General features: G+C 35.5%; 8 protein-coding genes across 11 annotated transcripts in view; 3 read left to right on the forward strand and 5 right to left on the reverse strand.

Annotated features, from left to right (window-relative positions):
• The first annotated feature begins 510 nt into the window (after positions 1-510).
• Positions 511-5,453, forward strand: LOC131000187 (serine/threonine-protein kinase D6PKL1-like). Its single transcript, XM_057925968.1, has 2 exons — positions 511-1,200; positions 4,610-5,453. The coding sequence occupies exons 1-2, from the start codon at positions 686-688 to the stop codon at positions 5,397-5,399; spliced, it is 1,305 nt and encodes a 434-aa protein (XP_057781951.1). The 5' UTR covers positions 511-685; the 3' UTR covers positions 5,400-5,453.
• A 3,650-nt stretch (positions 5,454-9,103) lies between these two features.
• Positions 9,104-16,312, forward strand: LOC131000185 (peptidyl-prolyl cis-trans isomerase CYP71). 2 transcript variants are annotated; one of them, XM_057925966.1, is made up of 13 exons: positions 9,104-9,450; positions 9,611-9,696; positions 10,330-10,418; positions 10,691-10,930; positions 11,035-11,156; positions 12,109-12,184; positions 12,323-12,430; positions 12,515-12,691; positions 12,854-13,071; positions 13,288-13,420; positions 13,682-13,905; positions 15,157-15,310; positions 15,794-16,312. In XM_057925966.1, exons 1-13 carry the CDS (start codon positions 9,305-9,307, stop codon positions 15,872-15,874), a joined length of 1,854 nt encoding a protein of 617 aa, XP_057781949.1. In that variant the 5' UTR covers positions 9,104-9,304; the 3' UTR covers positions 15,875-16,312. The 2 variants fall into 2 exon arrangements, with proteins under 2 accessions (XP_057781949.1, XP_057781950.1); XM_057925967.1 differs by lacking the exons at positions 9,104-9,450; positions 10,330-10,418 and having other exon boundaries at positions 9,623-9,696.
• Positions 16,313-18,078: 1,766 nt separating this feature from the next.
• Positions 18,079-19,806, reverse strand: LOC131000188 (60S acidic ribosomal protein P2A). Of its 2 annotated transcripts, XM_057925970.1 has the most exons (4): positions 19,653-19,805; positions 19,439-19,528; positions 18,455-18,684; positions 18,079-18,340 (listed from the first exon to the last, which is right to left on the reverse strand). In XM_057925970.1, exons 2-4 carry the CDS (start codon positions 19,524-19,526, stop codon positions 18,314-18,316), a joined length of 345 nt encoding a protein of 114 aa, XP_057781953.1. In that variant the 5' UTR covers positions 19,527-19,528; positions 19,653-19,805; the 3' UTR covers positions 18,079-18,313. The 2 variants fall into 2 exon arrangements, with proteins under 2 accessions (XP_057781953.1, XP_057781952.1); XM_057925969.1 differs by having other exon boundaries at positions 18,079-18,684; positions 19,653-19,806.
• A 2,127-nt stretch (positions 19,807-21,933) lies between these two features.
• LOC131000189 (11-hydroxysugiol 20-monooxygenase-like) lies at positions 21,934-23,797 on the reverse strand. The gene is made up of 2 exons (XM_057925972.1): positions 22,861-23,797; positions 21,934-22,678 (listed from the first exon to the last, which is right to left on the reverse strand). Exons 1-2 carry the CDS (start codon positions 23,734-23,736, stop codon positions 22,070-22,072), a joined length of 1,485 nt encoding a protein of 494 aa, XP_057781955.1. The 5' UTR covers positions 23,737-23,797; the 3' UTR covers positions 21,934-22,069.
• Positions 23,798-28,271: 4,474 nt separating this feature from the next.
• Positions 28,272-30,134, forward strand: LOC131000191 (uncharacterized). Its single transcript, XM_057925974.1, has 2 exons — positions 28,272-28,971; positions 29,062-30,134. Exons 1-2 carry the CDS (start codon positions 28,550-28,552, stop codon positions 29,117-29,119), a joined length of 480 nt encoding a protein of 159 aa, XP_057781957.1. The 5' UTR covers positions 28,272-28,549; the 3' UTR covers positions 29,120-30,134.
• Positions 30,135-30,277: 143 nt separating this feature from the next.
• Positions 30,278-50,134, reverse strand: LOC131000190 (DNA polymerase epsilon catalytic subunit A). The gene is made up of 49 exons (XM_057925973.1): positions 49,786-50,134; positions 49,632-49,697; positions 49,473-49,532; positions 49,286-49,381; positions 48,851-49,011; positions 48,689-48,777; positions 48,366-48,583; positions 47,738-47,824; positions 47,520-47,654; positions 46,940-47,062; positions 46,397-46,480; positions 45,038-45,202; positions 44,591-44,767; positions 43,988-44,101; positions 43,221-43,325; positions 42,485-42,603; positions 42,249-42,390; positions 42,070-42,164; positions 41,797-41,902; positions 41,632-41,711; positions 41,367-41,543; positions 41,071-41,158; positions 40,851-40,931; positions 40,595-40,738; positions 40,205-40,300; positions 39,640-39,840; positions 39,309-39,363; positions 39,077-39,219; positions 38,531-38,991; positions 38,283-38,406; positions 37,993-38,190; positions 37,822-37,896; positions 36,754-36,944; positions 36,456-36,636; positions 36,314-36,378; positions 35,633-35,765; positions 35,447-35,548; positions 35,271-35,354; positions 35,063-35,137; positions 34,858-34,917; positions 34,499-34,761; positions 34,382-34,430; positions 33,796-33,956; positions 33,576-33,642; positions 32,829-32,975; positions 32,251-32,418; positions 31,963-32,166; positions 31,101-31,207; positions 30,278-30,884 (listed from the first exon to the last, which is right to left on the reverse strand). The coding sequence occupies exons 1-49, from the start codon at positions 49,948-49,950 to the stop codon at positions 30,518-30,520; spliced, it is 6,654 nt and encodes a 2,217-aa protein (XP_057781956.1). The 5' UTR covers positions 49,951-50,134; the 3' UTR covers positions 30,278-30,517.
• Positions 50,135-51,146: 1,012 nt separating this feature from the next.
• On the reverse strand, positions 51,147-56,066 carry LOC131000192 (fatty acyl-CoA reductase 1-like). The gene is made up of 10 exons (XM_057925975.1): positions 55,714-56,066; positions 55,497-55,600; positions 54,374-54,576; positions 54,057-54,157; positions 53,443-53,641; positions 53,112-53,273; positions 52,841-52,922; positions 52,200-52,469; positions 51,490-51,617; positions 51,147-51,404 (listed from the first exon to the last, which is right to left on the reverse strand). The coding sequence occupies exons 1-10, from the start codon at positions 55,790-55,792 to the stop codon at positions 51,248-51,250; spliced, it is 1,485 nt and encodes a 494-aa protein (XP_057781958.1). The 5' UTR covers positions 55,793-56,066; the 3' UTR covers positions 51,147-51,247.
• A 7,629-nt stretch (positions 56,067-63,695) lies between these two features.
• The window catches only part of LOC131000193 (fatty acyl-CoA reductase 3-like), a 5,625-nt gene continuing 1,827 nt past the window's right edge, over positions 63,696-67,493 (reverse strand). The window contains exons 3-10 of one of the 2 annotated variants that reach the window (XM_057925976.1): positions 67,116-67,318; positions 66,806-66,906; positions 66,464-66,656; positions 65,871-66,032; positions 65,337-65,418; positions 64,588-64,851; positions 64,349-64,476; positions 63,696-63,910 (exon numbers count right to left, since the gene is read on the reverse strand). In XM_057925976.1, the coding sequence (XP_057781959.1) occupies positions 63,754-63,910; positions 64,349-64,476; positions 64,588-64,851; positions 65,337-65,418; positions 65,871-66,032; positions 66,464-66,656; positions 66,806-66,906; positions 67,116-67,318 (1,290 nt within the window). In that variant the 3' untranslated portion in view covers positions 63,696-63,753. The remainder of the gene's footprint in view (positions 63,911-64,348; positions 64,477-64,587; positions 64,852-65,336; positions 65,419-65,870; positions 66,033-66,463; positions 66,657-66,805; positions 66,907-67,115; positions 67,319-67,493) is intronic. The other variant, XM_057925977.1, reaches the window with a different exon arrangement.

Genomic DNA, 67,493 nt, shown 5'->3' on the forward strand with positions numbered 1-67,493 from the left:
TTATAATCATCAAAAAGAATAATAAAATACTTAACCGATGTTGTCACGATCTAATTAAATTAACTTTGTGGGTATTAGGTTTAACTTATCTAATTTTTTTTATACTCACTAAATATACAAGTACCCATTATGAGAAAAAAAACAAAATAGTGCATCTCTGTTGCGAAAATCGAAGTCTTGTTAGTTGTTACCATTATGGTACGAATTAATGACTCTCATCAATTGATAAAACAAAACAAAAGTATTAAAGTTTTTTTTTTATTATTATTAATTTAGTCGTGAAATTGAGTTAATTAATTTAGTCCAATCGATAGTTTCGAATGTCCATTACAATTAATCTAAATAGTCATAAGGTTTATCTATATTATCCCAAAAACTCGACAAAGACACCATATTTATTGCCCAAATAAAACTATATGTAATAATCGCAAGAAATTAGTAGTAAAATAATTTATTTAAGAGAACAAAAAATTAGTAAATAAATTCCATATATCTCGGGCCCAATCCACCGTCCTACATTCTACACTTGTACTGAATCGTCAATAATCAACTCTCCTCTGCAAATTCTTCCCCAATAAAATCTTCATCTCCCAATCCGTCTCTTCAAATTAATCCTCTCTCTCTCTCTCTCTCTCTCTCACACACACACACACGCACACGCGCGCGGCGGTGAGAGAAGTGCGCAATGGACGACATAGCGAACGACCTAGACAGCATGAGCTTCAACTCGACGACGACGACGGCCGCCACCGACATCCACCGGTCCACCAGCTCCAGCTCGGACTGGACATCCTCCTCCTCCGCCCCCAATTCCAAACCCTACCCCTCCGGCTCGGACTCCGCGCGCCGCTTCCCCTCCGTCTCCCTCTCCGATCTCCGATTCCTCCACCGCGTCGGCGCCGGCGACATCGGCTCCGTCTACCTGGCCGAGCTCAAGTCGCCCCTCCCCGGCAAGGCGCCGGCGCTGTTCGCGGCGAAGGTGATGGACAAGAAGGAGCTGGCCAGCCGCAACAAGGAAGGGAGGGCGACGACTGAAAGGGACATTCTCGAGATGCTCGACCACCCCTTCCTGCCCACTCTCTACGCCGCCATCGACTCGCCTAAATGGTCCTGTCTGCTCACCGAGTTCTGCCCCGGCGGCGACCTCCACGTCCTCCGCCAGCGCCAGCCCTACAAACGCTTCCCCGACTCCGCCGTCAGGTACCATTTTCCACCACCATCTCCGCCGTCTCGCACTTGCATGCACAACGCTTCCGCTCTAATTAGGGTTCAATTAGTTCAAATTTAATAATTACAATTTCTATTTAATTATAATCGATGCACTCTGCATTTTCTGATGTACTAGCATGTACCAAAATGTGTGTCGTTTTTGAATACGAAATCATACATTCTCTGAAGACAATCCTCACGCCTCCCGCACATATCATTAGTGAAATCACCATCATATTTAGTTGTTTTAGCAATATTTTTTTAACTTTTCGAAATAAAATAAAATTACTTGCACTTACAAAAAGAAATATAAATAATCACGCACTTCTTCGACCATGGGGATGGATAAATTTATTAGTTTAACATTATTTGTTACTTAATTCATTATAGTGCCCCCTCAAAAAAAAAAATTCATTATAGTCCAAAAATGTAAGGAAATTATTTTTAAAGGGAAAAGTGAAGGAGGGTTTTATAAAAGTATACCGTATAACATACTGTTGGATTATTACATACGATGAAGTGGGGCCCTCAGCAGGCAGAACAGAAGAGGTAGCGTTACGTAGGTGGTGGGACCCAGGACTGTGGGTAACTCACTGTCCGGTTTTAGTGAGAGAAAACAGAATTCTACTGTAGAGAGATAAACTCTGCACGGTGAAATGGTGATAGCTGACGAGTAATTATTATCTCACGTGATGGAAAGCATCGTCAAAATTCATAATCACCCCCTAAATAAACAATTAGGAGAGTCAATTAGTTAATTAAAATGAACTATAGTAGTTACTCCCTCCGTCCCATAAATAAACTATACGAAGCATGACACAGTTCTTTTCGGCACGTGAATTAATAAATTGTTATTTTGTGTGTTAAGTGTGGTAGGTGAAAAAATGAAAATGTGAATAAATGATAAATTTTTTGTCATTTTTAAAAATGTGTCATGCTTCGTGGGACAAATCGAAAAGGAAACTGTGTCATGCTTCGTGGGATGGAGGGAGTACTGATTAGCTGTATTAGTTAATTTGAAGTGTTTTCTTGAGGGAGTCGTACGTGGTTTGTGTAAGTACGTTTTGGTTATAATTATAAATGCTTTATGATGATAATTTAATTTCTGGATCTAGACCAATAATCTTTTATCCTATATAAAGTGAATCGCCAGCTCAAAGAGACTATTGTAGTTAAGACACTATTTACTGATTATCAATCACTTTAGTTGGAATATTTACTTATTATGGTTGACCTATTAACTTGCAGCCAACTCACGTGGTCCGTGAATTTATTTATTTTTAATAATTCGTGAATTAATGCTACTTATTTGAATAGTACTTTACCTTTATTTTCCTAAGTATGTCAATTGTTAGTCTATTTAGTAAGGACTATTAGTATTATTATACTTCAATACACCGCAAAAGAATATATGTGATTGGTCGAAAATTCGGATTCAAACATAAACGAAGCATAGTATTGAATATGATAATTTTTTATTATTAAATTTTAGATTAGCACAATTGAATGAGATTGCATTTGACCAAGGCAATAATATTGTGGTAAAAGAGGATTTTTTGGGGGAGAATTTTCTATTTTGTCTATATATGTATGTAGGATCCTTGAAAAGAGGGGAAAATGCCACAAAATCGAGTGAAATGTGTTTGGCTTAACTCTTGCGGAATTTAGGGGATTCCGTATTATCCGTTTCCTTCCTTTCTTGGAATTTTTTTTTTATATACTCCCTCCGTTCCACGAGTCTTGACACGTTTTCCTTTTTGGGCCGTCCCACGAATCTTGACACGTTTCCTTTTTTGGCAATAATTATTACCTTCTCTCCTACTTTATCACCTTTATTATATTCTTTCTCCTACTTTATCACCTTTATTACCTTCTCTCTACTATTTTATCAATTTTATACTTTATTAATTACACACTTAAAACACTAATCTACAACTCCTTAATTCCCGTGCCGAACCCAAACGTGTCAAGACTCGCGGGACGGAGGGAGTAATTATCTGGATACCCCATAGGTTTAGAAAAATTACTGTGTGGCCCCTACATGATTGGATATTCGACATTATGCGTTGATGATGTTGATTGTTGATTGCTGAGATGAGCTATAAGATGATGGGTGATAAAGTAATTCAAGTTAAATTACCAAATCCAAATCTAATCTTTTGGCCAGTCCATCCATACCACATAACAAAGATAAATTAATTTTGTATTTTGTCGTTTTGACATGTATTATCTTTTCCTTTTTTTTTCATGAAAAAGGTTGGTTTCAAAGTATTTTGGTGCATACCAGTTTTATTATCGTTTCATTTTTGGACAGAGTACTATTACCACGATATTTTCCATATTCAAATTTACCGTTTCTTGAAAGCAGTCATAAAAAGACAACAAAAACTGAACAATAGCAGTACGAAATGTTGAAAATTTAGAGAAATGGGCAAAGGAACTCACAAAAGCTCCTTTATCTTTTTTTTTTTCTCTGTTGCATGGGAATTACTAAAAGCTAAGTTTTGTGTGGGGGTGGGGTCTAGTCATTGGCCCATTCCTCATATGATTTAAGACATGATTGAGTTGAGATATAGTTTCATATCCATTTATCCTCAATTTTTTAACGATCTTGTGTAGGGGTGAGCATTCGGATTTCGGATCGGATTTTTGCCTGATCCGATCCGATCCGAAAATCCGAAATTTTCCTAAAATTCAATCCGATCCGAACCGTATTATCCGAAAATTCGAATCCGAAAATCCGAAAAATTTCGGATAAAATCCGATCCGAACCAAAAAATCCGAAATGTGAAAAAATTCGAAATGTCAAAAAAAAATCCGAAAACCGAAAAAATCCGAAAAATCCGAAATAGATGTCAACCTAACATATTAGATAATTACAATCAAATTAAGGTCATAATTAACAAGCCATTAATTATAATCAACCAAAATGGGAGTATAAGGTTAGAATTTAGAAATATTTAACTATTTAAAAACTAATAATTATATATATTTATTTATAATATTATAATATTAATTATATTATAAATATAATTCGGATTTCGGATTTTTTCGGATTTTTAAGGTGCCAATCCGATCCGATCCGAAAATCCGAAATTTGCTTAAACTTCAATCCGATCCGATCCGAAAATCCGAAAAATCCGAACCAAATTTTAAAATTCGGTTTGGTTCGGATCGGATATTCGGATTTCGGATATTTTGCTCACCCCTAATCTTGTGTAACATTGTTAGGACAGCCTTGTCTTCTAGATTTCGAGCATTGACTGCTAAACTGCGACAACTATTAATAATCAATAATAGTGTTCTAATATTTTTAGTTAAAGTAAAGATGTTTTCAATCTTTGGTTGTAGTTCTTTAATTCTTGATGATCAATGTCTTGATGCCATGTCATTTAATCAGGTTTTATGCATCTGAAGTTGTGGCAGCTTTGGAGTACATTCACATGATGGGAATTGTATATCGCGATCTTAAGCCGGAGAACGTATTGGTACGATCAGACGGTCATATAATGCTGACTGATTTCGATCTCTCTTTGATGTGTGATGACTCTACGTCCACCCCTGCTCAAATAATATCAAGCCACAATCAGCCAAATGCACCGTCTTCGAGCGAGTACGCTATCGATGCTCTGCCCTTCCGCTCCGCCTCTTGCATCCTTCCAAATTGCATAGTTCCGTCCGTGTCGTGCTTTAACCCTAGGCGCAAGCGTAAGAAGAAGCCGGACCGCCACTCTGGACCCTCTTTTGTGGCCGAGCCGATAGATATCCGTTCGATGTCATTTGTCGGGACCCACGAGTACTTGGCCCCGGAGATAGTCTCTGGGGAAGGGCATGGTAGCGCGGTAGATTGGTGGACGATGGGGATATTCATTTATGAGTTATTCTATGGAGTGACGCCTTTTCGTGGAATGGACCATGAAATAACCCTAGCGAATATTATGGCTCGGGCGCTCGAGTTCCCTAAGGAGCCGGCCATACCTAGCGCGGCCAAGGACTTGATGTCACAGTTGCTTGTGAAGGACCCGGCCCGACGTATGGGTTCGACCATGGGCGCGTCGGCCATCAAGAAGCACCCATTCTTCCATGGAGTCAATTGGGCGCTATTGAGATGTGCATCTCCACCTTTTATTCCTCCTCCATTTAAGAGAGATGTTGTAACTAATCAAGACAACATTGTCGACTATTACTAGCACAAAGATATTTTGCAATATGAATTCAATCTAGCTAATTAATTATTGTAGAAACTATTGCAATTTTTTTTTGCTATAAAATCAATTTATCGTGCATAAATTGTTGTACTACTTGGCGGTCAATATTTGACTATATATATTTTTATTCTATTCGTCCATAAAAAAATATGATAATTTTATTAGTTTTAGAACTAGCGTTTACAAAAAATGTCATAATTTGGGAGAATGATAAAGTATATTTTTTAACATTAACTAAACATGTTGTTTATAGTTTTTGTGACTTAGACTTAACATTAACTTTATTTTTGTAAGACAATGACATTTTACGTAAATGTCTAACTTGTGAAACATTCTTACGAATTTTCCCATCTCATTGAGCCACTTGTGCACTAATCTTGTCAGGGGCGGCTGCCGGAGTGGTTGCTCTCCTAATTAATTTTAGAAAAAATTTAATTTGTAGACAAAATTATGTAATTTTCGGCTCTGCCTCATTAATTTTATCATTTTTTTGGCGGACTATTTTCATGAATAATTGTGGCTATATTGATAGGAGTGGTTACGTCGACATATACTATGGGATATTATTATTATGAGTCATGTAATAGTCACTTTACATGAGTACCTCTCGCATTTAAGTTTACTTTATATTAATATTATTCTTGGTTTTATACATTTAATGCGATTCCAATACCTCATCCTCCACGATTATTTAAAATAAAATACTTCACAAAAAGTTTATAATGATATTAGTTTTCTGATTAACTAATTATCACCTAGAATGTATTAATGAATCTTCCAACTCGTAAATCTTTTCATGATTTTACTTTTGAATAATTTTCATAAAATGTGTAATTCAAATCAAAAATATTTTCCACAAATATAGATCAAGATAATCTCATATCTGCCCATATATATTCTAGAATGTTGATGAGAAATTGTGATTTGGAATGAGGAATATTAGGCTGCAAAATGGATATAAAAGGGTAGCTTTCACGAATGTTTGTTTGAAATACATGTGGCGCCAACATTGAAAAGGACCCAAAAATTGCTCACAACAAATTAACCGCAAAAATTAAAAAACACTCGTTTGTTTGATAGCCCATGCTTTATTGCAATTATAGGGGGACAGAGGAAACTTCGTTTTCTATTTTATTTATATTTATATTTTATAAGGCGTGACAGCTTAGTTTATTTGATCTAAGTCAATGCCTGTATTAATGTCTATCATATGTCGACAAAATGCATCTAAACAATATTTGATGCGACAACCATTACATCGGAAATCCACTAAAATTTTTGTGTGGTTGTTTGTTTATTCTTCAAGAGTTTCTATAGGTATATACAGCAAACAAGTTTACATATTCTGAATATTCAAAGATTAGATCATTCGACTTTGTATTGTATATAAAATATGAAAATTTTTAATAAAGAAATTTGCTTGTACATTTTGTACTTAAAAATGCCATTTCTGTTCGATTTCAGATTTCTTTTAGTAAATCCCATCAATACACCAAACCATGATACGTCATCTATGTATAATTAATGAGATGTCAAGAGCAATCCCCGTTTCGTCTTTAAACAAAATAAAATCAACCATTATTTTCGAAAACAAAAAAAAAATTATTAAAGTATCTAAACCATATTTTTTTTGAGGGGAAAATAAAAATAGCCATTACTCAAGCAAAACATTGTTCAACGCAAAGGGAAGCACCCCAGAAGAAGTAAAAGACGAAAAATTAACTAAAGCAAACTTAGCAAGCCCATCAGCAATATCGTTTTCTTCGCGAGGCGTCCAGCTAAAAACCATCGTCCTCATCAAGTTCACCATATTAATAACAAAAGATATGTACCTAAAAATAAGATCAACCATTACTTTTCATATCCACAGTACTAGATATGTCGCTATAGAGTAATATAATAAAACTAACATTAAATATTTTGTACATGCATATTGACATTTTATAAAATGACCAAAGCGTATTAATAGCAATTAAAATATATGGATATCTTCTATACTTACAAAGACATGACACACTGATGGAAATGTTATTCTCTTCTTGGACTTTTGGGCACCGTGTGTCACATTATTGGGCCTGAGGGCCCATGATGACCGGCCCATCATTATCACTAAATTCCGTGGTCCGAATTTTTCTCTTTTTATTTTGTTCTGCTTTTATTTCCTTCTTCATTTCTTTGTTTTGATGCTTTAATTTTTATTTTATTTTTAGGTGGAAGAAGAACTTTATTTATGATATATCATGGTCAACAACGTCGGTAAGCCATTTCGGCAATACTAAAGTTCACACCATAGGCTGCTCTATATTCCTAGCAAATTGAGCTAAATAATGGGCGATTTGATTAACCGATCTAAAAATATGAAAAACACCTCTAAGCATGCACTCTCGTACGCCATAAAGAATCTCATTCACATCGTCCGGGAGTAGTAGGTTGTCCTCATTAGGGTTGGCCATGACGCGTGCCGCGAACATCGAATCAGTGAACACTTCCACCGGCCAGATCTCATGCTCAATACTAGCCATAATCATGTGCACCACAACCATTAAAGAGTTTGAGGGCAGGTTCATGAGTTTAGAGCAGGCTACTCTAATATTTCCTCTCTCATCCCGAATAATAATCCTTATGCCAACTTACTCTTCTCTCCGTCAAAAAGGGCATCAACGTTCACCTTGTACCATCCGTGCTTTGACGGCTTCCAGACTTTCTTCCCAAGTTTCAACTCTATGATTGCCTCTGTTGAGTAGGTTGGCGTGGCAGCCTTGTAAGAATCCCAATAGACCACACACTCCAGTTTCTGTGGCGACTCCATCGCTTATTCTCTTTTTAATTTTAATATTTCGTTTGGACATGTTCTTAATGCTGTTTATTTCAGATAAAAAACTCTCAATGTAATCATGTTACATTTACAATGAATATAAATTAATTTCGATCTATATATAAATGTTACGAGCATTTTGCCTTTTAATATAATTAAAGAAAAAAAACTATAATTTTTAAAATGATATACTTCCTCTGTCTCATTCAATACGATTTCTTATATTTTGACACGTATATTAAAAATGACTTGATTATGAATGAAATAGATGGCACCACCAACTCAACATAATGTTAAGCCACAAACTTTTTTCTATTTTGAAATTGGGTCATTAAAGTGACTTTTAAACCATATTAAATGGGACGGAAGAAGTACAACACAGAGTTGTTAACGAGTGAAAATTGCTAGGCCACGATTCCAAAATTGGAACTGTAATAAGCTGAACGGAGGTACTTGAGGGGTCGGTTAAAGATTGTCGGTTTCATATTGTTTGACCCTTATTTTCAGTTTTCTTTGGGTATTTTTTTTGTGATTCTACAAAGTTCAAACATAGATGAATAAATTATTTTAATAAAATAATTAAATGTATTGTAAAGAGATAAATGTTTCCACTTAGAATGTAGTTAATTGTATTATGAGTGAAAAAAAGAGTTCATGATAAAATGTAAAAATATAAAAATTGAGACATCCTAAAATGACACGAAAATACTACTCGAACGATCTTAATAGTACTAACTAAGTACTAACTAAATTTCAAAGGGGTGGAATTAAAAGTACCCACCCCCATAATATGTATATGAAAAATACTCACCCCCTTACTAGGGGGTGGGTAATTTTCATAGACATATTATGGGGGTGGGTATTTTTATATATATACACAATTTCAAATGTACAAAAAGATTAGTATTCCAAACCCCCAAAAAATTGTCCCTCAACACTAGCGTAGTAGTGAAATTCTATAACCCAAATTAAATCTTGAAGAAATCCACATATTTTGCCTAAAAGATTAAACCTTTGTAGCGCGGACGAATTCGAATCCAACTCCGTTGCTAGTAATCTCGAAGAGAAGAGAATGGAAGCCGCTCAGAATGACAACGGTGACTCCGCCGCCGCTGAGGAAGAGCCCATGGTTGGGCCCGGCCCGGCGCCTCGCGCCCGACCCAAACGCCCTCTGCAGTTCGAACAGGCCTATCTCGATTCGCTCCCCTCCGCCAACATGTATGTCCATGCCTGCGTCGTGTTAATTATTTGCGTATGTGGGGGTTTAGGGTTTGGGGTTTTGGTTTGAGGAGAAACAGAGTTTTGCCGTGTCGGGGAAAATGTGTGGTTATTCAAAAGAAAACTATGTTGGAATAATTTGTTTTTGAATTGAATGCAGGTATGAGAAGAGTTATATGCACCGCGATGTGGTTACGCATGTAGCTGTTTCGGCGGCTGAATTTTTCATAACTGGGAGTGCGGATGGTATGATATTCAGCTTAATTTTAGCTGCCCTGTAGTTACTTAGATGTTATTTTTTTGCTGCAAATTTGTGTTGCTAATTGAGTTCGGATACTTAGTTTGGACTTTGCTAGTGTTTGTAATTCATTTCCTTAAATAATGCCCGTTGATTCATGAAAACTACTAAATGGAAACTGTTGAAAAGTAAGTTATTGAAATTTTGGGACTTCGGTTGATTCATGAGAAAGAAAGAAGTGAAGGGGAAATAGAAATCATCTCCTCTCGTTGGACAGTTGGTCCTGCTGGCCTTCTGGTAAAGAAGTTTCCTACAGAAGCTTGTTCCAGACTTCTTCAAAAAATAGACATTTCCAGCAAAATAGGGACAGTAAAATCTGAGTTTGAATGATATTTTCATTTTGAAATTGTCATCGAATCAGGTCACTCTGACTTCTTTTTAAGTATAGCAAAGTTCAAACTGGCCATCAACCGTTCTTGTTGTACTAAAAATGCGTAAAACTGTAGTTTTTTGGTTAGTTTTGTAGATGATGATCTAAAACCTACTGGGAACAACATATGTACGAAGCTACTTTTGCCTTTCTTTGTAGCTCTTCATTTATTAGGCTGCCACCACTGTACTAAGCATTAGTCTTTTTACAGGCCATATAAAGTTTTGGAAGAAAAAAGCCACTGGTATAGAGTTTGCTAAACATTTTAGGTCGCATCTTGGTCCAATTGAAGGCCTTGCGGTGAGTTTCACTTTGTGTCATGCTTTATTAAGACTTTTATTATCAGGTGGTTTTCCTTCTCCGTCTCGAACTTACTTTGTAGTTTGTCCAAGTAACAGTAACAATTTCAAGATATAACTCTAATTTGCACAGCTTACCTGGAATTTGATCACCTACATTGTTCTCTAGCTTCTGTAATAATTTTCTTCATTTGTGCCTATTGGATATGCCTTGTTAGTTTCAACCCAATCTGTTCATATCAGTGATCATCCTATTACTTTATTGTCTGGCAGGTTAGTGTAGATGGTGCTCTTTGTTGTACAATTTCAAATGACCGCTCTGTGAAAATATATGATGTATTTAACTATGATATGATGGCTATGATACGTCTTCCTTTTGTGGCCGGTTGCATTGAATGGGTTTACAAACAAGGGGATGTAAAGGCAAAACTAGCAATTAGTGATCGTGACTCTCCCTCTGTTCACATATATGATGCTCGATCGGGCTCAAATGATTCCATTTTATCTAGAGAGGTATCTTCCTCTTTCTTTTTTTAACAATAAAATGTGAAGCTGAGATTGGCTGTTGATAAGATTGCCTATGGAACGAACTATCATGTGCTAAATCTGTTGAGCAGATACACCTTGGACCGATAAAATCTATGAAGTACAACCATGAATACGATACTGCGATTTCTGCAGACGACAAAGGAGTCATTGAATACTGGAGTCCTGCTACGCTTCAGTTCCCAGAAACTGGGTAAGTTTTCTATGTCTGAGATGCGCATGATTTCAGTATCCAGATATCGGAATTCTGTCTGTCTATCTGTCTCTCTCTCGATCCTGTCCCTGTTCCTTAAATTATATGTTACATTTTAAGACAATTGTATCCTTATGGTGGGTGTATTGGAGTCTGTTTGGTGTTTAGATTATATCTTCTATACTGCCATTTTGAACAGATTCGAAAGAGTTAAGGCATTGTATTCCAGTTTGGTTCGTTAATTATCTTTTGTATTTTATATATTCCATTGGATGCTTGGATTATTGCGGTAGATATAAAACTTCCATTGGATACTTGGATTACTGCCATTTTGAACAGATTAGAAAGAGTTAAGGGATTGTAATCCAGTTTGGTTCGTTAATTATCTTTTGTATTTTATATATTCCATTGGATTCTTGGATTATTGCGGTAGATATAAAAATCCTTGATTGGTTAGTATTAATAAGATGCGAGTTACCGGTCCCAATGTTGTGAAAAGCTTAAGGCGGAACTGAGGCGTTTTGCCTCGGTAAGCCTCACTCCAAAGACAAAAATAAAAAATAAAAAAATCATAATAATTATAAAAAAATGTATCCAGTTCATCAAAATAAAATAATCAAAATATTTGATTTATACTTTTAGTTACGTGAGAGAGTGCTATTGTCAGCGTGTATCCTTTCTGACTTTGCAGAGCAGCGCAAGGCGGACATGAACAAATCTCTTTTAATTTACACTTTTAATTAGTTAATTAAGGGTTACAATATAGTATTGTATTGCATGGCCTTTTTAATTAATATATTATGATATATGGGCTAACTAATTAAAGCCATTAAAACAAGTCAGCACAGCAAAAAGAAGTCAGCACCGCTTCGCCTTAATTTAAATTCTGTATGTAATGTGTTATTCTGAAATTCTGTATGTTATAGTGTTTTGTTTATACATTAACATGCAGGGTGAATTTTAGACTTAAAAGTGATACAGACCTTTTCGCAATTGTAAAAGCCAAGACTGCCGTTTCTTCTATTGAGGTAATATATTTTGTATTTTTTTGTGGTTTATCTTTTGTGTTGTCTTTCTTCTGTCATTGGAGTTGCATATACAAATGAAGTTTAGTTGCTTTTATCCATTATTTACTACCTCTACTGCCTGTTCTAACTCTTTTCTAGGTCAGTCCAGATGGGAAGCAATTTTCAATCACATCTCCTGACCGTAGAATACGTGTATTTTGGTTCAGAACCGGAAAATTGAGGCGTGTATACGATGAATCTCTTGAGGTAATGATTATTTACTTAACCCTATATATTTCGACTTAAATCCACTTTGAACGTAGTTATATAAACTACATCTTACTTCTTTAGGTTGCACAAGATCTCCAGAGGAAAGATGTCCCTCTTTACAGGCTTGAGGCTATTGATTTTGGACGACGAATGGCTGTAGAGAGAGAAATTGAGAAAACAGAAAATGTACCACAGCCTAATGCAGTTTTTGATGAAAGCTCCAACTTCCTCATATATGCCACTCTTCTTGGAATTAAAGTAAGATATAAGATGTCCTCTTGGCACGAAAGTGTTAACACTGGGCTTGTGCATGGATTATATTCTGATGCTCATATCACTGTATTCCTATATTAACAAACTATGACGGTGCTTTCAGTTTTATAAGGTACTAATTTGGTAATTCCTCTTGGTTTTTTATAGGTTGTAAATCTGCATACCAACAGAGTTTCCCGTATCCTAGGGAAGGTAGAGAACAATGATAGATTCCTAAGAATAGCCTTGTATCAAGGTGAAAGGAGCAGTAAAAAAGCTCGAAAAATCCCTGCTGCTGCTGCAAATGCCAATGAAAGCAAAGATCCATTTATAGATCCTACCCTCTTGTGCTGTGCTTTCAAGAAGCATAGGATATACTTATTCAGGTATTAATAACAGTGTATTAACATGTTTTGTGTTATGTTTTTAGGGGCATCAACAACCTTTCTCTTCTATTTCATTGATGGTCTTTTATGGATATTCTTACTTTGTAAATTACTGACACTAATTCATATTAATAGTTGGTAGAAAACCTGTGTCTATATATTATACTTATGAATTCCTTTTATAACCTGGACAAATGATTGTTGTTGCTTCTTTAGCCGGAGAGAACCTGAGGAAGCTGAAGATGCTACCAAGGGAAGAGATGTCTTTAATGAAAAACCACCTGCTGATGAACTATTGGCAGCATCAGAAATTGGAAAAGCTGTTACGACTTCTCTCCCAGACAATGTGGTGAGTGTTGTACCTTTTTGTTCCCCAACTGGGTACCTTTTCACAACCTCTCTCCCAGACAATGTCATACAGTTAAGAAGGGCCTTTCTAAATAGCACTTGTTATTTCTTTTTACGACTTCTCTCCCATACAATGTCCTATAGTTAAAAATGGCCTTTCTAACTACCTTTGGGCTAGCTAGTTTCTCTCCCTCCACCTCCTCTTGTGTTTTCCGAAAATCAATGTAGAATAGTAGCTAATCATCCACCCCATGTTTTCCAGATCATGCATACTACAATGGGTGATATCCACATGCGGTTATATCCAGAAGAATGCCCAAGAACAGTGGAAAATTTCACAACACACTGTAGAAATGGCTATTATGACAATCTGATCTTTCACCGGGTCATCAGAGGATTTATGATTCAGACAGGAGATCCTCTAGGAGATGGCACTGGTGGACAATCTATTTGGGGAAGAGAATTTGAAGATGAGTTTCATAAAAGGTATGCTTGATTTCTGATTCTGTTAGTATATTCTTTGCACCTGCACAAGCATCTGTCATGCTTTTGATCTACTTAAACTGTGGAGAATAGCAGATATCTTAGTGACCTGCTAGTGTCCATCTGCTTTAGTGGACCTTTCATGCTCATGGGTACTGACAATTGATATTCAATATCAAATTGACTTGTTACCTGAAGGTCCTTGGTTGCAGTTGCCTAAATATTTGGATCCTTGACAGAATTACAGCATGCTTTTGACTGCTTCATTTGATCATCTATGGCTTATATCCTGGGTTTGAAAAAGCGCGCCTAGGCGCGCCTAGGCGCGCGCCTTAAGCGAGGCGCAGGGTGGGGGGGTTTTTTTAGGCAAGGCGCTGGAGCCTACAAGAGGCGCAGCAGAGGCGCAATAAGGCGCGAAAGGCGCGCCTAGGCGCAGTTTTACTAAGGCGCCGCCTTATGTAGAATTAGGGTTAGGTACAAATTGTGGGACCCGTTCAAGCAGCCTAATTAAAAGGCAGCTGCAACTTTTTAAATGATGGGACCCAGCCGCAAATTTAACTATGCCATTAAGTAATACTATATGGAGTGGAGGTAATTTATTATTAATTTATTACCCATTTAGCCACATATATTATTAATTTATTACCCCATTCAGCCACAACTTTTAATAAAAAGGGGCCAGCTGCAACTTGTACACAAATACACAAAGTATTTGCCTCTTAAGTAATATATGGAGGTATAAACCCATAATGTATATATATATATTTTTTATATGGTGTTATTTATTGTTCTAAATTAAGTATTTGTATTTTTTATGTATTTGTGTTTTAAGTATGTATTTTAAGTAGAAAATATATTATAGATAAATATATTAGAATTTTTATATTTTAGGTGCGCCTCGCCTACGAAAAGCCCGCGCCTGAGCTTAAAGCCCTGCGCCTAGGCTCCGGGGCATGTTTGCGCCTCGTGCGCCTTGGGCTTTTTTAAACCCAGCTTATATCTAATATGCTTCCATCCATCTACCACAACGTGATTTCTAAATGAGGTTCTCTAAATCTTCACGGGTCTGAAAAAGGTGGTTGTTGGTTGTGCATCTATGACAAATCTAATAGTGTCATCTTGGTTGTGGAATTGGAAATGTGGTTTGGTGTTTGATGAAACCTTGCTGTTGTATTTTGCCGTGGATTGAATAACTACTACCAGTTTAAAAAGAATATATATCCAATGTTCATAAAGATGCTATTGTTTCTGCAGTTTGCGACATGACAGGCCCTTCACGGTTTCAATGGCTAATGCTGGGCCGAACACCAATGGCTCCCAATTTTTCATTACCACTGTTGCCACTCCATGGTTGGACAACAAACACACTGTTTTTGGTAGAGTGGTTAAAGGAATGGATGTTGTACAGGTACCACTAAGTTATCAGAATATTACCTCGTCTTTCTTTAAACAGTTCTGCTATTTTGCAACTCTTATGTGCATCGTAAGTGCAACAAAATGTTGAGTATCAAGTTAGATAAGCCTGCTGATGTGATAACTTTCAAACTTTCAAATTGTTAATACATAGATTGAATAGGCCTACTCATGGCATCTTAGAGGATTGAAAGCATTTCTCTCAGTTTCCATTTCGCTATTTAAGGGTATGCATATACCGTGAAATTGTGTTTTCCTAAATTTGAATTGGTAATGCTATATTAATAGCTCTCATATTTTACAGTTATATTATTGTTGAGTACTATAATTTTAAGGTGCAATTGAATCAATGCAATTTTGTTATCCGATGTTTAATAAATATATACATATGTAAATATTTATATTTCTTTCCTTTTTTTCGTTCAGTTATGTTTTCTAAAATTTTGGTTGAAAGCTCACTAGTCTTTGACTTAAACAGGGTATAGAGAAAGTGAAGACAGACAAGGCAGACAAGCCATATCAAGATGTGAAAATCTTGAACGTGACTATCCCGAACTGAAACATTTGGATCATCTAATCCATGAAGATGTGTGAGGCTCTTCTCTTACCAAATGTTTCTATATTTACAGATATCGCTCTTTTCATCTTCATTAACCTTAGTAGTAACTATAAGCATTGGTTGTACGACGATTGTGTTATTGCTGCTGTCAATTATGAGAAGTAATGCAGACTTGGATTATCTTCAGAAGTTTGTCGAGGCTTATGCATGTGTAGAGGCAGAAGGGTGAGGACCAGTTTGGTCTTAACGCGAAAGCTAATTGATTTATAGAGGCAAGAAACACAGTGTTGTGTAATAGATAGCAGTTTTTCCATCGTCGGTTTCTGGAGTATGAAGCAAGCGTACATTATCAGTGGGTGTTTTGACTCGTTTAACGTTGAGATAATGTTTCGTGCAACACCAAATTTTGACTTTGAATGTATCATATATTTGTATTTATCTTAGGTGCCATATAGACTAGACACACGACATAATACTTGCTCAAAGACAACTATATTAGGAAAATGTAAAATTCTATATTATATTATGGGAAAAGGTGCAGATCCACCCTTATAGTGGTAGCCCTTATAGTGTATAGCTCTCCTTACTCACTATGTGTGCAAATAGGCTCCCGAAGTCTTAAAAATCGTTGAAATACACCCTTTTGACTAACAGACGTTTTTCTTTTGTTAGTCAACTTTTTTTTTAATTTTTTTAATTAAAATGTGGGACCCACGCGCTGCAGCGGCCGTCGGTGATACCACTCACCGAAATCCAACGAGCACAACGTCGCCGCCTCCGGCAGAGACACGGCCGCCAGCCACGCCTCCATCTCCTCTCTCTCTTTCGAAGTTCCACCTAAACCCAAGTCCCCATCCACTGACTCTATATCGACGAACGCGTCGCCTCCGGTCTCCCTCTTGGCGATGGCGAGGCGCCGCCGCCTCCGGCCCCCCCCTTTCTCTCGTATCTCCGACCGCCACTGTTGCTCTTCCGACGTAGAGCCAACGATTGGCCATTTCCCTCGCCCCTTGCCTTTACAAGTAGAGCGTGCCTAAACGGGTCAGATTACTAAAGCCTGGGAAATCAGCCTAGAGGACAAGCTAAATTCACCCGCACTAGCGAAGTGAGAGAAAATAGGGTTTCAGGGACTTGGCTGGTGAAGAAATTGTGCTTTAAATAGAGATTGCGGAGAGAGGTGAGGAAAGTGAAGAGGTCCGACGACAGCGGCCCGGAGAGGGCGTTGTTGTGGAGGCTGAACGTCTGCAGATTGGTCATGTTTCGTAGCTCGCTGAAAAGCCCCATTCCGGGGGAGTGGAGCTCCACGATAGAGGAATTGACGGGCGAGCAGTTGACTCCAGACTAGGCGTAGGGGGTGGGGTTCGAGAGGTTCGAGAGGAGGACACGGCCCCCCACGGCGGAGTGAAGGACCACGACGGCGGCGCACGGGCGCGAGCCCCATATTTTAATTAAAAAATAAAAAAAAGGTTGACTAACGGAAGTAAAACTTTACTTCCGGTAGTCAAAAGGGTGTATTTGAGCGATTTTTAAGACTTTGGGAGTCTATTTGCACACAGTGAGTAAAGCGAGCTATACGCTATAAAGGCTACCACTAGAAGGGTTCCCTTATATTATCTCTAATAGTAGAGCCCTAATTCTATTTCCCTTATATAATCTCTAATAGTAGAGCCCCAATTCTGTTCATGTTATGGTCTAGGTCTAAAATGCGAGTGACATCCATAATTTTGGGGGAAATCTTAGCACTTTTTTGCATATCCAGCCTACATTTATGTAGGTAAGTCGCAAATGCAATATAGAATATTAGACATTACTTCAAATTTCTGAGCTTCCAGAGTTCTACATTAAAACAACGAATCAATTAAGAGGAGGCTCATATACTTCGTAAACTACACTAGTTAGCTTTTGATTTTGAACCTTTTGGGAAAGTCCATATCAGTTTCAAATTGGAGTTGACAGTAAACCCCAAAAAAATACCCCGCAACAAAATAAAAACTAAGAAACAGTTTGATTTATTATTTAGAAAAAAACAACTACTAAGAAATAACGAGAAAATTAGCAACAAAGTAATCAATCCTACACGTTTAAGATTCCATTTGACCATTCAATCAATTATTCCAAGGTAAGGGCTGTTGCAGTTCTGAGGTTCACCAATGAGAACTATCTTTTCTTTTTTAATGCAAAACTAACATATATCAAAATAAGACTTTTCTAAAGGAAAAACAATCTTGCAAAAACATAGGAGCTAATCAAGAAGTAGAGGTACATTAATCCAACACAACATGAAATTCAAAATTGAGAGTATTATATCTTCATTGTGCAACTGGACTCATTCAAGCAACAAATTCTTCTCCAACTAAAAACTAAGTCAAAATCATAAAAAGAGAATTCTCTACTACGACAAAGATAGACAGTTGCCATTGCAAATGTTTTGCAAATTTCTTAGTCGAAGAGACCAAAACCCATATCCTGCAAAAGAAATAGATATTATTAGTCCAGGAGGTAAACCTCTCAGAACATTGCAAACATGAATACTATATGCATCAAGAAAGTTGGAAAAGTATTCAAGTTTTGCCAGCTTACATCATCGGATTCCTCCTTCTCTTCCACTTTCTCTTCTTTCTTTGCCTCGGCAGCTGCAGCAGGTGCAGCACCACCACCTCCACCAGAAGGTGCGGAGACAGCAACTGCACCACCTCCAGCAGGTACGGAAGCCAATTTCTCCCTTCCAGCAGCAATCAACTCAGTAATATCTTTGCCGGCAACTTGAGACAAAAGCAATTCGACTCTTTCCTGATCGACCTCAGCTCCAACTGAAACACAAATAGTCTTAGAGAACAACATCTACAACACTGAGGCCCAAAAAAAAAAAAAAAACTTCTTTGACAATAAACAGCCTAGATAAAAAGAAATGAAAAGATAACCAAAGAGGACATAACTCAAGTTACTGTCATTCAAAAATGCAATCACATAAATCTTCAATGATGCATCTTTACTTAGAAGTGCTAATTAACATTTTTGTATCCCTGGAACTCATAAGAATTGAAATTTCTAGAACCTCAAAGGCTTCTTCATAAACAGGAACTATGTCAAATTATAACACACCACACCATCACCAGTATGAACAACTTCACACACATAGATAGTCATATGTGAAACAGTAATAATAAAACCCACCAATAATCATGGTTGACATCAATAACAAGATTTGATCTTTGCTTGCAAAAGACAATGGTTCATCGACAATTAAGGCAAAAGTGCCAGTAGATAAGTATATATTCTGAAATATGCATCAACTGAAAACCTTGATGAATGTAAATGCAACCATGAATTCAGTGAAACAAACAAAATATTACCACTCAACATTGACCCAATTACAAATGAAAAAAATGAGCAAACATCCACCTAATCTGTTTCAAAAAGCCGTAACAAGCTCTAACACACCAAAGGCATAAACATATCGTAATGCGATTCAAAACTAAACACATGTAGATATAAACAAGTCCTGGACTCTAGGTGCAGATCCAAACAGCCCTAAGATAAATGCAAGCTTAAAGTAGAAATTACCTGAGCAGAGGATATCGGAAATATCATCGGCAGAGGGGGAGGCGTTGCCGCCCAACACAGCCAACAAGTAAGCTGCTACAACCTTCATATCTATCAGAATCACAAAACAAGTGGAAAATTACTTTTCGGAATCCCTAAGGAAAGCAATACAGATAAATTGAAACACGAAACAAGGCCAAAACCTAAAAGAAGAAAAACTAATTCTGAGAATTACTTGTGATTTAGAGGGCGGGACGCGGGAGGCGTAGATCAGTGAAAGTGCAGCTGCAGCTAGGGTTTTGAGTTCAGAAATGAAGTCGACGACAAGATTGATTTATATATACGTGCGTGGTTTGTTTGGTGTTAGGGTTAGTTTGATTGGGTTTGTGCATTGGGCTTACGTTTTGGGCCTTTGATTTCGGAGGGCCTTCGATTGGACTACAAATGAAATATATTGCTAGTAATTTTAAGTTGGGTGATTCTATTCATAGCATTCAATTTACTCTTCATAGCCCCCTATTTAAAGTAAAATTAAAAATAATAAAAAATTTACTATTTTATCCTATATTCCATAACCCCCAGATTAAATTAAATTTATAGTAATAAATTAACAATTTCATTAAAATAAATTTTAAACAATAAACATGCATAACACTAGCAGAGTGCGGCCAGAGTTTTCTTGGGATTTCGGCAATCAGACTTCGTCTAATTGATTTTGAGGAGAAGAGTTTTGGGATTTTTTTATTTCAGTTTTTGTTTTAGCAGGAGAAAAAAAGAAGTTAATTGACCAACAATTAACTCCATAGTGGAATGAAGCATAATTTCTTGATTAATGTTATCATATATTTCCACTGCATTATGTCGATCACAGAAAAAGTGATTGTCTTACAAAGCACAATAACAAATATTGATACAAAAATGAATTTCTCAGAAGGTGGGTTCGCCTCTCACACGACGCCGGAAAAAGGTCCGTATTTGCAGAGACCTCCAATTTGTGGGAAAATGCATTAGAGATAGAAAATCTAGAGAAAGCCTTGTGAAGGTCGGAAAGGGGAAGAGGTCGGAAAAGATGTAAAAAGCCTTGTGGAGCTGCACTTGTTGGCTGATCTGGAAATGGCGAAATGAGAGCAGATGGGAAGACAAAAATTGGGATATCAAGAACGCGATCACGGAGGTGAAGGCGAGGATGTGGAGTTGGAACAAGATTTTCAATTTTCTTGAGATTGATATGAATTTTTCTACTTGGATGTCATGTGAACTTTCGAAATGGTTGATGTAATTATGATCCTGGTACCTCCCGTATCGTTTTCTTGTTCTTAATGGAATCTTTTCTTATATATATAAAAAAAAATCTAGAGAAACCCTTCTCCCAAACCAAAACTCCTCTCCTACCACTTACCTAAATATATATCGCAATAAAATCGCATGATGGCGACGAAGTAGTACGAGACAAGTAGCAGATCCTCCATCTAGTAGAATTTTGAGCTGGAAGTAGGGGTGGGAAGATAGGGTTCGGGTATAGGGTACCCGATTACCCGTTCCGAAAAAATCGAGTATCGGGTACCCTATACCCGAAAAATTAGAGGTCGGGGTCGGGTTCGGGTAGTTTGGGTGTAAAAAAATCGGGTATCGGGTATACCCGAAATACCCGATTTTAAATTAGAATATATTTTAAATTATTGAATTAAATTTAATTATTTAAGTTTGAATCAATTAAGTTTGAAACCCAAACCCTATTCCCTGCGTACTGCCATAACTTCCGCCGAATCCGCCCCCATTCCCTGCCTTCCCGTCCCGCCTCCGGCCTCCCACCCAGCGGCGCGCCGGCGCCTCTCACCTGCCCGTCGTCGCCCTCCTGCGCCACCACTCGGCCTCCCTCTGTTCCAGTTCCAGTCCACCAGCCTCCAGTTCACAGCGGCGCGCCTCCCACTCCCCGTCGATCCCACCCACAGCCGACGTAGCAGTTAGCACTCCAGGCGTCCACCGGCCACCGCCCCGCCTCCGAGCTCGAACAGCAGAGCAGTCGCCAGTTCACAGCGGCGCGCCCCGCCGAATCCGCCCCCATTCCCTGCTTCTTCCTTTTTCTTTTTGCGGATTTCTCTTGAATTTATTTTTTACTTTGAGGAGTCTAATTTCAATTCATTTTAGTCGGGTAATTTAGGGTACCCGAATACCCGAATCGGGTACCCGACTCGGGTATTAAGGTACCCGATTTCAGAATCGGGATCGGGTAGGAGTTTTGGTCAATTTTCGGGTTCGGATACCCGATTTTTTCGGGTAGGGTACCCGAACCCGACCCGATTCCCACCCTTAGCTGGAAGCTATATATACAGTTCTTTGTAGTGTTTATAGGGGGCTATAAATATTTTTTTTTTCAGATTAAGATTAGAGTTTATAGTGGGCTATAAATATTTTTTTTCAGATTAAGATTGAAAGTGTTATGTGTTTATTCTTTCAGAATTACTTAATGAAACTATTAATTTATTAATTATAAATTTAATTTAATTTGAGGCTAGAAGTAAATTTTTAATTATTACTTATTTACAGGTTGTCTTGTGGGCCACGACATGCACGTGAAGCCCAATTTATTACTTGAACCTGTGAAGTACATATAAGTCATCATTAATTCATCATAGTATGATATAATGAGCATCAAAAAACCTTGATGGGAGTAGCTTTGAGGGGGATTTTCTTCTGCAGTGCTAACCCAAACACATCTTGTCTTTGGAGTTGTTTGGATTCAGTCCCTATTTCAAGCTCCCAATCGAAATTATGACACAGAGTCGCCACCATGCATTGCAGCATGCGGCTAGCCAGCGGCATGCCGGGGCAAATCCTTCGCCCCGAACTGAACGGAATCAGCTCAAAATGTTGGCCGTTGAAATCTGTATCGCTATCCAGAAATCGCTCTGGCTCGAAACTCTCGGGATTCTTCCATATGCTTGGATCTCTAGTGATGGCCCAGAAGTTGACATATATTTTTGCGTTTTTGGGGATTATGTATTCGTTCACTCGCGCTTCCTCTTCCGCTACGTGAGGAGCTAACAGCGGCGCCGCGGGGTGATAGCGGAACACTTCGTTGATGGTGGCTCGCAAGTATGGCAGCCTCGCGATGTCGGATTCCTCCACCATGCTTTTCTCTCCGACCACACTCTTCAGCTCCGCTTTCAGCTTCCCCAATTTGTCCGGGTGGAGGAGTAACTCCACCAATGCCCATTCCGCCGTGGCTGCGCTCGTGTCTGACCCTGCGATGATCGTGTCCTAACGTATACATTAACATTAGATCATGAGTCTAAATATGGAAATATATATTAAAGGAAAGTGTAGTACTCCCTCCTCCGTCTCATTGATACTTTTTGTGAGAGAATGTGGTTTTCTTTTTTGGAATAGGTCATTATCAGTGGGACAGGGAGGGAGGGAGGGAGTATTAAGTATATGCTCACCACAAACAGATGTTTAATTTCGTCAATGCTCAAATCATACTCATTTCCTTGGGAGAGGTCTAGGAGGATTTCGAGAAAATCATTCTTTTTTTGGTAATCGGAGGCCCTTCGTGCTTGCAAGCGCTGGTCGATGAGGGTCTGCACCAACTCGAGCAAACTCCCGAAGTGATAAGCGAGCTTTCGTCTGAGCCCTTGCGGATCCAAAGGGGCACAGATGGGGAAGAAATCCGCAACGTTGGAAACGCCGAAGTTCCTAGTGATGGCGTTAACATGCTCCCTGAATTTCCGATTGGCGCCGAGTTCCATCGAGAAAAGCGTGTCGAACATGAGGTTGGTCATGGTGGTGAAGGTGGCTTCTCCCACGTTCATGGCGCGGCCTTCGCGGCTACACTCGGTGACGTAGTCGGTGAGCTTCTGCAGCCTCTCTCGCCGGATATCTTGAGTGGCCTCGAGAGCCGTGTGGGAGAAGAGTCTCTCTCTCTGCACTTTCCTTAGCATTTTCCATCGATTGGAGGATGCGGGCAGATATTTCACCGAGAACTCGTCGTGTCTCACCACGCATCCCGCGATGGGATTGAAGGGCTTCGAGAAAACATTGCCTTGCTTTTGCAGTATTTCCTTGGCCATTTCCGGCGACGAGGCGACGACGGCGAACTGATTCCCGAGCTTGAGGGACATGAGGGGGCCGTAAGTTTTGGCGAGGTGGGCGAGGGACTTGTGGGGGTTTGAGCCGAGTTGGAGCAGGTTGCCGATGATCGGTAGACCAGGCGGCCCCGGGGGGAACTCGCCGCCTGTCCGCCGCCGCGAGCCGGACCACCTGGAGTAGACGGCCCATGCTGCGACGAAGGCTAGGGATACAACGATCAAGACTTGCATTATTTCTGCTTTGTTTTCTTCTAGCTCTTGCCATATATGCCTCACACCTCTCGCTATTTAAATACAGCAAGTTAGCTAGTGTGTACTACACTGATTTGTTTGACTTACTTAAGTAGATCATAAATATTTGTTTGACATAATTGAACTAGTATTAAACTCTCATAAATTATTATTATTATTATAGATAATAAATTTATGCAATAGCAATTTGGGCTTATAAGAGTTTAAATATTTTCACTACAACAAAAATGCTAATAGACACTCATTTTTAACCGATATTGTAGTTTGAAAATTAATAATTTCGTAGCTTGTGGTATTATAGGGGTTCCAAAAAAAGAGGCTAATAGATATATATCTGTTTAAATCAGTGTCATATCGCAGGTATTTACAATACTGGTTAAAAATCGGTGTCTATTAATTTTTTTTAGACGCTTATACACCACAAACTACAAAATCACTAATTTTCAGGCTATGATATCGGTTAAAAATCGATGTTTATTAGCATTTTATTGTAATGGTTCATTTTAAACATCCCTACATTTCAGTAGTATTTTTACGTCTAAAATTTGGCATTCCTATTCATATAGCCACAAACTAATTAAAACACCACCAACACATAAGAAAATTTATTATTACTACACCACACTAGATAGTATTTGCGGCACTGTTTTGGACTTTTACAGATTAGACCACTAATTTAGTCCACTGTTTTGTTAGCCATCAAAATTGAGGGGAAACAAAAGAAAGAGAATTCTTTACAAATAATTTATTTTCATTGTGAAATCAAACACTCAATAAAAATAATAATTATTGTTACTATTCCACTCATTTATTTAATTCCATTCTTCTTCCATTCCTTTATTTGAACCAAACGAGCACTTAATAAAGATGTACGTAATATGAAGGCGAGGATAAAAAGGTATTAAGCATTAACAACCGTTGCAACAGGGCTCAACCAGGAAGTTGAGCCGGCACCCAACGAGTCGGGGGGAGGGGGAGGGGATATGAGCCAGGCGTGTTCATTTAAAAGAAAGTTTGCTTAAAAATTATTTTAATTTTAATTTTAATTAAATATAACTTATCATTTTATAGTGCATTACATATTGTGGAGAATCCTACATTTTTTAATGTGTGACTCAATACAAAATAAAATTAATGTACCTTCTCTTTTTATAGTGCATTGCACATTTGTAGAGAAAAAATCTACACTGTTCGATGAGGGACTCAAAGTGTATGTTTGCAAATAGTTTTAATTGTACTCCATCCGTCCCGCAAAGCTTGAGCAATTTCTTTCCGACACGGGTTCTAAGGAGTTAGTAGTATTTTGTGTGTTAAGAGTGGTAGGTGAAAAAGTGAAAATTAAATATATATTTTTTAAATTAATTCAAAAACACCTATGCCAACACCTAAAACCATCATTTTCCCCGCACTCTCCTGCGAAATTCCTAGCGTCGCCTTCCCCCCACCCCCACCCCCGAATTGCCCTAGCGACGGCGACGCGACGATCCTCGACCAAGAAAGACACAACAGCGACTCAAGTCAAGGATCTACAACGTGACAACGCGGCTGAGGACGTGTGTGTAGCGGCGAGTCTGGAACGATTTCCACCCATGCAGAGATGGATCTAGAGGCCGGGCAGCCTCGGCGGTCGCCCAGTCAATTTTTTTTAATTACCTATATATATATATATATTTTGATGAAATCTCGGCGGTCGCCTGGTCTGTTTTTTTTTTATACTAAAAATTCATTAAAATCATCTGATGAAATCTTGTCCGATCCTAATTAAATTCTTAGATCCGTCCCTGCACCCATGCAGTGGTGGCAGCGGTGATTTTTATGGGAGAGCTAAGGTTCGATGGAAACAATATTCTTCTATTAATAAAAAATATAATATTTAATTAAATAAATTAAAAGACTAAAAAGAGTAAGAACTGATCTTTCTCGCCCGCGCCATTGATTGTGCATGTGTGGAAAGAAATAAGGAAAAAAGAATGAAAAACCGTTTCTATTTTTTAAATTCAAAACTTGATATATATATATATATATATATATATATGGTAGGATTAATATAAAAACCCCTCTTAAGATGAAAACTAGGAACCAATTTAAAGCCATTGATTTAAATAAAATAGAGGGCTGAGATTAAACTACAGATGCACAATTTCGATTGCATAGATGCACAGTTTCAATTGCATAAATACACAATTTCTATTTGCTTGAGTATTTTGCATTGTTGGTTTCAATTGCATAAATTGCATATTTTTTAAGTGCACAGTAAAATATAATAGATGCACAGTTTCTTTTGTTGACTAAATCCTAACCATTAGATCTAATATTTAAAAGGTCAAGATTAGGTTCCTAGTTCTCATTTTAACAGAGGTTTTTATTAGAACCTCTTCCTATATATATATATATATATATATATATATATATATATATATATAGGAATGGGATCATATAGATCCCAATGCTTATAATAGATCCCTAGATCCAAATCTTGACCACACATTTATGACATGTGGCGCATCAAGATGGTGACACGTGGCAAGGATTCCAAGGTAAAATCTGGAGGGGTAAAATTGTAATATAATTTTCGGATTTAATAATTAAAAAAATATATATATTTTTTTAGATTTTCTCAAAATAGATATATTTTATATGCATATAGTTTCACACAAAGATGCATAAAATTTTCACATGAAATGCATAACTTTGAACAGAAAAATGCATTTAATTTTTCCATTTTTGGTATTTCACCACCCCACCCCATACCACCCCCCAATCCAGCCCACACCACCCCCCAACCCTCCCCATTACCACCCCCCAAAAATATGCATGTTTCACATGCATATAAAATCAAACAAAAATGCATAAAGTTTTCACATAAAAATGCATTAAATTATACAAAAAATGCATTTCATTTTAATAAATCTGGTAGTTTCGCCACCCCACCCCTGCCCCCCCACCCCACTCACCCCCCCACCCCCACCCCCCCCCCAAATTTTTTTTTTCAAAAACTGATTTTCTAATTGCTGGCCCACCCCCACCCCCCACCCCCCCCAAAAAAAAATTATTTTTTTATTTTTTTAAAAACTGATTTTCAAAAAAAAAATTTTTTTTTGGGGGGTGGGTGGGGTCATTGGTCAGAAAATCAGTTTTTGAGAAAATAAAAAAATAAAATAAAATAATTTTTGGTGGGGGGGTGGGTGGGGGGGTGGGGGTAGGGGTGGGTCAGTGGTCAGAAAATCAATTTTTAAAAAAATAAAAAAAATTTTTTTTGGGGGGGTGGGGGGGTAGGGGGTGGGTGGGGGTGGGGTTCTGGGGTGGGGTGGGGTTCTGGGGTGTGGGGGGTGGGGTTGGGGTGGGGTGAAATCTTATGCATATTTATATGAAACTTTATGCATTTTTATATGAAAGTTCATGCATTCTCGTATGAAACTTTATGCATCTAAAATATACATATTTTGAGAAAATATAATTTTTTTTTTTGAATTTCGAAAATTACATTCCAATTTTACCCCTCTCCAGATTTTGCCTTGAAATGCCTTGCCACGTGTCACCATCTTGATGCGCCACATGTCATAAATGTGTGGTCTAGATTTGGATCTACGGATCTATTATAAGCATAGGGATCCACCGGAACCCAACCCTATATATATATACCTTAATTATGAATTAATTAATTAATTCTAATAATCAATTATCAAATAAAAACTGTAAAATAAATATAAAAAATAATTATAAAGTCTAATTAACAATTTTAAAATTATACTTATTAAAGCATTCAAAGTTACAATTAAAGAATAAAATGATTAAAACTATAAAGAATTGAATTATACTAAAAGTGATGGTTTCCTAAGTCATAGAAAATAGAATTAACACTTAGAGGATGTTTGGCTGAGCTTATAAGCTCCTTCAAAGTGTTTGACAAAATAAGCTCCTAAACAGCTTATAAGCTCCAAGAGCTGGAGCTTATAAGGTTTCAAAAAAATAAGTTCATCTATCCCAACTTATTTTTTTATAATCTCATATGCAACAATCATTTTACAATTATTTTTCAACTATAATTTATTATTTTTATCATATATCATTCAAGTTCATTTTTCTTCGATTTTCTCTCTCTAAAAAAATATTATCTCTCTAGCAAAAAATTCTCTCTCTAGTTTATAAGCTCAATTATCCAAACACTTTGACAACTTATAAGCTCTTAAAAATTATATTTTATAAACTCTTGAAACATCTTATAAGTTCCAAGATAAGCTTAGCCAAACACCCTCCTAGTCAATTTTGAAACGCGCACAAATTAATTTGGGGTGATTCTATTCATAACCCCATTTTTACTCCTTATAGCCCCCTTTTAAAATATTATTAATAATAAATTAAAAATTTACTATTTTATCCTATATTGTATAGCCCCTAAATTTTACTTATTAAATTTTAAATTAATTCATCACTTCAATTTCTATTTCTTTTTACTATTTATTTTCTATCTTAATATTGATCGCCCCTATTTGTATTCATACTTCATAGCCCCATTTGCCATTTGCGTTCATAACCCCCATTTGCCATTTGATTTCATAGCCCCTCCGTCGACAGCATTGACGCCGCCGACTAGCGATGTCCGACCAGCTGACCCTTTCCTTTCAGGGTCTCTGGTCTCCAGAAACGCCGGAAATGTCGCGGCGGCGTGTGTCTGCACCAGGATTTAGAGATTCAGACGAGTGTAGGAGTAGGTGCGGCGCCTAATGGAAGCGGCGAAATTTAGTGGTGTGAGAAGGGCGGAAATCCGCGGGAAAAGAGAGCGAGCTCTATTATGAGCGGAAATTCTGAGCGATTGAGAGAAGCTCCGGTGCGAGACATCGATGTACACCGGAGAGAAGGCGCAGACTTGAGTCTCTTCACCACAAATCTTTGTTCAGCATCTGTTGTGGCTACACACGCACTTCCAAAGGTTCCCACCCCAAGCAACTCAATAGAAGCCAAGCTTGCATCTTTGACATCAAAATCAGGGCGAAATTCAGAAAGCAGAAGCAGATTGGGATGTGATCTTGATGAACTGCGTAGGCATGAAATGTCAAAGGTCAGATCACCAAAGGAAGAAGTCAGAGAGAGTGCTCGTGCTCCTGGAAGGTTGATGACAGAGTTCCCATATCTCCTGTTTCTTGACAGCAGCAGCCACCAGCCTCTCCCAGTTATCATAGATTGCAGATATTTTCCCATAAACTTCTCATCTGAGTATGTGCCAATCGTTCTTTAAGCCACATCTTGCAGAAATCAACAAATCGAATTCTTAACTAACACGGAATTGCTCAATTGGCTTTGTAGTAAAACAGTTGATGGCCTAAAATTGCAGGGCGGCGGAGCGGCGATTTCAGACGGATAAGCTAGGGCTCGACTTTTCCCTTCATTTGTGCGCTTTCAGAGAGAGGAACCGTTCGCCGGATTTCAGACGAGCCACAGCGGCAGAACTTGTGAGTTAGAGGGGAGGCGACTGATCTGTGTTGTGGAAAACGCAAGGGAGAGAGAGGAGGGCTTTTCCAGCAGTGGGTGTTAGGGAGAAGAGAGATGTCCATTTCTTGGGCTGAGAATTATTAAGGAAATTTAATAAAATTTGGGCTATACAATCTAGGGTAAAATAGTAAATTTTTAATTAATTATTATATAATATTTTAAAAGGGGCTATAAGGAGGAGTAAAATGGGGGCTATGAATAGAATCACCCTTTTAAAGTTTGGTCATTTTGCCAACTTCAATATTTTTCTTTTTTCTCCTCAAAAAAAAAAAAGTTTTTCTTTTCTTTTTTTAGTTGGTGGAAGATGAATATTGAGGATTGAACCCAAACCTTAATAGAGAGGGTGCATAGCTTGTAATAAGGTTAAATAAAAAATAAAAAATTACCATCGTGAGAATATATGCACTGAATGTATAAAATAATTATATTATGAAAATGCATTAAATACGTAATGTTATTTATCCATTAAGTGCATTTATCTCACAGTTCTCACGATTAAAAAATTTTATTTGACCTTCAACCATGTATATATATTTTTTAAAAATTAAGATAAAATTTATTGAAAGCTGAAAAGGACATATCAACATTTCAATGAAGAATTATATTTTATTTAAATAAATCAATCACTTCTATTTAAATAACCTTCCAAAATTGTGTAAAAAGTTTCATGAAAGGAAATTTGCCCACCTTCAAATCTTAAAAAACGCAACATTTTCGATTCACATGATAGAGAGTTCAAAAATTATATGATTGCCACCCTTCAATTCTTATGAAAATAAAATTTTTATTTATAGAGAAATAAAGTTTTAGGTTCATACGATATGGTTTAATTGTGAATCTATGATACAATCATCATACAACCTGTCTAAAATTATTGATGAAAATCTCTATTTAATTAACGTACTCGGCAATACAATGCCTCCGATATGAAGAATGAAACAAAATTGGGTGTGGAAGAAAAGAAAATGTACAATATGGTTTAAAGTTGGAGCTCACTTCAATATTTTAATATACATAGGCACAAATCAAATGAAATGGCATAAGATAATGCTTTTATATCACAAGACTAACTAGAGTGTCACATTTTTATATACAAGTAGAATCGAAATAGTATTCTCCTATTGTATCAACCAACGCTACAATGCTACATGACAATTTTATACACAATTAGAATTGAATTATATTCATCTTGTCAAACTTGAGTTTCCAAGTAGAGAATCTGAATAATTCTCTTGAAATTTATTCCAAAGCTTATATTAGAATATACAGATCACAGCCATTTGGTTTGTAAGATCCAAGACACACTTTCTTGGAGGAGCTGAAACTTCTGATCCACTGCCACATTCTGGAAAATCTGCATTTTGCTGCAGAACTCAGCTGACTCTTCCTTGCAAACAAATGATCCAGCGCACGAGCAATGCTCGGCTAAATGTGCAGCTTTGATCTGATTGCACTTGAGGCACACCAGGTCTTGAAGGTGGTACAGCCTTTCCCTCTGGCGAATAATCTGGAGGAGAGCATTCTCCATCACTTCACGGTCGTAAGCTTGCCCACATTGAGCCACACCACAACGCCATTCCTGGCCAATTAATCCCCTGTCACGGCACAGATCTAGATCCCTGCAGTCGTTGCAGTAACTGCATACAGAATGATGTGAATCAGGAATTTTGGGTATGATGCTTAGCATGAATGCTACTTTTCAAAAACTAGAAGCTAAGGAATATTAGATCTTTATGTAGTACTGTCTGCTGTGACCAATTCAACCACTACAATAATCATTAAACAGCAGTTCTAAAGATATTATAGATTAGAAGAGACGCACGACAGAACCATAAACCTTCAGCCATTTTTACCTGCAAATGACATTTGGTAAAGTTAAGGATGTCTGTAGATTATGAAATTCAGCCTCCGGAGCGAATTCTCTTACACGGACCAATTTCAGAAGATTCCTTCTCATGACCTGTCAAAAACCAAGAAAACAAATTACATAAATAAGACATCTTCATTCTGCAACAACCAAAGAATCACTAGAGGAGCTACATATGAGTATAATTCCTATGTGCTCTTCAGCATGTATGAATCCAAACATGTGAAATCACAACTGATTTATTTTGTTATAGCTAAATTGAACTATATATACAACTATCGCATGTATGACATTGCTCATGTAAAATGTTCAGCTAGACTTATTTAGAAGTAGAGATGGCTACAATACGAATCTTGCATAACGTGCTAAAAAAGTTGCAAGTAGATTAAATGACCAGATAGAAACCTGCTAAGAAGGAAAATATACAATATATAACATCTGGCATCAAAGGAGCTGATGCCCAATAAAATCGCGAATGCTCAAAACCATGAAATATTGCAGAAAAACATCTTCTGATCAAGTAAAGGATTCCTTGTCTCTCAAAACCATGAAATATTGCAGAAAAATAACATCTTCTGATCAAGCAAAGTATTCCTTGTAATTCAAAGCAAAATATAGAAGACTAATTATTTTCTAAATCGAATGTCCTTAGACCTATGTACATTGCACATTCATTTTTTAAAAATATAATACATCATTTTGTCCAAAATGCAATCTGCAAGTAGCTACGGATGGGTAGCAGTAATGTACTTTTGCAGCGAAGTGATGAAAGGGATCAGTATAGAAGCGAAATACATAATAAATTTATAGATTTTTGGTACTGGGAAAATGTTAGAGATAGTCTGTACCAGAACTTCATGCTGAACGTTTTGGTCAAGTGCCAAAACTGCACAGACATACTTGATGAAATCCAGAGCAGCGTCCCCCTTTTGGACATTGGCTGAAGAATGCAAACCTTCAGGAGGATCACTCTCAGACTTGTTTCTTCCTTTTATGTGAAGATGTGGATCACATACAATTTTGAGAAGTTTATCTGTAAAGTCAGATGCAATCTATAGAACATAGAATTAGATCATCAAGTCCTAAATTTTAGACTGTTAGGATTTAGAACATACTTTAAATGAATTAAGTATTACCTTTTTCTTCAGGAATTCTGTTTTCTGTGATTCAAGAATCTCAGCAGTTGCAGCTGTAATTGATGGAGTGCACAAGTCTCCCGTGCCAGATGCTCGCTTTTCTGCTTCTTCTTGTGCAAACTTCCATGGAAAATACAAAAATTCTGATACAATTAAGATAAAGTGATCCTGCACAAAAGACAAATAGTTGATTAGGTAGTACGCCAGTACATGCAACGATTATGCAGCTGATACTAACTCTGGAATTCATTTAGGACTAGCATGACAGCGTCTTTGCCTAACTAAATGGCTAAGAATATTTTCATTTGAAAGGAGGTTCAGGGAACAGGTAAGGATAGATATTAATTAAGGTCATTTTTCTGGTCTAACGTATTTGTAGTGTTGTTGTTAACAACAATGGTTACACGAGTGTGAAGCTGCTAAAGCGTCCACACTGTTCGTGGCTAATATATTTCTTTGTTTCTCTTTTGGGAACTCTGAGTAAGTTTTGATGCGAAAGAACCTTCAGAAGTAAAGATGGACAATTTGATCCTGAAAAGATAAAGAAGTATTAACTTTCACATGGATGATTAGCCTACCTGAGTTGCTTTTGTCAAGTTTTCAGCTATGGCCCAGTTGGAGACGATATCTACTTGAGAGTCAGCACACACACTTTCTGCAACAGCACTAGTACATTCTTCTGTGGATCTATCTTCTGATCTAGCTTGAATTCCACCATAGTTGTACTAAGGTTGAGAAACAAAAAGTTGGCAATGAAATTAATGTATCAGGAAAAAAAAAAAAAAAAAACAATTGCACAATAGATATTATCAATCTCCAGATGTAAACACTGATTTCTAACCCACAAATACTGGCATTGCACACCTATTTTAAATAGGTGTCTAAAATTGGTAGTTCATTGCTAGAATAATGTTCTTGTAATATTGTCGCATGTTAAAAATGCTGGATATAACACTTTCCAGGTGCCTAATCACTTGGTGGCATACAAATGCTTTAAATCCTTGTCCAAGTCCTTACTCTTCAGAAGGCAAACAAATTATGCTTTCTCCATGTCTTGGCTCTATGAGGAAGTAATAATCATTTTTTAGAAGCATATTCAAATGCCAAGGGCTATAACAATTATATTATTCTCACGTAACGTAACCTAAGTCTACACTGAGCAGCTATCTATTCAGGTGAAATAAAACTGATAAATGTAGAAAAAGAGAAAATCACTCCACAATCAAATCGATAATATCACAACAATCAATCAAAGATGTAACATGATCTTACAATATTGAAATAATCAATGTTTTATTCTCAACAAACTAAGATGGATTGTTTACCTGATCCATAAAGAGTAAGGAATGCCAAAACTGGAAAGGCTCGAGTTCAATCCACTCAAACAAGTCCCTGCTACAAAGGAAGTTTGAGATGACATGCACCACCCAAGAAAACAACCCTTAAAAGAGGCCCACATATACAAAATCCACCAACCCAGCCACCTCCCTCCACAAACATACTCGCATAAATATAATAAGTCCCAAAACACATGTTGAGGCGAACCTTGTTTGAAGAGTTTTAAGTACACTCTCACAATAAGCTTTTGCGGCAGATAGATCTGACTTTCCAGTATCAATTATAATTCTGCTGAAGCTTGCAAATACAATAGTTGCACCTAATTTGCGGAACTCCGCCAAAAGCAAAGCAAACACCTTTTGCATAACCTGTCAGTGAAGATATCATCTATTCACTGAGTAAAGATTTATTGAGCACCTTACAAAATGGACAAACATGCTTTCACAAATTGAAGTATGTGAAACAGCATCTATTTTCTCTTTTGAGTTGTGGATTCCAACAACTCAACTTAGATATCACTGGATTGGCAAACACCCATCAGTTAAATTAGCTAAAAGGAACTGTTGAAGAGATCTCAACTGTATGCAATGCAATATCCCTTGAAGCAAACATAAAGATCAATTAAAAGTAAAACCTAAAAATAGCAGTCAGCTGAACACTGTTGCTGAGGTTTAAAACACGAGAAATAGGAAAAACAATTTAAAATTATAATACCAGTGTTGTGACTCATATGCAACCCATCATATTTCTTTATCAATTGAACAAGACTTATTTCCCTGGAAAGAGAGATCACCTTATGAAGCATGCGATGGAGAGCTGGGTCATGAAGTTTAGATACCGGACTGCAAATTGTGAAAGGAGGTTAGTATAAAAACTATGATATACGTAGGAATAAAGTTCAGTCAGAAACCTGCAAAGCCATCGGTAGAGATGCTGTAATACAGCATCTGCAAAGACATTTCCTGATGTAACTGCATCGGCAAGGCATCTTTGGATTAATTGTTTCAGAACACGAAATGCAGGAGCACATGAAATTTCCTCATCATAACAATATTGTTTCTCTGTATTAGATGAAGATGAATTCATGTCCTGGTCAAAACCAAATAATGCCCCTCCTTCCATTTCATTCACTTGGTTACTTTTGAGAAGAGCATTGACAGTTAGGTGATGGATCTAAAAAATAAGAGACACAGATTACTTTAATCACACAGAGGGAGAAAGGGGAAAACTGAAGTAAAGAAGGGAGAACGAGAGATAAGCAAATTATACCTTAAGCTCAGCTGTAACTTTCCTATATGCACCAGGATAAGTGAGGATAGGTTGATTGACCTGGTTACATGAATCATTATAAACTCCCTGATATCTAACAATGGAAGATGTATTTTTCCTGTAATATCACTAACCAAATTTGGCCAATACAAATAATTCCACCCTCTAGCAAAATATAACTCAGTCTTAAGTCTAAATAACTTACCTCATCTATAAAGCAGGGTACATCTTCATTAGTGCCTCCCAAGTCTGGGAAGCCATTATCAGATATCCACAGAACCTGTTGGATTAGATTTCATGACGATGAACTTAGGATGAAATATATAAGACGGAAAGTGGCTCATTATCTCTTTCAATCTTTACTAAAGGTCGAAAGGAAAGTAAATCTTAACAAAGATAAAGAAGGCAAAAACCTGTTGCTGATCACGCAAAGCTCTCGAGAAGAAAATATCAGCGGTATGTATGAGCCAATCAACTTCAAAATTTCCTAATGGAACCTGTTTAGATATAATTGTCTTCATAAGGAAACTGGAAAACATAATATACTAAAATACAGCATATATCAAGTAATGAGTGAAGCAGCTTTTACGTGGGCATATCGTGAAAGTGTAACTCTCTCATTTAACCATTGTGATGATGCAGCACATCGTTGTAGTCCAATTTTAGCAGCAATTACTTGCCAACCAATAGCCTATGTAAGTAAAGAATGCAGCGTAATGTTAGTACAACCAACACATAATAAAACCCACAAACCAAAGACAACGCTCAGATTCACCTGATATTGGCTATCACGAGCATTGGATGGTATGGTTACACAAGGAAAGTCTTCCAATGACCTAATGCCAGACTTCAATAACTGAATATTAGGGCACTCTATAACAGCGATCACAGGTCCATGATGCCTATGTCTGCCAAAGAAAGTACACATAGGGGAAATATCAATACATTGAAATACAGCTAAGAAAAGTTCAGGAGAAAAGTTGCAAATGTTCACCGACCCTCGTCCTAGTGACATGCAGACATTGCCATATATTGGCCGAACCTTTTAGGCTATAGGCTATTACTGAGGTGAATATATATATATATATATAATATATATATATATATATATATATATATATATATATTCAAATAATATATAATCATCATGTAAGGCCTGCATAGCACTTGGACATTTTGGTCTTCGGTACCAACGATGTTCTGTTGTAATAACCAAAAACATACAAGGGATAGCTAATATCGCATTTCTTCTTTTCTGTGTTTCATGCAAGATTATCAGTAATATTTCCATTTCAATAGTTAGAGCATACAAATCTTTTGTTTTACAGGAACAGGTCTCTTCAAAACTAGTTACGAGCATGTCTTATTCGTGGAAGAATATATAACTACTAAAAAGCTTGATTGCAAATACCACCTAAAAGTTAGAGAATTGAGATTATTAGAGTATGAGAGAGACCTGTATTCAGTTATCATCCTCTGCAAGTGTCCTTGAGCATCTTTGACATGCCCAACATAGTCCACCTAGGAGAGAGTGCAAGAACATGATAAAAAATAATAAATATATTAATGTGAAAAAAATGCATTGGCAAGCATTTTACCTTGAATGTAATGCCTTCATTTGTTGGAGTTTGCAAGGATAATGCTTGGCAAGCTTCACGAAATTGTCTATCTAGCATTTGAGAGGACAATTCCTTACTCTGGAAAGGACTGACAACCACAACAGCTATTTGGCTTGATGCAGGAAAATATGCAACAAACGTGGCGCGGCTGTCACAGATGCTGAAGAAAATTGAAAACCACAATGTTTATCATGACTTGGATAGCAACAATATTACCTTAACTAGAGCACATTTGTTCCATTAACTAGGCCATATAACTTATTTTTCAATGACTTACCTATGATACAAGTAGAAGAAAGTATATGAAAGTTCCATATATGGGCACTCAGTTGTTGTCTTCATATGCAATTCACTTATACTCCAGCCATCTTGGAAGTTTCTTTTTTTGGCTGATTTATCCACTTTACAGACACAGCCAATCTGAAGGATGGCATTAAACTCCGGTGGAATCTTGGTTTCGTATATTCCCTGAGAAGTTTCACATTCTTATTATCATAATGTGAAAGAAAAATCCAGACTAGCTCTATGAGCAGGCAAATAAGGTTATTGCAATTTCCATAGGCATAACATAACAAAGTTGGATAAATTCTATTAATCCACCCTTATCCACCAAATTAAATGAGGCTTAGTGTACAATTGTTGAACCCCCAACCCCACCAAAATTACGAGATAAAAATAAATAAATAAAAACAGCTCCACTGGAGCAGGTGCCTGATATGATGTTGTCATGACTAGAATAGCAATTCTCTCCCTCTACTTTCTAGAAAATGCTAAAGTACATAAAAAGGAATGAATACAATTTTTACTTCTGCTATGAGGATATCATTAAAATTGAGAGTTGGATGAAAAAACTAATTGTAATTGCAACTTTTCATCCTGAGGTTTTATGTGTGGTATTGTGGTCTAAGTAGATAATGAAGCCATACAACAAACTTGAAAAGTGGATTTCTATTCAAGTTTCAACCTACAAGAGACTGCAAATAAAGTGTGCTTTTGTTTGATATAGCAGAAAGTTTGTCGTAATATGAAATGGGCCTCGCTATGGGAGAACTGTAAGTATCACATCCAGACAGTTATTTTGATGCAATTGACTCCTTTAACCATTAAGTGACTATATGATCCTCTGAGAATTTTGATTTTTTTTTTTTTTATCTTTCTATAGCAATAAATACAGAAGTAGGGAATCTCTGATGTTAGTGAAATGTTATTAAGTCAAAAGACCTCAGAAGAAGTTTCAAAGTTCAGAGAAATTGTGCAGGTTAGCATTAACATCTTGCACTGAAGTGTCTGGACAAGTACTTCAAGGGAGCAAGCAGCAAATGATTCGGGACTAGAAAAAAGATACCTCAACTTCAGGATCTGCAAGGTGAGCGGCCAATTTCTTGCTTTCGGTCCTAAATTGGTCTTCATCAATTATGACCTTATAAAAGAAATGCAATGTTACAATACAACATCATTACTTAAAAGTTGACTTCTGTTAGTAGAACATCACTCATGTAAACTATAGAAGGTGTACCTCAATTAGGTTGTAGCTTTGGTGTCCGTGGGGAAGAATCTTGTTTACACGCCTTCCGGGGAATTCTTCTGTTACAGGCGCCTTAGAGTTGAGGTAGAATACTCTGGGAACTAATATGGGGATCTTACGCATTGCTCCTTCTACAACTACCCAAGCAACAAAATGGCCATGTTGTCCACTTGGTTCAAGCTGAATAATCTGACAAAAAGAAGGATCGTATTCAGCTAATGGAGGGAAATAGAAAGCAACTGAAAATTTACAAAACAAATTATTCTTAAAAAATGCATCACCTGCCAATAGCAACGGGTGAGCGCTAAGTCATGCCTCTGGAAATATGAATTCACCCCAACACCTGGAGCCTGTTTGTAATTGGCAGCGCTACTGGGAACCTCCGCATTATTAATAAGATTTAACCTGCCAAAGTAGAATTTAACAAACAAAATCAACAGTGAATTAACACTTAGAACTTACTTACAACCCCATTATGAAAATGTTACAGGAAGAATTCATATAAAGCATTAGTTATGATGAAGAATACCGTTGACGTTTCCTTTTTTCCCGAGTCCCTCTCCACTTTCTCTTCCTTGACTCCAACCATCCTTGATAGTCGACATCTCTATCGATAGTCTCTTCAGGAGCCTTTTGCAATGGATGAGTTGACTGCTTATGCCCAGTTTCTCTATCATTTTGCTGCGCACTTTCTACAAGATTACTTGTTTCAACTTGATGCTGTTCATTATGGATGGCATATGAACGAACAATAGGTTGAGGCCTCACGCGAGGAGTTTTTCCAGATCTAAAGTCTTCCATGTCTGTAATATTCTGTCCATCTGTAGAGTGACCATTAGCTTGAGGATTACCGCTCAATCCCACAGCATCATCTTTTTCTTTCCGGCTGAAAATATCAACCAACTTTCGTTGGCGAAACTTGTCATCTTTTTCTTTAACTTTCTTGTGCAACCAATCAGGATGAACAACCCTTGGGACAGGGTTTGCAACCTGACAAATATGAGATTCCAGCTCAGAAAAGGGAGCGGGTTTGAAAAAGGGAAATAGATTTCTCAGCAGCAGTAACTAGTATCACCTTTTGCATGGCAGCTGGGATTGTGATTATTTTTTGAATAGCTGAACTAAGCCTTTGCTTGTAGTATGACCAATCAATGATTGACCGGATGCCAACATCTGATGAGACTTTGCACCATTTCTTCACATAAAACTTCATAATTTCTGTAGCCCATTTTTATACCAGCTAAGCACTTCTTTTGTGTAGAGATTAAATTACAAAAACTAACAAGAGAAAACTCTAAATATCAAACCTGGTTCAGTCTCAAAAATTGCAACAGGAACAGCGCGCTCACTTACTGGGGTTCCCTGTTCAATGTGGCGGCGTGTCAATAATCTTTTAAGCAAATAATGTTTTATTCAGTGCATTCAGACCAATTCTTGAGTAAAAGCTATTCTTTACAATTAATAAGTATCTATCCAAAAGCACATTAGAATATTACATTGCATTCAGACCAATTCCTAAAATGCTATTCTTTTTTTCGTCTCATAGAAGCTAAATATAATGAAGAGAACAAGAAACAGAAAGCTGCATTTTGTGGTTTTGAAGGCCATCTCATAGTATTAGTATTACGAATTTTGTACCTTTGGTTCACACGCAACAATATACTGACAGCGCAATCCTTTATCTTTAACCATTGCATCCCCGAGGAAATCAGCTAACCGCTTTGCTGTGGTTACTGCACATGACTTTTGTTGACCATAGTCTGCTAAGGACTTGCTCATTGTGCTTGATTCTGATATATAATCAAGCAATTCAATATCTGCGACGTCCTCCCCTTGGTTCTGAAATTATAAGATATTTAGATGATGAATCTCATGGAATTGCAGCTGAGTTTTTAGTTATATAGGAGAAGAAATACACAGTTGCTGATGAATAAAGTCAAAATAAAAGCTACACCATGTTCGAGACAATGCTTTGCTGTACTTGAAATATGTCAAACATACTCCAGAGTACTTTTCCTATTCTCAAAGGAAATGCAGTCTATACTATTCAGAACAAGCCAAAACATCAAAAAATGAAAGTAAGGTAAACCATGTTGATAATTAGATTGAGATAAAACTTTGATAAATAACCATGTTGGAAATGTATATTGCAGTCTTTCATTCAACATGTTGAAAGAAGTCATTATCAAACTTAGTAACATACATCAAGAAGGTCAAGCCAACGATTTGCAACAGCAGCAACAGCTGAATAACATTCTTCTAATGTTCCCCCGTGAAGGAACTTATCAAAAAGCTCAGCCTACAAAAAGTAAAACAATTCAGTTAACTCGGAGAAAATTCAGGAACGGATGAAAATTAGCTGCTTTAAAAATAAAACAGCTTGGGGTTTGGGAGGGGTTAAGATAATTAAAAATAAAGTGACTACAAGGTATAACATATCATCATGATTAAGATAACGAAAAATCCTAGGTGCTAGACACGACTAAGGATAAATTACCACAAAAGCATCAACATGGATGATGGGGAAACGGAGAAAAATAGGCTACTTCTCCAAATATCATAGCAAGGGCCACTGCACTGCTTACGGATTTACCTGGAAAACTTTGATGAGCTTCAGCTCACCTCTTCGCTTGATCTCAAAACCCTTGAGTTCAGCTAGGGTACCATCATCATTGAAAACTGCATAGCGTTTCTTAATCAAAATCCCTTCCTCCTTGGAAGCTGGTATAATCATTGCCTATAAGCATAAGTTTACAGATGTTCTTCAGTAATATAATAAGACAAGTTAACAGATACAATCACAGATAAGAGCACAAATTCATGGTTTTCATGCGTTCACTCGGCATCACCTTATATGGTCCATCCACCTCAAACTCAATTGAGCACTCACTATGCGTTGTATATGTCTTACTGAAAGGATCTTTTAGATTCTGCAAGAAACAGTAGTTGGTTCTTATGTCAGTTATATGAATTTTACTTCTCCTGCCCAACGTTAATGACAAACCATTAGGAAATTACAAAGTTATAACAGAACTTACGGAAATACAAAGTGAAGGTTTATTTACTAACCTGGTATTGATCATTGGTGTTGTTTCTAGCCACATCCACATTTAGCATGACACAGGGATATGAAATTGTCAGCTTCTTCTTTGAGTCTCTGATTATATGTTCCAAAAATATGGTCAGCATCTCTTGGAACCACATTTGTGCATGAGAAAATAATTTGACAAAAGATCCACACCATAAGCAAGTAACTACTCAAACATGATGTTGCAACTTCAATTCATCCACATCTACTCAAAAATTAAATGATTTTGAGAGGTGAATTTATAAAAGCAGTCAAACATTTCTACAACTAAACATACTTTGTCTTAAATGTGAAGTTCTCTGGGAATGATCCTGGTAAACAACACCAAATACCATCAGTGTCTAACTCAAGAGGCCTCCCAATTCTTTCAACCAGTAAGCGTGCATTCTGAATTATTTTAGCTCCAGTATACGTAACAACCCCAGCCATTTCCATGGAATACCATCTTGCACCCCTAGGAAATTTAGAGTTTCACCATGTAAGAGCACAGAAGATTTATATGAAAGACAGGAATCCAATAAAATGGCAGTCTAGCAACATACTTGCGCATAACATATCCATAGAAGGAGTTGAGAATGCACTTATGGGCAAGTTGCAATGAATCATAAAGCACAACCATGTCCTGAAAATATAATGGCATCAGAGTTAGAGTCTTACTTCCACAACAACTTTACATTATTGTAAACAGGACCAAGAGAGATAGATACTTGTGCTTCCTGGATTTTGATAGAATTCCCACTGGCTTTTGCTTCGGACAACTTTCCCTTCCAAACCTTATTAAGCCCTTTGTATTCATACCTTCTATCTCGAAAGCTTAACCAAAAAACAAAAATAAAAGAGTACAATCTTGAGTATGGCAACTTGGCTTGAAATTTCCATCATAAGGTTAATAAGGATGTGAAAGCTCCTCAAAGAGTACGTGTGAAATAGTGGATTGAAACTTTCAAAAAGAATTTTGACAGAATATTTTAGACACCTACCTGCGGACAGTGTCAACATAGAATGGGTTTTCACGCATGCAGATCCCTGCTTCTCGAAGTTCAGTAATAGGTTTATCCAGCACCCTTTTATATGCCTAAAAGATGAAGAAAAACTATCTCTAAAATCTGTTTACAAGCACTTGCCGAATAAAGGGATGTGGGCAAGGATAAAGACATACCTTTTGGCAGTATTTTTTTAGTCTATCCTTTAGTCTCAATTGTTGTTCTGCTTTAGGCAGGTCAAGGAAAGAGTTGGATAATTTTCCATTCATGCCATCAACAAACTCAGACTCAATTTGCCTCTTTATATGATAATAATCACTGGTATCAATATAATGCAAACAAGTTAATTAAAAAATTAATGATGACAGTTTTTTACTTGATTCACTAAATAATAGAGGAATACTAATCAAACCTTCTCTTTGCTGTGTATGTCTCTCCACGCCAAACCCATTCAAGCGTCCTAAGGCAATTTTTCCCAGGACGATTAAAATCGCATGCAGTGCATATTTCATCCGTAACAATTGAAGGTGGCTGCAATTTGAGAGAGGAGAAACATAAGTAGAACAGCATGTTAAGTCGAATGCCATCTTGATTATGATAATATGGTCATATTATGGCTTACAAAGTAGATATCAACCTAAATGAACTTAGAAAGCAACATTTGTTAATTATTGTCGCATGAATCCATCATACAGAAACTTTCCCATGGCTCTTGAGCATAGCACCCACACAATAAATTAGAGATCGTGTAATATATTGTGATAAAATATTAAATACTGCATTTACCATACAGAAGCTTCAAAACATGGAAGCTTCAGAGAGGGCTAATTGCGCACATAAGAAATAACATAAGAAAAACATTTATAACAAAAAGAATATGCTTTGTTTGAATTTCATGATTCATATGATAGACTTAGGAAACACGGCAGCTTGTCTCCATTTCATAGCTAATTGGTTATTAGATCATTTTCCCAGAATAGGATGGAACATTACTAACCTAGTTGGTCATGGATCATCTTCAGATGATAGGATCAAATGTAGTTTGATCCGTGCATCTATGTTTTCTCCTTTGCGTATAATACTAAATTGCACAACGAAGTAAAGTTCATAATGAGAGATGTGCTAGATGGAACCATTTTTTTCATTACCTGAAGCCTGTTTGTCAAAATGATGTTTGGATACATAGCAGCAACATCAAGATGATATATGAGCGGAAATTCTTCACATATTGGGTCATCTCGCAGTTTCACCAGCTGCACATTGAAGGACAGAAGCAGACAAAACTTTGCAGGTCACATGGCAGTGTAATAGGCTATGCAACTTGGTAAAAACTTGAAGATGATAATAGCAAAAAAGAGATTTCAGAAGATTTGAACAAACACATAATTGTCATACACATTAATACACGCATTTTCCTACCCACACAGACACAATATTTGTATTAAGTTTTACATACACAACCATCTCAATTTGCACAATTTTAATATTTTCTACGACAAGATCATGCACAACTCCCAATATCTAGGTATGTCTGTAGCACATGGGGAAGCATCTAACTTTTTATGATGAAAATCGATATAAGGTAATTCCAAACTATATAGAGGCTTTTGGACTTCCCCCTTCAAAACCTTTTTTTTCCGTTCTTTTTTTAAGACCAAATATACTGTGCACATAAGGGAAGATGGAATACTCTACCTGCGGTGGGCTCTAGATAGTGACTACAAAGATTGACTAGTTCAGATGGTGATAGCAAAAAAGGGAGAAAAAAGGAATAGTTCAGATGATAAAAGACTTAAAATAACAATAGCTCAGATGACAAACTTCTCCTCTTCGATAATATTAAATATAAGGATGAAGCAAAATAAACCAGTCTTACTGCTTTACAGAATGCTTCACATAGACAAGGACACATTACCTTTTCCCAAATGGCATTCTTAACTTCGTCATAATTTGAAACTGATTCCAGATCCATCTTTCCCTCCACTATGATAGCATATTGCAGGTCCCGGTCTAGATTTTCTAGTAATTGCTGTAAGGATAATTTATTCCTACTTCAGTAACATTTATAAGGAAAAATTCTTGCAGGTTACAAGCCATTGCAGACTCGAAAAGTGAGCACAAATCATCCAACAACTATAATCCACCTCCTAGTATGTTTTCTTTTGGCATCATATGTATATAATATATCACAACTTTCTAAATAGACATAGCAGTCAGCAGCCAAACTAGACGATTCAGTAACTTTAATATTCAATCAATCAGTTATAGAATATTTTGAAAACAATCAACATTTGTAAAAGTGTATGCTGAGGCATTTCCTTAGTCAAGAAATGAGATATAATAATGTTCAGAATTCCAAAGAATGACTGTATTGCCTTTCACGATATGCATCAGATAAAAGAATTGCACTGTTTCACTTAAGATTGCTCCATCTTTTGCAGACACCCTTCTGATAAAGGGGTATTGTAACAATGAACACAAATATTTATATCTGAGAGGAGCTGAGATATATGATCACCTCATAAGCAGCTGGATCGAGTTTGAAACTTGTTGGAAGATCAGATCTAAAAACTCCACTTTCCAGGCATTCCACATGTCCCCCAATGTATGTCTCACTCTCAAGGAGCTGATTGTGGTAAAATTTCTCCGGATCAGATTGGTGTTTATTAGGGCAGATAACATTAGCTTTGTATGCCTGCAAGATTAAAAAGAAAAAAAAAACAAAGGTATCACCGCATAGTTTAAAAGAGGTCAAGGGAGCTAAACGGCTTATCTGATGTTTCCTGTTTTATCTGATACTCATTGGGTTGGAAAAGATTTTAGAAGATGGAGAAGCTAGAAGCACAAAAGACAAATAATTCAAAGCAGAAATCCAGTCAATGAAGAACAAAGCTTGTGAAACTGAAAGCATCAAGGACCCACAGTTCCAACATAAAGCATAATGTATAGGGCTTCAATGATTCACCTGGACCATAAGAAGCATTTCACAGAGAGTCCCACTTCCTTTTCGTAGAACTTCATCTGGTGGCATCGGAATTATGGTTGCTAAGGAGAAAATAAAGGGGTGTACATATGTCATATACAGGTAGTAAGTTGCAACAGCATCAGAAACAGAATATGATGCCATCATCTGCAAAGTTACAACAATGTAAACAAAGAAGAGGATTAGTGGAGTATCCCACACGAAACACAGTTAGTTTGTCCTAATACTGATTACTGATTAGGCACATTCCTATGCAGGATTCTGATCTTATTGTTTTCTGGATGGACGAATAAGGGATTCTTGATTCTTAAATGCCTCCAGTTATCTTGGGGGGAGGGGGGGGGGTAAAATATACCAAATACCAATCGGCAGAAACAATGCCGGTGCCAGTTCCTCTAAGAAATTGCAGAACAGTCAATAATACCTAGATAGATTGAGACGTACTGGAAATTCTTAGCTCGTGATTTAACTGATCAAGAACACAAGGATGGGTTTACCTAGGAACGGTAGCACAAAGCTGAAAGCTAAAAACTTAAGTAGTATAACTCCAAATCCATGAGATTGTAGTACAATCCTTAAGTCCCTGAGATTTGTTTGACTGCCCAATCAAAAAAAAAAAACACAAGGTAGACCAAGACAAGCTTACATAGCTTGTCTGAACATTGTCGAGAAAATTAAACCAGCCTTATAATAGAGAAAAAATATTAAGAAAAGTATGCTAAGCAGTTCAGTGGTGGCTGTTGTTGACTAGAAATAGTGTACTGTCTTATCTTTTTAGTCCAGTTCCGTAACAGTTCAATATTAAAGAACAGCACTGGAAACAGATGGGATCCTTGTTGAATTTTAACTTTGAAGTCAACCACATAGATTCAAGGAATCACTGTCAATTTAGTAGTTCACCTTTAACCCAAAGAGAATCTTTATGAAAGGAAATCACCATCAAGCTACTCAAGAGCTCTATCTGATCACTTAATCGATTGTATGATACTACAGCTTCACCTTTGACAATTTTACGAATAAAATAAAAATCAAAACAGTTATGAACGTCAGAACGTGAAACCAGCTTCAGTCTGCAACTGATACAGTTGCATGCACATGCATTGTGTCTACTTGTGTTGTCTAGAATCAGCCCCCAGAATAGAACAAGAAAGTTCCACCAAATTTACCACCTACCTCTGAACCTAGTAATTCTCCTCTATTTACAGATAAGTCTTAGTCATTATTGATAATATTTTGAAAAACTATATTGCTAAAGCTGAAAAACAAGCTCTATAACAACATTGATCTTCTCCAATCAATATTACATAATAGTGTCAGTATATAATGTCAACTAGAACATACCTGCGGCCTTTCTTTTGCAAAGCGAACCATATCCTCAGGATTGACTTCTAAAGGATCGTAGCCCAATTTGGCTTTTGTCACAGCCTGAAATGGTAAAGAGTTAAGATTGTTATCTGGACATATTATGGAAAGAAGAATAAATCACATGAGTTACATGATTCAAATTCAGAAGTCACATGAGTGTGTCGTTTCAACACGATAAACGCGAGATGAAATCCCAGAAACAATGAACAAGTGTCATTTTAATTATATGTAGGTGACTGTACAGAATCAGAAAACTCGTATTTTTAGCTATATCATGATCAGAAAAATCCTCTGGCTGATGCCATTATGATATAAAACGGTATGTATTGGAAAATGGAATAAAACAAAATTTCAGTAATTGAAAACTGGAAAGAGAAGGATGTCTGCAAGGCAGGTAAAATTGTAGAATGTTGATGAAAATAAAAATATAAATCCATTAGATGGAAAACCATATGCAATTAGGAAATAAAAGGCAAGAGGGGAGAATCTAAAACCAGAAGTTGAATAAGGGAGTTGCACCTTTAAGCCTTGGCTGCCTTGAGGGAGATAACTATCACGTTTAACCCAAGCAAAACAATCCAGGTGGCAAGCAAATTTGGCACGACATTCACCTTGAAGTTTGTCACATCGAAATCCAAGTTCCTGCGGTTCATAAGTTACAAAAGAGCAGAGAAACAAGACTCTAATAGCTTGGATTTTTAGTACGGGAAAATGAACTTGCAAATAAATGGATGCAATAGCTATCAGGACTATGCCATCAATCCGCTAAAACAACAGATACCAGTACTTGAAATTTATAGAACATTAAATAAGTGATTTCTAGTTGTTAATGAGTACCAGTTAAGGCTTTAGAGAGAACGTGCAACTGAATGCAAACACAATAGTCAGTGATTTCTAATTTAAGCATCTCCACAATCATGCAAGTAAGAGGACAGAATGCAATATTCATTGACCATGCAACATAAATATAGAGCTTCAGAGCATTACAAATTTCTGCATCCTATATTAATCACATTTGTCAATGGAAAAGTTTAATAGGCAGAAAATTCTGAAAAAAACTTAAGAAGTTTCATGTGGCTAGCAGTGATAAGCTACATACTTCATTCATGTTGTAACCATGATGGGCTGCTCTGGTTTCCAGGAATGGCCAATCAAAAAAGTCTCCGTTGTATGTCACGTATATACCAGGTTTTACATCTTGCATATGGGCAAACCACAGGCTAAGAAGTCCTTTCTGTGATAATTCCCAGAGTCATAGATAATTAAAAGATATATATGTTTTAAATGTATAATAGAAACATCAAAAGCCATTACTACCTCATCTTTAACATTTTTCACTTTGAAACAACCTTCAAACTCTGGTTTAGGAGTGTACTCCAAATCCTCTATATCCTCCCCAACACACTGCAATATTTTGCCAATGCAACTAATTGTCAGTTATAGCACAATCACAAAAATTAATCAGCTAACAAGCTAACTTGTGTAAAACACTTTATATTTTCACAAACTAAAGCGTTGCACTTGGACTAGGGTACGATTGAAATAAGGTCATAGATCTAGCACAGCAAGTCTGATGGTACTGCTAAAAAAAAAAGAGAGATTCCAGAATTCAGACTTTATCTAATTTTCGTAACAGAAACAATAACTATGATCAAACTTCTAGTAAAAACTCAAGATTACAATCTCAGTTTATTTGAATTTCTTGCAAACTACTATTCATCTCTTACAGAAGTTAGGTACTTTTATATGAAATACTGGAGTGTTTTAAAATACTTTTCAAAATCTTTTTCAAATTTCAATTATAAGATTTTAGGATCCACATTTTCCTCGATCACCCTCCCTTTAGAGAAAAAGGGGAGAGGGGGAAAGAGAACAACTCTTATCTTCAACCTAAGATAAGCCATGAAAAACATGGATGTGAAATATATTTGGTCTGCTCATATACCTCTCTATTAATGATGAGGTACCCTTGGCCATCAATCATGTATGAAATCATCATGATTGAATCATATTCAGCATCTGGAAATTTTAAAGGCAGCTTTGTAGTCTCAATATCAAAAGCACAGACATGAACTTCTGCACGTTGCAACAGATCTGTTCTCCTTTCTACTAAAATCCCAGCACTGGACACACTTACATCATACCACTGTCCACACCTTATATCTGAATCATGTGAACTCAAGAATGCATTAGACGTGACATATTTGTAAATTGGTTATTCACTCGGATAATAAGATAGAAAATCCACAAATATGTATATAGAATTACCTTTGTCAATTGCGAAGCGAACATGATAAGGTACATCGAATTCACGAAGATCATTGATACAATCTATGAAATCTTGGAGCCGTTGTTTGCTGCTCAATCAAAACATCTTCAGATCAGACAGTGCTCATTGTTATGACTTTATCAAAAGAAGACAGGCATTACCTTTTCCCTGCCAATATGGACTCATATGCATCCTCGGCATCCAACTTTGCTTTGTTTCTTTCAACAACATGAACAAGATCTTTCTTTACTTGCATCAATTGTTGAACAGTATCAAAAGATATCTTTAAATAGCACTTGTGCAGACCAGACAGGTGATTTTTCTGTGACAATTGGAGTGATTCAGAACATAGTATTTTCAGTATACATTATGGTACATACTCAATCTTGGGTACATAAAAAAAAGGTTACGTAATAACAGGATAGGAAAACAAACATGTTTAACTTAATGAAGATAAGGTTGCAGAACAGGTAAGAATATTGAGCTCCAAACAAATGGGAGAATAATAACAAGCAATGTTTGTATATCTAACATAACGAGTTAAGATGAGGAAATTAACATCTGTGAAAATATAATAAAGGTCATATTTTACTTACAAGATCAAGATCTTCTTTCTCTACAATTTCAATATCTGCAATTTGGCCCTCATAACGCCTTCTCAAATACGCCTCAACATCGGTTTCCATTTTATCCTACGACAACATTGTTGTAAACCCTATCATTTGATAGTCAAGGATAGGAAAGTCGCTCTTTAGAGCAATCTTATTTACAGCATTCGAATACCTTGGTGGCAGCATAAAAATAAGGCCGAAACTTATACTTCGCCTTAAACATTGAACCATCCTACACGCAAAACATTCAATAGACATAAATAAGAAACAACCAAATTTTACTCCAAACAAATTACTTCAGAATTCCTCTTGAAAAAATTGAAAGCTTTACCTGGCAAACAAAATACAAATCGACGCAACTGTACACCTTACTAGTTTCCCGGTCCTCCCAAGACGACTATATTGAGAAACCACAACAAATCTCAAAAGATGAATCCAAAATTAATCAAAAATGAGGAGAAATTGGGTGAATTGAGAATGCTCACAGAGGCCAAAGTAAGTAACCAGCCCAGGCGCTTATCGCCTTCGGTAAAGAGATCGAATCCGAGCTTGGATTCAAGCTGCTCCTCTGCATTTAGAATCAGCTGCTGCTTCTTTGAAATACGAGATTCCCACCGATCTTTCCTCCTGTTGTCGCTGCCATTCATCATCTTTACAGGAAACTCGTATATCTCAAAATGAAAATTAATCAAGTGAAATAAAAGTGTGAAAAATAAAATGTTAGAACTACGAAGTAGAATATGGAGATGGATTAGTAGAAAGAGAAAGTTGAAAGCAGGACAAGAGAGTGAAGAGAGGGAGAGAGAAGCGGGGAGACTGTGAGGGCAGAGGATCTGTTTCCCGCGCTCGAGGCTTGGGGTATCTGAATTGACGGTATTACCCCTATTCGATCTGGGTAACTGTCTTAACTGATAAGCCCGAATCGGGTTTTAGGCCCATTGCAAATAGAAATGAATTTTCACAATTAAAATGAGTAAAAATATATAATCACAAATATTAATGATTCATTTTTTTTTAAGGGTGATTTTATTCATAGCCCTCATTTTACTCTTTATAACCACTATCCAAAATAATAATTTAAAATTTAACTTGTTTTTACTAGATATTTAAATATAGGGGGTATAAAGAGTAAAATTGAGGCTACGAAAAAAACAAAAAAAAATTAGGTTAGATGCATATATACATAGATAGGTAGCCATTAAAAAAAATTGATATTGGACTGTGGATGTAGCCCATTCGAGCTAGCACTCAACAAGTATCGGTAGTGGGCCTTTACACTGGGCCTTCTATAAGTATCTTTATTAGGCCCTCTAGAATGGATTTTATTTGGGAAAACATAACTTCTTGAAAATAATAGGACTATGCTTGTGTTCTTCTTTTTAAAATTTTGGGGCATGTGAATAAACCTATCATTTTAATTTGGAGCCACCGGGCAGAATAGTATATTTACAAAAAAAATGATAATTTTTTTTGGGGGCGGAGCTATGGAGAGTAAAAATGAGGCTATGGATAGAATTACCCATTTTCATATAAATTGACTGTTCAATTATCAAACATTATGAAAGCATGTAATTAATTTTTATTTGGCAAGCTAATTTTTATTTAATCCTTACATATATTACTAACAATAATTACGGGATTAACTCAATGCAAAAATATGTAAGAGTGTGGTGTGGCGTTAGTTTATTTATAATGTTTCATGATTGTGAGCTCTATTAGTCCAATAATATTATTAATTAATATCCTTTAGCCCAATGAAACTCTTATGCCTACATATTAAAGAAATGCCACTCCATATTCTATGCCAACGAGCCTAAATAAGTATGATTTAGATTAAATGAATATATTTGCCCAAATAATAATATCATTCAATTAATTGTATGAAAATAATATTACAAATTCTCCAAGGAGAGAAGAGAGAGAGAGAGTAGATACATAATTACACAACTAGCAATTCAAGACATATTTGGCTATTCCTAGAAAATGAGTGTTCAAAAGGTAGTCATCCCACATAATGCATTTGGGATCAAAATTAAATAATTCCATGTCGATGTTGCTTCCTCTCATTCTCATTCGTAAATTCTCAGTGTTACTGTCATCAAAGCTGCCAATAAAACATAAACATAAGATTAACAAAAAATAAAATAAAAATAAAAAATTAGAGAATTGAATTTCTGAAAAATACATACATTGCTTGTGAAAACAAGTAAGGCTTGTAAAGGTCAGCTAGTCGCATGGCATGATTGATTCTTCTTTTTGCATTGGTGTATGAACTTTCAAAAAGATTGCAACATACAATGTTTGCCATTCTAAGCATCTGAAAAACAACCCACATATTATTACTCCATAATAATTAATGTGTGTGTGTTTGTGTGTTGTAATTTAATTTATGTATTGTACGATGAATATTATCCTATACATACATACATATATATAAGAATTGAGTAGGAGGGTTTTTTAGTACATTAATTTAAATTGATTTGAAAGTTACAACAATAATTTCTGGACTTACAAAAGCAGGACACTAATTAATACTGATGCACCTGCAGGATAATTCTCGCAAGACCGATATTTTAATTTTCTGCCTATTTTTAATTTCAAGTAAACCCGCAAATCTTAAAATGGGCCGAGAATTGTCATGCAGATGCATTACTTATTAATTAGTAATATCCTATTTCTACAAGCCTGGACATTTTTATCCCAATTTCCAAATCGGTCTAAATTATTGTCCTGAAAACCCCTCTAACTCTACAAGAATTAAAGAAGTAGTGGAACAATCGATTTCTTTTCTTCTTTCTTGATTTTTAATTGTTGATCAAATATTCGGTGATAGAGAATGCGAAAAGTGCAGTCTAATTTAATAAAGGTTTGATAGGAAATATAGTAAATAAAAACTAACCTGGACAAATGGCAAATAGTGGAAAGAAATATAGTTGTGGAAGCTGGCCATTGTATTCAAAATAACTGGAACACCAACTTTGGTAGGTTTTCCGCAGCTATCAATCAATGGATTATTAATTAAATAACGATGCATTAACCACTTAAGCTCATCGTATTTCACTGGATTACGCCTCGATGAACCTATTTGGTATACACTTATACTCCCTTTTCCACTAATTGAATTTGCTATTGCTGCAATCATGCAGTTCACCACCATGTCACCTGGTACCTGCAGTAATTAATTTTGCATAGGCTTAATTAATTTCGCATAGGCTTAATTTAAATTATGACAAAAAATTTCGAGTTTATAAAAGTAGGACACTGATTAATAAGTAATTAATTATACGCCCGCATGACAATTATCGATCCATTTTAAAAGTTTCGGACTACTGGCACGGACCGAGCACGTGACAGTGCCCGAAACTCTTAAATTGAGATGAAATTGTTCAGCAGATGCTTTGCTTATTAAATAGTGTCACACTTTTACAAGCTCGAAGATTTTTGTCCTAATTTCCGAATCAGTCTAAGTTATTGTTCTAAAAACATCTAACTCTTATACTAGATTAATTAATTAATATATGGTGAAGTGTATGATCTTACCAAGTCAATTACCGATTCTGGATCACCTACGAAGAATTTGATCTTCGCTTTACCATAAGCAACAAATATGCTGTCCAAAGTTCTGTCGTCACATATATTGGCCACCCACACAAAAAATATAATAAAATACATTAGTCAGATCAGTTAGGAGTGAATAATTTTTGTAATAAAGACTAGTACTATAGTAGAGAAAATTATATTTAATTTCAAGAGGATTTAATTTCCATCTAAAAGTGATGAGAAATTAATTATGAAAAAATAAGTATTATACCTTAGACCTTCGATCCAACCAGGAAATGGATCTTTGAAGGTGCTTGTAATAATAGTTGGACGAATTATAACGACATTGCAGTTTTGGTTGAATTTCTCCAGCAGCATTTCCCCTATTGCCTTTGTAAATACGTATGTATTTGGCCATCCATGCAACATTGCTCTGCTCATACAATTCAAATTTTAATTTTTTTTAGTGTACACTAATTTATATCACTCCAAAAAATTAAAATAGTCAAAATTTGATAGAAACACTAGTTTTCGTTGTTTATTCGCAAGATTAGCAAAAATTAAAATATTATGCAAGATTAGCAAAAATAAATGAAATAAACCTTTCAATGCCGAAGTCCTTCATAGCTCGAGTGATTTCTTTTTCAGACAGCTTTTGCGATTGGAGCAATCTTAATCTTTCTTGAATTACACTCTTTTCTGCATTGATGTCAAAATATGGTATTTTGGCGCCAGGAAGTGTTTCACCCATGCAAATAGCCTTTTCGGGCATCAATCCCAACTTAGTGCCATGCACATAAGCTACATATACATTAAAAAAAATTAATTAAATTGGCAATTAAGAGAGTACTCATCAAATAATAATTATATTTCCACAAAGATTAAAGGGTAAAAAACATTTTTAAAAACCTTAAACTATACATTAGGTTTGTACCAAAATTAATTGTCCTGCATCCCTTTTTCGGTCCCCGAAATCATGATGTGCCTCGTCGGATGCCACGGTGTAATTTACAGGGACCGAAAAATGGATGTACGCAGACATTTTTTATACAAATCTAATACTTTTGGAGTTTTAAAAAATACTTTTTATAGTTTGAAATATTTTTAATAAAGCGAGTATAATTTAGAGTTTTAAGATTTAATATGATATTTACCTCGAACGAAAAATATTAAGCAATTTGCTTAAAACCCTATATTTTGGGCGAATGGAACTAACCCGTGGAGACGTGAAGAAGCATCTCTAGTTTGGAACACTTTGTGCCAAAGTCTTGAACGTGCATGGCTCCCAACGCATTGATTCCAAATGCTATATCATACCTATATTTTAAAATACCAAAATAAACAAATCATGTATAATGTGTATAACTGTATGTTTAATTGAAGTCAACACACGACAATTTATTAGTATATAGTATATGTCTCATTTATCGCAGTTAGCTCAACTATAAAAAAAGTAAATTAAAAAATTCTCGTACTATCAAATTTGATTTAAACTACTACATATGCTATTAATTAATAATATATATATACTACCTCTCGTCAAATTTGGTAGTTGCGGCTGAGTTGACGATAACATCAATTTCTTGCCACATTTGTTGTCGCAGCTGTGCATCAACTATACCTAAATTTTCATAGCCAACATCCCCAGATATTGGAACAACTTTTGAGGATATTATAGAGTCGAAATCTTCCCCACATTCTTCTCTTAGCACTCGAAATAACTCCGTGCCCACAACCTATATATGAAACAAATAAATAAATTTATATATGTTTAGATAATAGAAATTAAATTAATCGATCTATTTCTTCGTCAAATATTCTAGAGAAATTAATTAATTGCAACTAGCATGTTTGACCTATTACGAAAACTCTAACATGCATGATGTTTTGGAAACTAAGAAAATGCTCAACGAATTGCCTAATTGGGAAATCGAAAACCCTATTTTCTTAATGCATAAAACAACACCTGACTACTAAACAAAAGAATCCTATATATATACTAACAACTTTAGAAGTCCAACTAAACTAATCAAACTTAGACAACGAATAATAAAGCCTAATCTATATTAATACAAAAAGTGTATTGGGCATAAAACATAGATTACATATTATATCCCTATTACATGTTTACATGGAGCATTTAATTTTAAGGGTAATTATGTATATATATTATATAATATTTGGAAGAATATATTAATTCATTATATATTAAAATACTACAAAAATATATACTAATTAATTACATTACATTACCAAATCTTTTTTGATACTATATATTATATAGTTTATAGAGTTTATTAATTTATTGAGTATTATTTTAAAGAGGTTTTCCTATATTTATAGAATTAACTATATAAAATTGCTAATTAAAAAAATTAAATATAATAAATATCATATCTATATTTTTTGCTTTTATCAAATAAAATGTATACTAATCACACAAAAAGATATAAAAAATAGAATATTACATAAACGAACGTGACACAAAAAAAAGTGAAATGAATTTATTTGCATATATGCAAGAGTACATTTTATAGTGGGCGTTTCCTTGCTTAAATTTAACTGCATACGATGTAACTAATGCAATTAAATGAATGATATAATTATATTTATTATTAATAAATATAATTAAAGCAAAGTTTTATTGGTTTCGTACCTCTTCTTCTAAACGCTGCTGGACAGATACTTTAGGGCTCGCTCTCATTAGAAGAAATAATTTCTTCACATTGGGTTGCAATCGAAGTATCTTCTCTAGAAATACTGAATCAAATCACCAACCAAAAAAAAAATTAGAACCAAGCAGCATTATCGGAAATAACAATAACAATAACAATAACAATAACAATAACAATAACAAGAGAGAGAGAGTATACTCTTTGCTAGAAAGCCAGTGGCACCAGTGATTAAAATGGTCTTGCCCTCAAAATATTGGAGAATTTTACTTTCTTCCATTACAAAATAATTAAGAATATAGCAAGTGCTTGAAAATGAGAAAAATTGGGAGGTGTCAAGTATGGGGAAGTGAATGCTCCTTTATATAGTCGTCGTTTAATATTTTAATTCTAAAATTAAGGATTTGGTAAGCTATATATGTAAGTCTCACTTCTTTAAATAATTATAGCTGGACAGTTGATATGTGTACCTACCCAATAAATGCTGCCGAAATCTAGATGTTTTAGTATAGTAGGAGTAATAAATTTGAAGAGATTAGGGAGAAGGTGAAGATCACAATGTAGTTCGGCTACTACAATATCACGTACAAGTACTAAAATGGATATAATCTATTAACACTTTTATTATTCTTTTATTTTTTTGTTTATATCTATTTTATGAAATTCTTTGATTCCCCACCAATACAGATGGCCTGTTTAATTGTTGGGTTTTGATACATTTTTCAATTTCTTCAATGACGTGCATTAGTGGACAAAGCCGACTTGATATTACTTGCACGCTGATGACTTTTTTCACTTGCACAAAATCTCAAATTAAATTAGGCAATTCTATATACATAGATGTACTGTAACCAGTACTAGTGTGCACGTGTTGGCCTAGCGGTAGGAGGTTAATGTTCAAGACCTGACATCCTGGGTTCGAGACATCCTGGGTTCAAGACCTGACATCCTGGGTTCGAGTCGTTGAAATTCTTTATTTACTTGCGTAATTTATCAAAAAAAACTAGTACTAAACTACTAATTAAGGGCACAAAGCAATAATGTTAATTTTCATTAAAGAAAGAATATACTCGTCCATAAGATCGAATAGAATTCAAAATTTAATATTCAAATAACATTCGAATACAAATATAAATATTCGAATATTTAAACAAGTATAAATTAATACAATGTTATTCACTGCGGTTCAATTTGATTCCTACTTGAGCAGATGATCGCATTGTATTTATTTGTTCAAAATTAAATTCCGTTGCGTAATAAAATAACGTTGTCCCACATTGAGTATGATCAAGAATAATGCACATGTTTTGGAATATTATATATTCCATATCACGTATAGGATAATGTGACGCTTCAAATATATATATATATATATATATATATATATATATATATATATATATATATTATTCTAATAACTTAAAGTTAATTGAGCCCAAAATTTTTTTAAGCCCATAACTTTGCAATTTTATGACAAATTTTCAAAAATTTGACATAAATAGGACAAAAATTTATCCTACATTTGCAAAACGGCCAAAGTTACGGACCTAAAAAAAACTTTGAGCTCAAGTTAATTTGTATTATTATTTTTTAATTATATCTATAAAAGCATATTATTGTATATATTAAGAAGTATAATAAAAAACAGTACCACTGAACGTATACAAAAGTCTACATAACTATAGCAAAACTTTTAATACTGTCTGTCCGAGAATCTGGCCTCAAGTAAGAGTATGTAAGACAATAGTATATATTATGGATGAATATTCTCTTTTTTTTTCGGATAAATTACATAAATAAATAAATAAATTTAAAGATAGCGTGACAAAGGACTTGAATCCAGAACCTCAAGTCTTAGGCATTAACCTCCTACTGTTAGGCCAACACACACACTGGATGGATATTCAATATAATTAAATGGTATATATAGTTATTAAAAATGGGCATTGGCCTGTAAATACTCGAATCCTTTTCATTTATTGGGTTCGCACGCCAACTTTAAAATTTGCCTATAAATATTTGAACTTTGTATTCTTTCTGATTTTGCACCCGACGAATTTTCACCATAAAATCGTTGCTGACATGACAATCAAATTGAGAGAAAAGTTTGAAGTGCTGCATAATGAAGCAAATAAGTTTGTTATCAATGTTGAATCGAGAACATGTCATTGTTGGATTTGAGATGTAAATTCAGCTGCCATGTCAGTAACAATTGGGAATAAAAATTCGTTGGGTGCAAAAAATAAAAAAAAAGAACGCAAAATTCAGGCATTTATGCGCAAATTTTAAAATTGAAGTGCAAAATCAAAAAATAGAAAAAGTTCAAGTATTTACTCAATTCGTCCCACGAATTTTGATACGTATTTCTTTTTGGCCGTCCCACGAATGTTGACACATTTTTAAATAAGGCAATAATTATTACCTTCTCTCTCCTATTTTATCACTTTTATACTTTATTAACTACACACTTTAAACACTAATCTACAATTCTTTAATTCCCGTGCGGAAATCAAACATATAGAGATTCGTGAGATGGAGGAAGTACAAGCCAATACCCCTATTAAAAACAAATCAACGAATATAGAATTGAATTAACTAACACAAATTTTTCCATGCGAATAGTCAGCAAAACCTTTTTTGTGTCAGAATCTAATATTTCAATTTAAGAGTCGGTGCATCTTTTTTGTGTCAGAATCTAATATTTCAATTTAAGAGTCGGTGCATTTTATCTTAAGTGTGGCTAGCATTACAATCAATGTTGCAAGAAAAGAGCGGTTCGCGCCACACTATATGATTTTAGAGAGTATGAAACGCGTTAATATTCAACTCAATTACCCATTTTTCTTCAATTTCTGCACATTGCTGAAATTAGAATATTTTCCCTTGTGAAGGTGAAGGACGGCTGAATTACCTAACACTATTAATGCCAGTTTTCATTTATGCCCGTCGATGCCTACGAGGTTGACAATAAGCTATTTACTCGGTTCAATTTTTATAAGGCGTGAAATAACACACAGCAAAATGATTGTTGTGTAGAACAATAATTTCCATTGAAGCATGTCTTCCACAGGCAGCGGCAGAAATGCTTCCAGGATTAGCATATTGTTGGAACAAATATTGTCTGCCGATTGCTCGAGATTGCATTGTCCAAAATTTGGAATTCAGGAGCAGAATTTATGCACACACCACCTGTTCGACAAAAGTCCAAAATGAAGAAAACTTGCAAAATAAAGAGAAAAACAAAAGAAAAGTTGTTGCATCGTGGATTTGACCGAAGAAAGGAAGATATTAGATATCTCTGGGATTTTTGTGTATGATCAAGAGTTAGGAGGAAGATGATTGAGGGGGAAAATGAGGGTCGCGACGGTGGCAGTGGCAACAGTGGCCGGATCCAGAATTTTTAAATTGGGGGTACGAAAAAATACCTTAAAATTAGATGAAAGAATCGAATTCTTCATGACAATTCGAGAACACGATAAATTTAAAAATAATAAAACTCATTTTTTAACTTTAAAATTGTCACACAAATTTACAACCTAATTTTTTAATGTGCTGTGGGAATGGAGTTATACCTGACTCACGACTCTCGCCTATTTGTGAGTTTAATTTAGTTTGTATTTTTTTTAATTAACCTATGCATAGTAAAGCCGTTTTTTCTAAGCCATTTGTGTAAAGAAAATGAAAAATTTAAAGTTGGGCTCCCAAGCCCAAGTGAAATATATGTTGTTGCTTATATTATAGCTACTGTTTGGGGAATAAAATATACTGATCAGTATTGAATACTTCTATAATACTACTAAAATGAAATTAAAATTGGGGGTACAGGTGTACCCCCACCGCCCCATACTGCGTCCGCCACTGAGTGGCAAGCGGCTGCCTTTTTGTTTAGGAGGAAGATGATTGCAGATTTGAAAGGTGACATTGATGAGATTATAGAAATAAAAATGGACGGGAGATGGAATTTTTTTTTATCTTTTCCCCCTAAGCATAAAAAATGATGTATTAATGATTAGGTGAAAATAAAATAAAATTCATGATAGATTTCGGCAAAGATGAATCATCTTTTTGTCATCGAATTTTGTATAACAAGATAGTTATAAAAAAAATACTGAAAGTTAAAGGTTTTCTAAGAAAATAAAATTGATGATATTTTATGAAAAACGTTGAAAGTTAGGGACATAAATACTAAAAATCCGCCAAACAAAGATAGGAAAAGTTTCTCTGAGATGTGGAAGGCTCTTTGGATTTGTGTTGTGTGGAATTTGTGGATCCATATTTTCAAGAACTTGTCCGGCAGCAGCAATGACTTGGTCGAGATTATTAAAGTTAGATTTTGGTTTTGGATTTCTAATATTTCTCCTAGTTTTTCTTGTTATCGTTTGGGCAAATGGATTTGCAATCCTTCTGCTTGCCTAGACGTGCTAGGATAGTGTGCTTCCTTTTGTTTATATTCTTTCCTTGGGTATTGTTGATGGGTTGCATCCCTCGTGCATGATTTTATTAATTTTACTTACTAAAACAAAAGTGAATATGATTTTTTTTTTCATTTTAGAAAATGTTTATCCATTAATTAATCATCTCATTTTAGAAAATGTTTATCCATTAATTAATCATCTTGATTAGGTATACGGTAGTTTGGAAGAAATTTTGAAGTCCTAACATAATCCACAAGTATATTTTTTGGCAAGATAAGCAAAAGAATGAGTTAAAAGACACATTATCTAAGAATGTGTTATACTTGGTTGATATCATAAATGTTTGTGGTGCAACCGATTGCACATGAGTATTTGTGATGATGAAAATAGTAGAATTCTCTTTTGTAGAAAATGAGAGAAAATAAAGAAGGAAATTAAAGGAATTTTTTGTTATCCCTCATTTTTTTTCATGATAAATTTATTAACTAAAAAGAACCCACCCTATATATTCGTCCGATCCTCGCGGATAACTGTTGTTTCATGTAAATCTCAATCTCAATATTTAATTTGCTACTTACAGTGCATTTATGCACATAATTAACTCGTAAAATTAGTGTGACCCTCATAATCTGCTATTCCACAGTTTTTCCTAGCTTCATCATCAGTTCAAATTCAAGCATGCACCACAAAATAAAATGGGAACCACCAAAAATCATATGCCTTTTATTTTAATTTTCCCTTTACCAAATCTAAAATATCATTTTCCTCAAAAAAAAAAAAAAATCTAAAATATCATCACACATTAAATTGTAAAATTTCCCTTCAATTAATGGATTTACCTGTCTGTGCAATCTGTTGAGATCCAAAGTTGTTATTTATTACTGTTGATTTGTGGACTTTCAAGTAACGAGTGAGATTTAATTTGTTCCAGTATTTGATTTTGCATCACTAAATTCCCCATAAATCACGTATATCCACTCACGTTTAGAATTTAATATTCTTTGGTATAGAATTCGGTTTACGAAATTGAAAAAGATGGTTTCTCTTAATAAGAAATTAAGAACATATTTCTGTTGGCGATGATTCCGATGATTATACCAAAAAAAAGAGTGAACACGGTTAATGACCGATCAAATTGACCATTATTTGCATGGTCAGTTCCGAAAATCAATAATCGAAAATTCTATCGTTACGTTTAACGACCGAAAATTCAGATGTTATAAATACTGATTTTTATCGTATTTTTATTTTTAACTACTGAATTTTTGTTTTTAACAACCGAATATTCGATGGTTAAAAACATTCATTTCATTTTTAACTTTTTTTTAAAAAACGTTTTATAATATCAATTTTTATTATTATAAATTCTTCTTTATTTTTTTTAAATGTTCACCTCGAATATAATCTACTAAAATTAATTATTTTATTATATTTAGTAATATGTAATTATATATATATCGTGCATTGTGCGGATGCAAAAAATTAATAGTATCTTTAATTCTAAAAAGATTCCCCGATATTCAAACATCTTAAATTCGATTTCATTTTGATAATAAATTTTGTTAAAGCATTAATTTCGATCCTAGGGTGGAGCATATATATCCACGTCGGATGTGATAGATAGATGATGTTCATTCTTGCACTTCAATTTTCGTTAACATACCCAAAGTACTTTCAATTTCGCTACGCAATTAATTGCGCCCATTTATTTTGTGACTTTCGCAATTGGCCCCACATCAAAATGGCAAATCAATCCACGAATCTTGCTTTATGTTTTGCTCATTTCACAATAATAGTAAATCGAAAATGATAATCTTTTTTTTTTTTGCAGTGGACACAATAAGCACTTTGTGTATCATATAATATGGTGGTCCTGGCGTGTGGTTAATCATATTTATTGACAAAAATAAACGCATGATACTACTAATGGCATAATTAAGCAGTAACTAAATCACAATCAATCACAAACCGACAAAACACAAACGAGTGAAAATTTAAAATGCCCACTTCCTTATCTTTTTTTGTAAAAATGCCCTCTCTTATTATACAAAGCATTTCATGCCCTATTCTTTAAGTACCCCTTGATTTGATGGGTTTGTTTGGTTTTATGTGAAAGTCTTACACATTTGACCGATTTGACAGCCATCGGTCATAAAAGTCAACGATTTGACAGCTATCGGTCATGAGTATATGTGTCCAGCCGGTGGCTAGATCATGTGTCCGACCGGGCGGACACATGTTTTCACCGGCCGGACACTTGATTTTATCGGTCGGACACATGTCTGACCGATAAAATCATGTGTCCGACCGGCTAGATCATGTGTCCGGCCGGTGAAAACATGTGTCCGGCCGGGCGGACACATGATCTAGCCGGTCGGACACATGATTTTATCGGTCAGACATGTGTCCGACCGATAAAATCAAGTGTCCGGCCGGTGAAAACATGTGTCTGCCCGGCCGGACACATGATCTAGCCACCGGCCGGACACATATACTCTTGACCGATAGCTGTCAAATCGTTGACTTTTATGACCGATGGCTGTCAAATCGGTCACATGTGTAAGACTTTCACAAAAAACCAAGCAAACTCATCAACATCAAAGGGTAAATTAGGCACTTCACATATTTAGGGCATAGAATGCTTTCTATGATAAGAGATGGCATTTTTAAAAAAACACATAAGGGATAGGGCATTTTTGCCCATTAACACAAACATATACTCCCTCCGTCCCATATATATAGGCTTGTTTTCCTTTTCTGAATGACCCATTTATATAGACTTATTTCCATAAAAAATGAGTAATGTTTTTTTACTCATTTACTATATATTCCTATTTAATTCTTTAATTTACTCCCACTTTAATATATCATTAAATAATAAATATGGGCATACTAAGAAATTTACTTATATATTTTCATTTCCAATGATTTTTCTTAATCCTTGTGAAAATCCCAATCAGCCTATCCATATGGAACGGAGGGAGTATATGGAGTCGTACTCGTAACGGATATTCCCTCTCTAAATTAACCTCTTTCTTTTTGTAGTGAATAACAAACCAAAACATTAATACTATTAATTAATTAATTAATTAAGCTCTCCTTTCCCCCTCTATTCTCCCTCGATGTAAAATATTTTACTAATTAATTGCTTAAATCTATTTCTAGAATGTTTCTCTGATTTTGACAGTGATTAATATACTGCAAGTTGAGGTGCCTTTATAGATTAAAAAAACATACAATGAGCATTGACAAGAATTTGGTGGAGGGAATTGAAAAATAAAATATCCTGCGCTAGTTAGTAACGAGTAAGTTTTAATATTGGAACTGATGCATTACTCAATAAAAACAGAATTAATTTTGATTAATTTCAATTTTTTGGAAAAATAATAATTCCATTTGTTCTTTTTTAGGAAAATTGTTGATTTTACCAAATTGGGTACATAAATTATTTTTTCGAGTTAATAACTAAATGTTTGAATGATTATTCCAATAAATAGGTTATATAATTTTTTAAGCTTCAATTTAATTACTAAATATAAATTCAGAAGCTATTATATTATAATTATTATATAAGAAATATGATTCAAACGATGTATATATGTATGTATAGGGGCTATCCAAATGAAATAAAACCAAGTAATTACAAAATATATACCCAACGGCATGATCAATACAATTTAAAATCTGATCCATAACATTGAACATCAGTACCATAAAAACCTTGCCAAACTAGAAAAAAAAAAAAAAAAAAAAAAAGATAGAGCTAGCTTTTCACAACTTGAAGCTTCCAATCTTGAAAATCAGAATGCATGCAAATTAAGTATAATTATTTGAACACATATTTTACAATTCCAGGACCGTGAACGCTCATGAAGTAATCTTCCCAATCTATGATTTTTGGATCAAAATAAAACATATCACTCTCCTCGGTATTTCCTTCTGCCGCTGCTCTTCTTAGTTTTTCTGTGTTCATGTCGTCGAAACTGCATCCAAAAAAATAAAAATAAATAAATAATGTATTCATTTCACCAAATATAAGAGAATTTAAAATTCTTTAAGATCACCTTTTAAAAAAAATCTTTAAGACCACTATTTTAGGAGGTTTGCAAAAATTAAGAGACCAATTTTATTCGAAGAATTGCAGAATTATGCCAATTTTTATAAATTTCGGCATTCTTGTGACACATTTGGACCAAATTTGACGTATATAGGCCACATTTGTGCCTAAATATGGCCCCCAAAATAAATTGATTGGGCCCAAATGTGACTTACGTACGGATGCCAAAATTTAAAATAATTGACAATATTTCTGCAAGTCCAAAAAAATTTAAACTCAATATACGACAAAGTATATATTTATATACGTTGTCACACGCTGATTAATCAAATTAAACTTATAGAGATGAAGAAAAGGCACTTACTATCCTTTAAAGAACAAATACGGCCCATAGAGATCCACTAAACGCAACACGAACTTCATCTTTCTGCACATATCCATATACATGGCTTCAAAGTAATGGCAGCAAGCCGTGTTCACAATTTCTAGCCCCTAATTAATTATATATAACACCACTAATTAATATTGGAATTACTTGAAAGCATAGTATTATTTTATGATGTTGGGCAAGAAATAAATAATTAGGGTTAGGAATGAAGAGACCTTCAAAGGTAGCAAGTAGCGAATGGCTAAGTATCTTTGAAAACTCTCCATTGATTTCAATACTCTGACATTGCCAACTATCACAGGCCTTCCTTCCTTATTGATCCATGGATGCTTCTGGAAATATCTTTGGCCGTAGTCTTGCAGCGACGCGTTTTCAAGAGGGTTCGCCACAGAGGATCCGACGTGGTAGATCGTCGTCTGATTCGAGCCGGCTGCAGCCATGGCTACTATCATTGCATTCACCACCATGTCTGCAGGGATCTGCATTCATCTTTTTTTTTTTTAGAATTAACCTTTTTTTTTTTTTTTTTTCTCTTGAATTAAGGTTTTATGTAAAGGGATGTATAGTTTTGGGTTGAATGCAGAAAAGGGAAGAATGCAAGAAATTTGCATGGCAAGTGTATTGATTCATCACTTTTTTTTTTTTACCTTTTGAATAAATAGATTTATGGTGGGTTTATTTTGGTTGTATTCATTGAAAAATGATGGATAAGAAAAGATGAGAAAATATTATCATTTTCTCTCTCTCTCTTTTTTATCAAATGTTTATACACTGGAAAAAGAAAATAAGTGAAAATGAGCTGTCCGAGAAAATATTTCATCATGCTCGGAGAAAATTTTCTATCATAGTAAATATATGAAAACGTTGAAAAAAAAAATACGAAAATATATATTTTTCTCTTATTTTCTATCAAAGTAAACGCACCCTTAATCTTGGTACGTAATGTAAAAAAATGAGAACTCACCACATCAACTATGCTCTCGGGATCGCAAACGAAACATGTAATTTTGCCTTTGCCATATCCAACAGCTAAGCTGTCAATTGTTCTGTATATTGCATGAAGCAATGAAATCAAATAATTAAATATTGATTAGTACTCCCCCATCCCACAAATCTTGACACATTTAGTTTAAGTGAGTAGGTAATAAAGTATAAAAGTGATAAATTAAAAGACGGAAGGTGATAAAGTAGGAGAGAGAAAGAAATAAAGTGATAAAATAAGAGAGAGAAGGCGATAAAGTAGAAGAGAGAAGATAATAATTGTTACTTTAAAAACGTGGATAGTTCAAAAAAAATACGTGTCAAGATTCGTGAGACGGAGGGAGTAGTTAATTAGCATCAAATGAAGAATAGAAGGCAGCCATAATTTTGATTAGCTAGGGGCTAACTGCCACAATTATAAACACAACCTATCAATCTAAATTTGCAATTTTCTCAAACCTAATTAAAACATTAAAAGTTGTGCAAAAACTACAAATGTTTGGGTAGATAAAACAACCTGATGCCTTCAACCCAACCAGGGAAAGGTTCTTTGTAAGTAGTTGTGACAATGGTGGGTCGAATAATTACGACAGCCATTTCGTTTCTCAAATGCCCCAACAACATCTCCCCCATAGCCTTGGTGAAAACATATGTATTTGGCCATCCATATTTTCTTGCTCTGTTGCAATATATAATTTGTGTAGTAAGAAATTAATCTCTAACAAATTAAAATAGTATAAGAGGCACTCTCTCGTGCAACCAGTTGCACCGTGCAATTGGTTTCTGAGTGACACTACTTCAACATACAAATGACACTTGAAGATCTTCAAGTGCCATTTGTATGTTGAAGTAGTGTCATTCGGAAATGTTCAAGTGTCATTTTTCGAATAAAGTAGGGTCATTCTAGAAACCAATTGTACGGTGTAACCGGTCGCACATGAGTATTTGTACATAATATAATGTATGGCGGAGAACTCCTCTATTCTTTAATTAATATAATATGTACATATAGTAGTATATATTCCAAAATAACTAAATCAATTTTATTTTTTTAACTTATACTCCAAGAAAAAAAATATTAGTTATGATCAACATAAAAAAAAATATTACCTTTGAATTCCCAAATCCTTCATTTTGGATTTAATGATTTCGTGGGAGCAACCCTCAGCTTCAAGGGATTTTAAAGTATCGTCTATCAACTTCTTCTCGGCGTCGATGTCTAGTCCACGTGCTCCATTTAGGGTTTCCCCCATTTTGAAACCTCTTTCTAAAATCAATCCTCCCTTTTCTCCACTCACATAAGCTAAAAATACGAATCATTTAATTCCCTTTTAATCAATTTGGAAACAATAACCTAACTTATGATAAAATATTAAAATGTAGTACGGTGGTGACGTAACAATGCACTAGATAACGAAGTGCGGCTCAGTTGGTAAGACATTGTATACTAACCTGTCGATACGTGAAGCAACACTTTTAACTTGTCACATCTTTTAGCGAAATTCAAAACATGCTTAGCTCCCAGCGTATTTATTCCAATTGAAATATCATATCTGCCACCAAACAGAAAAACTGGCTAGGAATTTTCTTTTTCTTTTTTTCAAAAGGATTCATAGAATAAATATAGCCATATTAATTCATTAATTACTAAATTGCTAGACTGTTGATTAATTATAAAAACAATTAATTAATGATTTATTTATAAGGAAATGGGATGTAGAAATTAAGGACTAATAATGAAGTGAATTCTTGAAATATATACCTTTCATCAAAGTTGGTATTTGCAGCTAAATTGACAACGACATCAACTTCGTTAATCATTTCCTCTAACAACAATGAGTCTTGCACACCCAAATCCTCGCAGGTGATGTCTCCAGCCACAACTCTAACTTTTTGTGAAATTAAGGAATTTAAATTTCCACCATGCTTCTCTTTCAGAACCCTAAATAAATCCTTTGACATGATCTTCAACACAGAGAGAAAAAAAAAAACTTAATTATATATTCACGATCTTCATATTTTTTACGGGAACGCATGTATATATTTATATACGAATATTGATATTTTTCCTTTAATGATTGTGTTTTGATTGTAGAGTTTGATAAGACGAGATAATTTTAGTAAGATAGATATTTAATGA

Source organism: Salvia miltiorrhiza, chromosome 8 (assembly GCF_028751815.1).
Source record: "Salvia miltiorrhiza cultivar Shanhuang (shh) chromosome 8, IMPLAD_Smil_shh, whole genome shotgun sequence".
Classification (NCBI taxonomy): Eukaryota; Viridiplantae; Streptophyta; class Magnoliopsida; order Lamiales; family Lamiaceae; genus Salvia; species Salvia miltiorrhiza.

Excerpts from the sequence above, each read along its gene's own strand:
- LOC131000187 (XM_057925968.1), top strand. The coding sequence starts at position 686 with ATGGACGACATAGCGAACGACCTAGACAGCATGAGCTTCAACTCGACG. Across the intron at positions 1,201-4,609 it reads TTCCCCGACTCCGCCGTCAG|GTTTTATGCATCTGAAGTTG; the intron begins GTACCATTTTCC and ends TCATTTAATCAG.
- LOC131000185 (XM_057925966.1), top strand. The coding sequence starts at position 9,305 with ATGGAAGCCGCTCAGAATGACAACGGTGACTCCGCCGCCGCTGAGGAA. Across the intron at positions 9,451-9,610 it reads TCGCTCCCCTCCGCCAACAT|GTATGAGAAGAGTTATATGC; the intron begins GTATGTCCATGC and ends AATTGAATGCAG. Across the intron at positions 9,697-10,329 it reads CATAACTGGGAGTGCGGATG|GCCATATAAAGTTTTGGAAG; the intron begins GTATGATATTCA and ends GTCTTTTTACAG.
- LOC131000188 (XM_057925969.1), bottom strand. The coding sequence starts at position 19,526 with ATGAAGGTTGTAGCAGCTTACTTGTTGGCTGTGTTGGGCGGCAACGCC. Across the intron at positions 18,685-19,438 it reads TTCCGATATCCTCTGCTCAG|TTGGAGCTGAGGTCGATCAG; the intron begins GTAATTTCTACT and ends TTTGTGTTTCAG.
- LOC131000189 (XM_057925972.1), bottom strand. The coding sequence starts at position 23,736 with ATGCAAGTCTTGATCGTTGTATCCCTAGCCTTCGTCGCAGCATGGGCC. Across the intron at positions 22,679-22,860 it reads AAATTAAACATCTGTTTGTG|GACACGATCATCGCAGGGTC; the intron begins GTGAGCATATAC and ends TGTATACGTTAG.
- LOC131000191 (XM_057925974.1), top strand. The coding sequence starts at position 28,550 with ATGAGCGGAAATTCTGAGCGATTGAGAGAAGCTCCGGTGCGAGACATC. Across the intron at positions 28,972-29,061 it reads CCCATAAACTTCTCATCTGA|TAAAACAGTTGATGGCCTAA; the intron begins GTATGTGCCAAT and ends TTGGCTTTGTAG.
- LOC131000190 (XM_057925973.1), bottom strand. The coding sequence starts at position 49,950 with ATGATGAATGGCAGCGACAACAGGAGGAAAGATCGGTGGGAATCTCGT. Across the intron at positions 39,841-40,204 it reads GTTGGCTTGACCTTCTTGAT|AACCAAGGGGAGGACGTCGC; the intron begins GTATGTTACTAA and ends TTATAATTTCAG. Across the intron at positions 39,220-39,308 it reads AATTTTTGAGACTGAACCAG|AAATTATGAAGTTTTATGTG; the intron begins GTTTGATATTTA and ends AATGGGCTACAG.
- LOC131000192 (XM_057925975.1), bottom strand. The coding sequence starts at position 55,792 with ATGGAAGAAAGTAAAATTCTCCAATATTTTGAGGGCAAGACCATTTTA. Across the intron at positions 52,470-52,840 it reads CAGAATCGGTAATTGACTTG|GTACCAGGTGACATGGTGGT; the intron begins GTAAGATCATAC and ends TAATTACTGCAG. Across the intron at positions 51,405-51,489 it reads TACTTGTTTTCACAAGCAAT|CTTTGATGACAGTAACACTG; the intron begins GTATGTATTTTT and ends TTTTATTGGCAG.